At 35.2% G+C, this 60,948-nt stretch overlaps 1 long non-coding RNA gene and 1 other non-coding gene across 2 annotated transcripts; one reads left to right on the top strand and one right to left on the bottom strand.

Annotated features, from left to right (window-relative positions):
- Positions 1 to 542: 542 nt before the first annotated feature.
- On the bottom strand, positions 543 to 35,270 carry LOC124643351. Its single transcript, XR_006985917.1, has 3 exons — positions 34,979 to 35,270; positions 15,478 to 15,538; positions 543 to 1,453 (listed from the first exon to the last, which is right to left on the bottom strand). It is a non-coding gene; the product is annotated as an uncharacterized LOC124643351 (long non-coding RNA).
- A 16,471-nt stretch (positions 35,271 to 51,741) lies between these two features.
- On the top strand, positions 51,742 to 51,814 carry Trnaa-agc. Its single transcript has one exon. It is a non-coding gene; the product is annotated as a tRNA-Ala (tRNA).
- The last annotated feature ends 9,134 nt before the right edge of the window (positions 51,815 to 60,948 follow it).

The raw sequence follows: 60,948 nt of genomic DNA, 5'->3' as shown, positions 1-60,948 counted from the left end.
ATAGATAATGTCATATTAGACATGAAATTGAATTTTGTACTAGGTATATTTATTTAAGTTTTGCTATACTGACTGTTCTTATGATAACTGCCCATATTGACCATTGAGACCATATTGACTATTCTTGTTCATTTTTGTGTTTGTCTTTATTTTTTTTGTGTTTAAAGTTCATTATGTGACTTGAAAGAATGTCTACGTACTGATGATTATGAATTTTAGTTGTACACACTGCCTAGCTGGATTAAGATGCTATCAGTGGCTATCAAACCACTAGTCTAACCAAGGGGTATCGGGTTGCCCGGGTAACTGGGTTGAGGAGGTCAGATAGGCAGTCGCTTCTTGTAAAGCACTGGTACTCAGCTGAATCCGGTTAGACTGGAAGCCGACCCCAACATGATTGGGAAAAAGGCTCGGAGGATGATGAGTGGCTATCAAACGGGAATCGAACCCATATCACTTTAGCAGTCTTATCTATAACACTTTAATGTCATAGTAGAGTAAGAAATATGATTTCTATATGGGAAGTGAAATAAAAAATGAGGTCTTGGAAATGAAAATTTTATTTTTATTAAATCACAAGGTTGCACAATGGTTAATAAGAAACGGTTTCACAGATTGTGTATTTACACAAATTAAAAATATTTTGTACAAAATTGACATTTATTAGCATCAAGCATTATTTCGTTACATTCTTTAACCTTTCGGTTGCCGACCAAGAAAGAAACCAATAAATATTTGCTAGAAAATACTGTAGATTTTATTATACTTATTAAATATAATTTTATTAATTAATTTGATATTGTACTTAGGTTTATTATTAAACAACATTCCTTTATAGTAAATATACCATAAATAATAACAAATGAAACACTAGTAAAGTTCTACACAAATGTCAAAAACATAAGAGCAGACAAACAATGATGATTTTCTTCAAAGTCTTCTTTCCCACGGTGAATTCGTACTGGATATGCCCTTATCAGTTCTCCGTCCAGTAGTATAAAAGCACACAGGCAAGAAGAATGACAAGGGCACAGCACAATACATTTATTTATAATCTTCTTTCTTCCAAAAATACTCCATTACTAGTAAAAAATATGGTACAAGTAACGCCATCTAGTATCGAGTAGTAAGCAACTTTTAGTTCCGCCGTCAGTCGCGAGATGGCGTGCTTTTCAAATCCTGCATCCTAAGTGTGAGCAAATTGGGGATTTGTCACAGAGTAAAATGCAGAAAGTGAGTTTTCTTCTTGATTGTCAGCTGTGAATACTGGATACCTAAGAAAATATTACACATTGATACATTTTAAAATCGTTTTTACATAATTTTTAAATAAAACTATATTTGGCAGAGATTATCGACATTAATTTAAACTTATGCTAATAACATTTGAATGATTCTATACAATCCAAAATACACTACAAACTAAATTCTAATACTAATAAACAGCGAGTACCTGCAACAAAAGAAGAGACGATTAATTATAATAAAAAGAAAATGGCGGCCACAAAATGGCACCCAAACGTGGGACCTATTGTACTAACAGACCATCTTTTAATTAAATTTGTCAAAAAAACGCTGTGTTTTCACTCTCTTTCCTTTTAGTATTTTAATAGGCGTCATTATATAGGTATTGTGGTGGTTTTCTTTAAGATATCGTGGAGGGGTCAATTGTAAGTTGACTTGGAAGGTATCTACATTGACCCCGATTTTCATAAAAGATAAAATTATTTTACAGTGAAACTTATAAATTTTAAAAAGGTTATATTGTAGACATACGTCATAATCATCATCATCTGCCTAGCCTTTTCTGAACCGATGTTGTGGGAAAATGATATAATTTAGGATTTGTACACTGTTATTATAAAAAATATATGTATGTACAAGGCTCGGCTTCCAGTCTAGTAGGATGTGGCTGAGTACCAATGTATTACAGGGAGCGACTGCCTATCTGACTTCAACTCAGTTACCCAGGCAACCCAATACGCCTTAGCAAGATTAGTTATCACTCTTTCTGACTTCTAACTACCCGTAACGACTGCCAAAGATGTTCAAACGACCAATTCTTCATAACGTCTAAAATCACCACAACTTCACAAAAAAACTCTATAAACCACATAACTAGTTTAACTACCTCCCAATCTGTATCGAATCACTTTACGTCACTACCACGAGTCGAACCACGATTTATAAAAATAAAATCGTTCGACCAAACCGAGGGTAGGCTGGAATTTTTCATGTTATGTGTCATTGGATCTAAGATCCATTGCAGACGATTGGTATCGAGATAAAAGATGCTGCTTATCTCGTTAATTGAGTAAGGTTGTGAAAGATAGGAAGTAGTTTTTGAAGGGTAGAAAGTTTGGTTTTGAAATGTGATTTTTGTTGATATATCTTGGAGTCTTCTGATACGGGATTTGATATAATTGGCTAGGCTGTTATTTAGAAGTTATTATCTATACGAGTATGTTGAGCTGTTGTTTATTTGTTTGTATTTTCTTGAACATGCTAATCTCAGGAAATACTGGAGGGACTTGATCGTTTCTTTCATTGATACATAGCATAGTTAAGTTAGTAATCGTAGTAGTATGCAGAGTACCTATTAATTGTTAATTGTAACTATCATCGACATCAAAATAATGAACTTTAAACTCTTTGCTATCTATTTTATTATACCAATTTCACCCAGGTTTTCATTACCACCCATTCTGTCCCTATTATCTTATATCAATTTCCCAGTCCTTCACCCACATCTTCACGCCTTTCAAAAAATATTTACACCCAAGAACCCCCTAACCGACCAAAATATCTAAAATCAACCCAAAGAAAGAAAAAAAAACACACAAAATCAATTGCACCATTCGCGTAACACGCCGCAGCCGGTCGATTAGACCCCTGGATTAACGGTCCACTAGAGTGGTCACCGGCCACCGTTCACCGATCGTAAATCTGACCGTGGTCCATTTGACCCGCCTTGCTGCCTCACGCCAATTTTAACTTGGTTTTTTGATGGTTAAACAACGTTGGAGTTTAGTTGTGGGTTTGAGTTTTTAAGATGTTTGATTTGTGTTTCTTTAGTTCGGAATACCTACTCATACTTTAGTTAACTGTAAGATATAGAAAGTATTTTTGATGGTTAAAGAACTGTTCTGAAGTTGAGTTTTAAGTTTAAAGCAAAATTGGTTACATTTGTATTTATTAAACTACTCAAATATAATACTTAAATTTAAGTTCTACGGTAAAGTATTTCTATTGTGGTTTTTGTAATTGCGACAAGAATATAATTATGTTGGAGTATTGCCTAAAGTTGAGCGGCGACTCCGTAAACAATTTTAGCCAGAAAAAAAGATTTTCTAATTATATTGTCAGATCTTAGTACGATAAAAGAATTTGGTAATACTATTCTCAGGTATATGTGGTTTTAACCAACTATATAATGTAACTGTCTAGTCAAGATAGTCTTTCATAAGACAACATTCTTACAAACGAACTTTAAATTATATCTGCAGTAAAACATCACCAACTTAATTACCAAAATCCATCTCAAAAACCAGCTAAAAGCCAAACAAAACAGCTAAAGACACATTTCTTCTGAACTCAGTCCAAAATATTAAACAGTCCCATTTGGGTGCCATTAGCAAAAGTTGATAGATACTGTACCCTCGTCAGGCAGTGACTGGGAATTGAATTCTGAACCTCGAACCCCTTCCATCACTCAGGGCACTGTTAAAATTACTATAGTTCGGTTATGAGCGTTCAAAACGATTAATGAATTCCGACAGCGTTTACAAGCTAAATTGAAAGGCGAAATGAGTGACTGCGTAACTATGATTTAGGGCGTATTTCGGGAAGTTCATGAGTGTTAAGATTATTATGAAACTTGCATGACTGGAGAACTTGTTTTGAACCAATATGAAAGGGATATTATAAATTGCATATCAAATAAATAATCGCCTATCAATAAATACTCATCATTTATATTCTTTTTTACATCAAATAACTTACTTCACTACAAATAAACTAAATGTTTAACAAAACTCAAACTGCAGATAATTCGAAATTATACATCAATATGACATTACTTTTTTCCTTATAATGCAATACAGTTAAATTTATTCTTGTACAAAAATACTACATACAAGCATAAAATACTGACTGCACAGCAAATTTTACATATTTCATAGCAAAATAACTATCCCAGTCGCATATTAACCAGTAAGTACAACAAAACCTGTTCATCATATTTGTCTTAATTTTCAAGAAGCCATGCTCGGCAAATTTAATGATTATTATAACAAAAAATCCTGTCACATTGCATTATTTCTAAAAGCAGAACAAATTAACTGAAAAATTGAAGCTAGTAACGAAAACAAATCGCTGCAAAACCGACTCCACGTAGTCTTGTTTGCCTTACCCCTAGAGTGCAATTCAAAACCGCGTAGGCGCGGAGGGGCGAGGCGGCCTGCGAGCTGAGGCGCAGGTAGTTTTAACGCTCGCCGACGCGGCTGAGGCTGGCCGGCTCTGCCGGCCAGTAAGCCGAAGCTGCGGTGGTGAGCGTGAAAACCATCTGCGACGATAAGCTCGCATGGGACCGCCGGAGCCCCGCAGCGCCGGAGCCGTGACAGAAGCCATGTTTGCTGCATGTTGCATGCTTACTTCCATGTTGCATGCCTGCTTACATGCTTCAGGCTTGTTTGCACGCTTCTTACAGGAAAATAAAAATTCCAAAACTATGCCAAAAGATGATTCTGACTATAAACATTCTGAAGTATGATAGTTCTGCCTTTTAATGACTACTTATATGAAATGTATGCCAAAAGGAAGACAATGACTAAAAATGCACCTGCCCTATTTTTTTTAAGAACTATTTATATGTGCAAGCATATCATCGGACTTTCGATCCGACTCAAGTACGTGGCGCCACCTTCAGAAGCTAAAAATGTGCCTATTGGGCAAAAAAGGAAGCGTGGACGCTTATTAATAATTCAATAAATTACAATTTTGTATTTAATTTTATATTTTTTTGCTGATCTTATTATGTGGTAATTAATAAATAATAAGATGACTGTGACTAATAAAATGCTGTTTTATTCAGAAAAACTGCTGTAAATAATATAAAAATAGAAGCTATATTTAAAAGAAAAAGAATTAACATGTATAATGTGCATTAAGATTGTTAGCTGTGCATTGATGAAAAAGCTTTTGCTTTAGGAAAAATCGCTGTACGCTGCGAAAATAAATTGTAGTGTGTTTAGCGATATTTTGAGTTGAATATTTTGCTGTGCAATCAGTAATTTTGATGGGAATTTGGAATTTTATTGCATAGAAAAAGGATATTATTTGATTTGCGTTTAAATACTACCCAATATGAAATGTACATTAAACATGATATTTTGAGGCAGAAATAAGGATTGCCAGTGACGGAAAAATTGTCAGCATTTGTCGTGAAATGGGCGCGTGATGAGGTTTGTGAAAAATATGTTACAGAGAGTGTGTTAAGTATGAAAGTGGAAGGATGGAGAGGCAGAGGTAGACCGAGGAAAAGATTCATTGATAGCCTGAAAGAAGACATGAATAAGAAGGGAGTGGATGTTAGTATGAAAGGTAAAAAAAATCTGCACACTCTCAAAAAATAAACTCCTAACATTATTTCCCAAAAAAATATAATAATATTATCGCGACAATTAATAACATAAGGTAGTTAGCAGTGACAGCAAACTCATAAGAGACCGTTTAAGCCCCCGAAATGACCCAAACGGGGTCGTTACAGTCATTATTGGGGGCGAAACGGCACTAAATCAATTTTTAATTCTGCTCGCAGTTTTGTACACTTATAATTATTAATTTAGTAATTCTTTTAAAATGGGTGCTCATTTTAGGGTTATTGATTTTATAGTATAGAACGTATAGAAGCTTTTACCCACATTTTCACCCGAGGCAACTGCTTCCCGTAGCCGGTGACAAAAAATGTCCAATGTCCTTTCCCCGGGGCTAAGCTACCTCCTCTCTCATTTTCAGTTTATATGGTTTAGCCATTTTTGAGTTATAAGTAGTGTAACTAACATGACTTTATATATAAGAAAAGAAAGAAGATATTCTACTAATGTTATACAGCTGAAGAGTTGATAAGGTAATATGTGGGGGGCTCGTGGCTAAGCTTAATATATACTGACAACTTACACTTGTAATTATTTTGTTTTCTCGTTTGCCACTTTTATTCAGATGAGTAATATCTACCTAAGACCATCCCAATTTTCAAATCTAAAACGAATCGTGAATAGCCTTTTGAAACATCTCACAAACACACTATGAAATGGCGCTTAAAACATTTCTAGTTTATAAACAGCAAAGATCATAAACAATACTTAATAACGATACTCAAACAGCATAAATTTAGCCTGCCATATTATTCCCACCCACTTAACTCAACTGCAAAGTAAACGCCATAATCGTATAAAATATTTAATCGCATACAAACTAGTGTCATCTATTGTTGGATAGCACACAACATTAGTTGCGCCACTCACCGACAGATGGTGCTGCACTCAATAAACACCCATTATGGACTGTCCAGTTGTCCACATTGTGTGATAATAAATTGAATACGAAATCTATTAATTGCCTTATCCTGCTACATTATTAGTTAAGATATAAATACGTTACATATACGATTTAAGCTTTTCGTGAGTAGTTTGTGGTCTACCTAACATTAGGAAACTGTGTCAAAAGCATAATTGGATTTATTTTCACGTATAAGTAACTAACCGTTTTCCGGAGTTTCACCCGCGATCCGTAGGAACTACTGCCCGCACTGGGGATAAAATATAGCCTATGCTACTCGGGAAGAGTGAAGCTTTCCAACAGTGAAGAAAATTTTCGAAAAAGTTCAATAGTTTCTAAGCTTTCAGGATTCAAACAAAAAAACCTGTTTCCATTTTCTAACAGTATAAATAATTCTACAGCAGTTTCAACCTACTACAACTTACTGTTTAGGTATTTCAATAGATGAATTCATACTATAGCTCAAAACGGACAACAAACCCTAGACCTTAGAACCAGCCCATCCCATTATACCGACCGCCAGTTTGTTCTGCTAACCATGCAGAGCAATAAACAAACATGTCTGAACCACTTTGAACTGCACTGGGCACCCAATTGATATCCCCAAACCCTTTGTCATCATCTGCCACACGAATTCCAACTTTATCCCCAAGATTTACAGTTAATTTTTCATCGATACCATCTGCCATACATGAGGTTGCATCTCCAGAATTGCTAGCATTGTCATCTGATATAGGATTTTGAACTTTATGTCTTAGAGTTCTGGTTTATTTTGGGTCGAATCCATCAATGAAATGTAATGTTAGATCTGGAGAATTACTAGTAATGTCATCTGCTATATGAATTTGAACTTTACTACCAAGATTTACGGTTGGTTTTTGATTAGTAAGTTCAACAATATGTGATGCGACATCTAGAGAATCGCTGGTACAATTGTTATTGTGTAGATATGGTGGTATAGTTATTTTGAAGGCGATAGTGGGTAGTTTGTCATCAGTTATGGGTTGGTCATTATTATTAATTGTGTTTGATGTTACACTATCTACAGTTCGCGGTGTTGCTGGTAATGTGGGTGAATGATGATCATAGTATTTAAGGATTATGTAATTGTAGGTTTTACTAAAGATTTCTAGAATTAATTCTCCTTGTAGCCAATGATTGTCTAAAATAAGTACATCTAGGACAGGATACTTTATTATTTAAATTCATGTCCTAAGTTTGGATGCATTTTTAATGATGTGTTTGTTAATCTAAGTTCAAAATAATTAACAATATGAATCCTAGATGTCATATATTTGACTCATCGACAAAGTAATTAAAATCATGTATCTAAATAAGATAACTGTGTTAATTTGTAAAGCCAAATGTCCATTCGGGTGTAAAATCACAATTTGAAAGTAATTTTCATTTATTTTTTATTACCAAATCCGAATACCAATTAATGAGAGTAACCTAATGACAGACAGATATTAATGGTATCATAAAATCACTAAATGATTTACAAAAGCGATAAAATTTACTTGTAAGTGTCATAAAGTGTTCCTAATGATCCATCATTTAGGATACCGAATGAAATAAAATTTATTTACGAAAGTAAAAATATGATTTGCGTATTTTTGATAATTAGTTCGAAATTATGTTTATGGGTTTCGATCTTAACATTAATGGTATTTACGTGTATGCTAATGACTTTATTTAATGTATTTATATAACATAATTCAAAGGCCAATATACACAAAAATATCTACTCTATTTCTAACAGAAGTTTTTTTCTATAATAGAACCTATAAGGCTTTCACTATTTGTGGATAAAATAAAAAATCAGGACACACCTATAAGTATTTCAGAAACACTTTCCACTCAGGTACTATTTATTCCCGAACATACCTATTACAACTGTTAGTAATAATCTGCTAAATATTTTCGAAAGAGTTCCACTAACAAATCCTATTTGAAATGACTAGGCTTCAAAACTGCCACCATCAGAAAATGACACTAAAAAATTCAACCACACAATTCCAAAAACAAAAATAATATTCCCGTCAAACTACCAACCTAACAACACTAGCACAGATAAAAATAAATAAAAGCCCGCGAGAAAAAGTTAACCAAACTTGGTCTATACTTCATTAAGGTGGGCACAAAAGCAGTTACCCGGTTACTGAATATTTTACAAGCCATTCCGGGCGAAACGCTAGTAATTTTGATGATATATCTCGCTTTGGGAGCATGATATGATGCGCTGTATGTGCTAAAATATGCATAGGGTTACTATTGACGTCTTGTCGATTGTGTATAGCGGCATCTCTCGGGTAGAATGAGAAGCTGTTGTTTAGCTACTCGACGGTAGATGGTGTTAGTTGTCTTGTTAATTTTGATGTGAGAAATTTTGGTTTCAGTGTGAATTTTTGTAGCAAATATTTATGCAAAATTAAAGCATGAATTTTGATGGAGTAAATGTGAAAGCACGGCTTCGTTTTATATTAAATTGTGCGGAGTAAAATACATACCAGCTCAATACACACATTGTAAACAATATCGTTGAAAATTAATAAAAGTGATGCGCGCAGACTATCAATCACGTCCCCCACTGTATAACATTGCGCTCAACCAACCTCATTAACGCTTATACACACAATTCCATCCAATTACATCATCACGTTATCAATAATAAAATTTTTAGTTCCGCTACTCGCCGCCGCGGGCGCCACGTAATCTCATTACGAGCGAGACATAATACAAGCGAGGAGGAATGAAAGCACGCAAACGGATGGAGGGTCGCTGAAAAACCGTTTTCATTCGCTAAAAATCAGCGATAAAAAAGAAACTTCGATACTGAAACATGAAAGGTGCCTACCATCGCGAACGGTGAGACGAAAGAAATTTTTATACGAATTTTTTAAACGTTGCAACGGTTTTTTCAAACAAAAGATCCCCTTGTTATCTGGTTTTCATTGTTTTTTTGATTTCACTCGTTCGCTCGATGTTTGAGATGGTTCGCGTGGATTTTTAAATTATTGTAAACAATTTCTATTAGATTTCGGGGATTTCTGCCTGTGTATTTGTGTTGTGTAAGCGTGGATTTTGATTTAAGGCGTTATTTGATTGAAAACTATACTGTTTTTGGTTTAGTTTTTAGCTAGATTGGAATTGAGAATACCTAACAATACTGATTTACTTGCGGAAATAAACTATAGACATTAAATCGGAAAAGGGTGCATATACCTAATACATTTTGCAATAAATAAATAACTTTCCGTGATAGATTTTTCATATCCAGACTAGAATCTGAACTCTCAGACTTACTGAGATAAACTAAATACTAAAAAAAAAACTTAGGTACTTGACAAACACCCAAATGAAAGTCCTCCTCCTTTTTGGGGATACGGGTAAGAATAACAATTTTTTTAACACTTCATATGCAAAATGTAGCAACACAACCTTTGGAACTAAAACATTCAGAAACCTACAAACTACAAACATCTAAACCTTGTTTTAAAAATCTAAACACAAGTCCAACATAAAGGCCTGTGTACACCTTGTAATTAGCGAGACCGTCGCCGCAATAATGTGTTCACACCTGAACCCAACTGATTACACCAACCGCGGGTATTAAGGGAGATTATACAGCTGTTTTAAAGCTTAGTATTTAGGAAGAGATTAAAATAGATATTTTTAAAATTTTTTGGGGAGGTGTAAGGCGTTTTTTTTAGGAGTTAGTGTGAATGAGAGTCGTGGTGGCCTAGTGGGTAAAGGACCAATCTCTCAAGTATGAGGGCGCGGGTTCGATCCCAGGTCAGGCAAGTACCAATGCAACTTTTCTAAGTATATCTTAGACACCATTGGCTGTGTTTCGGATGGCACGTTAAACTGTAGGTCCCGGCTGTCATTGAACATCCTTGGCAGTCGTTACGGGTAGTCAGAAGCCAGTAAGTCTGACACCAGTCTAACCAAGGGGTATCGGGTTGCCCGGGTAACTGGGTTGAGGAGGTCAGATAGGCAGTCGCTTCTTGTAAAGCACTGGTACTCAGCTGAATCCGGTTAGACTGGAAGCCGACCCCAACATGATTGGGAAAAAGGCTCGGAGGATGAGTGTGAATGAGAGTTTTTGTCTTATATTTTTCCTGTACAAGGGATGTTGCAAAGGATATTTCATAAAAATTCTTGTAAGTATACTATTATTTCAATATTTGCAAGGTCGTGTTACGATTTTAGATACTAATGCAGTTTTTTAACCGGCTTCCCGAAAATGAGTTCTCAATTTTGAATAATTGTAGTTTTTTTGTCAATAAGACAATAAATAACAGTATCCCTATGCATGCAAAAATTTTTATGTAATCTCAAATTACTATCAATATAAAATAATTAAATCATAGATATTTACTCTATAAAAAAAATGCTCTTAAACATTTACAGAACTTCAGCCTCACAAAATTTCGAAAAACTCGTCCTTTTCACTGCCAAAAGAACTTCAAAATCTAATCGGCAACTAGCCCACATGGTACCCAACACTGAACAACGATAACACCCGAACACGAAGCCAGTGTATTAAATTTTATGTTATTTACACAGGACGATGATTACGGGGGAGGCGTGGACAAACAAAACTTGGGGGAAACGGGGTTCGGGGGACCGGGGGACAGGTAGCCGTGTCGTTTACAATGTAAGCTTAAACCTCTGGTTACGGAGCACAATGGTAGAAGATTAAACAGCTGGAAATGCTCGGTTTATTGTTCATTTTTTATCTTTTTTGAGGGCTGTGACGCTTCTGTCTGCTTTAAGTCTGTGTTATTAATCAACTGGATTGCTTGGCATCTTTTTGATCAGGTTTTCTTGAGATTTTTTGTGGACTGTTATTAAATAGAGATTATTTTAGGAATAGATGTTGTTAATTCTTTATTTATATACACAATTTTTACTATAAACACTCTTTTGAGGAATAAGGGAGTGCATAGTGGAATCTATATGTCGCAGTAAGATAGATGAAGCCGTAATATTGGCCAAAGAATTTTAATTACCAGTACCAGTTGGATTTTAGAGCATGAGCGATTCGGATGAGTTTGTTGGTGTATACTGTTACATAATTTGGGTAGTAAAAGTTATATGTAGCATTTCTGTCAACTGATTCCCAAAGACTCTTTTCTAATGACATGCTTAACATTATATATCTTAGATAGGTTAGTAGGTACGTATGTCATGTATATCTTCATAATAATCCGTAACAACAAAAATAACCTACACATTTAAACATCTACAGATTCACAAAAAAATACTCAGAAAGTCCCGTCACTTTAGCGCACAATCGCCCATTAAACCGGGCGTCCATTTCGCGTTGGTTACGACATGCCCGAGGCCTGACGTTTAGGGTGAAAACCTTCATAATTAAGTGTGTACATTCACGCCTAGGGTTAATTGTTTGTCAGCTTTTGACGCAGTTGATATGGTAACATTGAAAAATGCTGAGATAAAGATAGATTGTACTGAATAGACAGACAGGCTTAGGAAAATGAGGCATGTAAAATATAGAACACTTGCTTTGGCAGACGGTTCAGTGGGAGTTACTTCGCATACCCAGATAAAAACTAACCTGTAAGCTTCCTTGGTAAATGGGCTATCTATCACTGAAATAATTTTCCAAATCGGACCAGTAGTTTCCGAAATAAGTACGTTGAAGCAAACAAATAAAAATTGTCTCCCGAATCCCGAATGTTACTCAGTAGCAGTCGTTGTTACAATTCCACGTCAGAAGCCGTCAGGCGGATTTGAGAAAACTCCGACACTAGGGCTTGTTAGGTGATTAAACTTTCAGCTCACTCGATAATAAGGAGATTAATTATTAATTCCTATTTATGAAAACCATGATTGTTTCGTCTAGTCTCCTTCAAATAACCATAGTGAGTTAGGAAACCATCCCTAGGGCGTCGTTAAGCTGTACTAGGGAGTAAACTAGATAACGTACAGAATAATATATGAAATACATCAAACTAAGCCAAACTAGGTTGGTAGCAGTGGTTTTGTAAACATATTTAGGTGAATTTCTAAATAGTTTTGACAGGAACCGTTTTTAACGTCATCTGTTATCTTAATTTAGAACTAAAGTGTATTGAAATTGTGTTGGTGATTTCTAGCAATTTTGTGATGGTGAGTTTGTTTCTTTTTTGCGTATTTAAAAAAAAACGGCTGCTTTGATTTGGACAACATTTATTATAGAGTCAGATTGAAACCTGGTGAACGATTTTGAGTAGTTTTCATGTAAAACAAATGATTAACTTATAAACAAAAAGAAAAGATCAATCGTCCATAAACTGATTAACAGCAATGACTCCGATCTGTAGCAATTTCGACCCTCTCATTTAAATTACTTAAAAAATAAGCTTAGGGGTTGAAAAATTAAGAATCGCTTCAAACAGGGGTCGAACCCGCATTTTGAAAAGCTTGAGGGCGTTTGATCGCGTTAAGCGCATGATGAGTCATAGGGGTAGTTTATATTAGTAAACTTGGTTTCAATTAGGGTTATTGTTGTTGCTACTCCACGATAGATGGCGCTAGTTTTAGTATCGCGCATTTATTTGTATCATATATTATGAGCTTACATAATTTAAATATCTCTATTTGTATATTAAATCTCGATATTTATAAATAGTGTAAATGTAATTAAGATAGTATTAGGTGTTCATTATTTTGTTTTGGTGAAGATTATGATTTTTATCTTGACTGATATAACGGATAATCAAACTTAGCGTTATTTTTGTAATTGTTTTCGGAAACATATATCAATAACTATTATTATACGTTATAGAAATTTAATTATTGAATCACAATACACAAAAAGAGCATAATATTAACTCAATCAAATCGAGTGTGACCAAGCAAAAAGTTGCCGCTACTCCCCGCTAGATGGCGTTGGCCGCGCGCTAATTTCCCATCAGACCTGTCAGTCGAGTGGAAAGTTTAATGAATTCATCACGCCTCGTCTCCGGAGAGGGGGTAGCAGTATTTAAAGTGAATAATGTATAAAGATGTTTTTGATATACAGCGTTTTTGACGTAATCTAGAGTTAATTTCTCTCGTAGGCGTATCAAAATGTATGAGTATTCAGTTCTTGTTTGTAAATGTCGTTTTGAAATGAATTTAGAGTTATTTTGTTGTGTTTAACCAACTTTGAATAAGGTGGTTCTCAGTTTGACGTGTATGTATGTGTGTATGTTTTTGCGCCATTATTTGATTACTTAGTGTAAGTCCGACTCGTATTTAGCCGGTTTTTACCGACTTATATATTATCCTATCCCGCGGTTTCACCTGCGTCCCATGATAGGTAACTACTGCTCGTACCGGGATAAAATATAGACTATGTTACTCGCCGGTAACTACTAACCGTGATAGTTAGACCGTTGAAATTTTCACAGAAGATGTAGGTATTTCTGTTGCCGCTTTATCAACAAATAGTTACTGAAAACTAGAATAAAATAAATATTTTGAGGGGCTCCCATACAACAAACGTGAATTTTTCGCTCATTTTATAAATAATGGCACGGAACCCTTCGTGCGCGAGTCCGACTCGCACTCGGCCGGTTTTTTTGGACGACACACAAAAAATAGTTTATTGACATGGACCCACCTTTTACCTCAATTTCGCAAAACAATTAATCAATTATTTACTCTACAACCAATGTTTGTGATACAAAACAAATAGCGGGGATTGAGGAAATAGTCTATAATAGAGAGAAAACATTTTTTTTTTGTTTGCGCTGAAAAATTCTTTCACTGTTGAAAGGCTACACTCTCCCCGAGTAACATAGGCTATATTTTATCCCGGTACGGGCAGTAGTTCCCACAAAACGCGGGTGAATCCACGGAAATTAGCTCGTATTGTCTAAAAGACATAACATTGTAGTGAGGTTAACGTGAGCGATTGAGTGACCTCCGTTGACACCCGCCCTAAAACTTGTCGCGAGGTGTGGTTTTCACTGATATAGAGAGAGTATGGAAGGTGCTTTTTTATTATAAGTAGATGCTTGGACACGGAAAAAGTAGCCGTCTTCCTCGATAACTGAACTATACTATAATTGATTGTATTTTTTTAAATTAAACCAGTAGTTGAAGCAAACAAATTTTTCTCGAAAGCAAACTTACAGATTACTGTAGAGTTTCACTGAAATCTGTACAGCACGTTTTGCTTTGAAGAGTAACAAAAATGTTGCGTAGCCGAACAGACTTTGAAAGTTTATATATTATACTAGCTTCTGCCAGCGGTTTCACCCGCATCCCGTGGGAACCTCTGCACGAACCCGGATAAGAAAGTAGCCTATAGCCTTCCTCGAGAAATGGCCTATCTAACACCGAAAGAATTGGTCAAATCGGACCAGTAGTTCCTGAGATTAGCGCGTTCAAACAAACAAACAAACTCTTCAGCTTTATAATATTAGTATAGATGGGATGTGATAATATTATATAATTCTTCCATCAGAAATTGGATGAGTTTGTAGTTTGTAGTTTTTACAATTGTGTCCTATAAATTCTAATACTAATAGTATTTCTATAAATATTATTCTTTGCCTAAAGGGACTGTCACCAATTGATGGTTAATTACAGGAAATATAAATTTTGTTTGATATAAGCTTATTTGTACCGTGTTTCGGAAGGCACGTTAAATTGGTCTCGGTTGTCATTTGAACATCTTTGGCAGTCGATACAGGTAGTCAGAAGCTAGGCAGTCTGATCACTAGTCTAACCAAGAAGTACCTATCGGGTTGTCCGGGTAACTGGGTTGAGGAGGTCAGATAGAGTCGCTCCTTGTGACACACTGGTACTCAGCTGCATCCGCTAAGACTGGAAGCCGACCTCAACATAGTTGGGAAAGGCTAGGCAGACGATGACTATTTCTTGTATGTTAAGTATTAAATAAAATATGAAACTTACAAAGTCATCGGCCCTTTTAGAAGCTGCAGAAGCTGATTTTTCCCTTCGAGCCGTTTAAAAACTGTAAACAAGAAAAATGAATTTTAGAAATATGCACATTTTTCACAATTGAATCAAGTTAAGAAGGTCAGATAGGGCAGTCGCTCCATGTGGCACACTGGTACTCAGCTGCATCCGGTTAGACTGGAAGCCGACCTCAACATAGTTGTAAAACTTTTTACAAAATTCGTCTATTGTAAAAATCTTTTTATGTGCCTTTGCTTTCTATGTGCCTACAATGTACTGAAATATTATACAGAATTTTGCTAAGAAAGTATTACCTATATTGTTTTCGTATTTAAATAAATGTAAATTTATAATGTCAAATGCTTGCTTACGTCATACCTTACATTGTACACAATCTTATGTAAATTGTACTGAAATATATTGAAATACAATTTCTAAGTCTATTTCAGACTTCAGGAACCAAATATTTTTATTTAAAACCGTCTCCCAAGTCTGACAAATACTATGCCGCATCAAAATTAGTTCAGCCAAACATGAGGTAATCGCGTATAAACCACATCACACAATAAGGTGAAACTGAGAGCCTCCTTTTTTCAAAGTCGGTTAAAAATGTCTGCATGTAAAATACCTATGCTCTTTCTTGTTATTTCTAAATACATTTGATGTTTTTAACGCGTAAGGTCTATACGACAGGAATTAATTTTCCTACAGTGACCATATTTACTTACTTGGCTGAGGAATATACTTTACTTGCAAATATCTAAGTAAGTAGCTTTTTTTTTATTATAGAAATTTAAAATGTTTGGATTTATTTGTATTTTATATTTACAATATTGTTTTTATAATTTAATAAATAAATTAAAAGAAATATCGTTTTTTTTTTAATTAGTTTCAAAATTGATTAAAAATGGAGAATTATTTTGTAATCATAAGAAAAAACTAGGTACTTATCTGGTATTATCAAAACATGAAACCAAGGTTGACAAAAATAATGAAAACGAACTACAGTTGATATTAAAACACAGTTATTCTATTTTTACTGTCCAAGGTATCTATATCAAGCCAAATATCAGTAACGAGTATTTTATGACACACATCCCGATTTTATTACTTGGTCACACTACACTATTAAGAAATCAGGTCAACACAACACTAGCATTGAACTGTCAAGCGCTCCTTAACGTTCCATATTCGAATTTAAATTTCAAATCCCGAACGATACGATGTCGATCTTTATATTTTTCAAAAGTGTGTTCGTTTTTTTTTTGCGTTCGAAGTTCTATTTTTGAATTTAAAATTGGAATCTGTTCGTGTCCCAGTTTTTGTTGAATTTTAACTGTTTTTTTTGTGTTTTTTGTATTTTTTCTTAGTTTTGCATATGTTAGTCATTCTTGCTTTTCAAAGATGTAAAGATTAGGATTGCTTTAAATACATTTATGTATTGAAATGTATTCAAAAGGACAAACGCAACAAATCGTCATGAGTATGTATTTGTACAAACTATACTTCTTAACAGAAATATTCTAAAGATGATTTTTTTTTTTGTTTGTTTGTTCATACCCTAAAGACTCTGTAACTATTGAACTGATTAGAAAAATTCTTTCACTGTTGGAAAGCTACACTCTTCCCGAGTAGCATAGGCTGTATTTTATCCCGGTACGGGTAGCAGTTCCCACGGTACGCGGGTGAAACCGCCAGAAGTCAGACGCCTGAAAGCTAGTACTAACTGGGTTGAGGAGGTCAGAAAGGCAGTCGCTCCTTGTAACACGCTGGTACTCAGCTGCATCCGGTTAGACTGGAAGCCGACCCCAACATAGTGGGAATAGGCTTGGTAAATAAGTAGGTATATACATATGTATATTGAATATTATTATGATAATAGACAACGAGCTTGTAACAAGGATGAGAGGAAATAGAGCTATATTGTCTTTGGATTATTTCCTGCGCGTGCGATGATTTTTATTTCCGTTTAGGTGTTTGTAGTGTGAAAGTCGATGTGGTTAGAAAGAATGTTACTTGTGAGATGACGGCTGATAGAAGAGTATGGAAGGAGAAAACATGCTGCGCCGACCACAAAAGAAATTGGGATAAGGGCAGGAGGATGATGATGATGATGATGTGTTTGTACTATGTAGATATTAATTGAGCTTGTGGCTAAGTAACAGCCAAATATATCATAAAGTTAAGCAACGCTGGCCCGGTGGATGGGTGGGTTAGGTAGTTATGACGAGTTCCTCCGTGTTTCGGAAGACACGTTAAATTCATTTTTTTACTTTACTGTATAACGTTAATTTCTCTAAGCCTTGCTACTAATATTATAAATGCGAAAATAACTCTTACCAGTCTTTCGCTTTTTCACGACAAATAATATCAGGCTCGGTCTAAGAAGTCTTTCTCAGTCAAATCAGATTAAGTATACAAGATTTAGTAGTCTAATAGATTGCCTACCTAGAGCCTAAAAAAGAACTGAAGCTGAGTCTCCCAAACCTTGAGTGAAACAGAGAAGATCACCCAGTATTACAGACTCCATTAATCTCTATAATCCATTGCTATACCATAGCCAACACAGGCCCATTTTTATTTCAACTCTCATTGGCTGCGTCACCGCGGGAACGCGATTGGCCTCTTCCGCCGACAAATTCAACTGTACGGATGTCCGCCATTGCTGGCTGTATTTAAAACATTATGGTTCGATGTCTCTGGGTTTGTCGGTTAAATTTTGGATGTTAGAAGCAAATAGATTAAAGAAAACGTTTAAAATAATGAAATATGAAGAAATAAGACTAGCTTATATGCATAGGTGACCAATGTTTTATGTAGTTGACAGCTGTCAGTTTTCAAGGAAAAATATCGTTTTTTTGTACTGACTATCTCATCTGTCAATTGCACCAAAAAAACTTAGGGCATACAAAATTACAAGATTTTAATTCGGAATAAAAAAATTACTCAATGGATTTTTTTTTTGTTGGCATATATTTTAAAGGAATTTAAACTTTAACTTTGATTTATGGTCAAAAACAATGCGAAAACTGGACCTATTTGGCGCAACCTTATGTTAGCTACTTTTATATTTTTTATTTCTATGTGTTTGTATGGCTCGTGTCAATAAATAATTTTTCTTTCTTTCTTTCTAATTCGCATTTATAAAAACAGTATACCAATATTTGTATGTTTTCACAAACAAGTAGGTACAAAAAAAAATTATACAAACTCACAGAATTTTCACAACAAAAAAATCCTAAACCGGACAAACTAAGGGGCCAAAGCTAGTAAATAAATAAAAGTAACATCTGTACTTAAGTATTCAAGTTAATGAACTAAGAAATATTGCCAATAACGTTATAGAAAGTTACAAATAGCTGAAATAACTCAACGGCGGCCATATTTCATTTTAGGCATTTAAAATAAACAGTAACGGTCGATTTTGCTAAGTTATTGCTGTTAAAATGTAAAATATTGGATATTTTTAAGGATTTCACTAGCAAAAATAAGTTAAGAGACAAATAAGATTATTCCATGTAGGTAATTACTTTTTTGGGGTTTTGAAAAAGGTGTCTTATATCTGCCATGCATGGCTGCTATGTATGGCTTTCTAAGTATATCTTAGACACCAATGACTGTGTTTCGGATGGCACGTTGAATTGTAGGTCCCGGCTGCCATTGAACATCCTTGGCAGTCGTTACGGGTAGTCAGAAGAAGCCAGTAAGTCTGACACCAGTCTAACCAAGGGGTATTGGGTTGCCCGGGTTACTGTGTTGAGGGGGTCAGATAGGGCAGTCGCTCCTTGTAAAGCACTGGTACTCAGCTACATCCGGTTAGACTGGAAGCCGACCCCAACATAGTTTGGGAAAAAGGCTCGGAGGAAGGAAAGGGTATGGCATTTTCATCACTCAATATTGTATTTTATCTTCAACGCATATAAGGAAGACTACTTTGTCTGCCTTATATGCGTGCAGTGGTACTTTGACATAAACTTAGTAAGTATATAGAGAAACAAACCAAAGTTTACCGACTTTTACGGTGAGTTGCACCATTTACATAATTCCTATGACCACTCCATTTTGAGTCGTCAAATCGCCGATTTGTCAAAGTCAAATCATTTATTTCATTTATATCTTTACAAGCACTTATGAACGTCAAAAATATAACTAAGTTTGATTCTAGTTGCCCATTCCAAAAGTAGCTTCCTATGGAGAAGAACGGGCTAGAAACTCCATGGTTTGATCAATGGGTAGCCAGTAAGCTGATTATGGTTTATTATATTGAAATTAAATGTGCACCATTTAACTTTAATCATTCATACTTTACAATGATAAAACAGTTAAAAATAACTCCTAAGAATCCAGGTAGATAAACCACCGTTGAAATTTCAAAAACGAATCAAAAACCATAAACAATTACTTACCTACCCGCATACCGTTGACAATGCCATCTTTAAAAAGAGAACACATTCAAAATTTGCATTCCGAATGCGGCCTCCATTTTGGAAATTAGAGTTTTTATTTTTAATTAAAAAGGTTCTGCGATACCATCGAGCTTTGTCATTGGTTTTTATTTTCTCGTTTTCGTTTTAGGGTTCTGTAGAACGAAAGGCAATAATGAAACCGAACATCCTACGCGAACTCCACTTAATCATCTGTCTAGTCTTTCCCCAATTCACCAGTCTAACCAAGGGGTATTGGGTTGCCCGGGTAACTGGGTTGAGGAGGTCAGATAGGGCAGTCGCTCCTTGTAAAGCACTGGTACTTAGCTGAATCCGGTTAGACTGGAAGCCGACCCCAACATAGTTGGGAAAAGGCTCGGAGGATGATAGTCTTTCCCCAATTATGTTGGGTTGCAGCTTAGTACTAGACACTACTGGAAGCCACAGCCTGTGCCATATGGAGCGACTGTCTATCTGACCTCCTCAACCCTGTTATTAGGGCGAAAACACACAGCCTTTTTTACAAAATTACACCTACAATCTTCTCCTAAGTCTAACAAGTACCTAGTATAGGTACTGAAAACCGCATAAAAACCGGTTAAAACGCACATGAGAAAACCGAGCACAAACATTTATACTAATATTATAAAGAGGAAAACTTTGTTTGTTTGTTTGTTTGGTTGTAATGAATAGGCTCAAAAACGACTGGACCGTTTTTTAAAATTCTTTCACCATTCGAAAGCTACATTATCCACGAGTAGGCTATATTTTATCCCGGTACGGGCAGTAGTTACCACGGGACGCGGGTGAAACCGCGGGAAAACGGCTAGTTTATACATAAACACAGGCCAAACTGACAACCTTTTTTTTTTAAAACGGTTAGCAAAAATTCTTAAAAACTACGGAACTGGGTACGGGTTTAAATAATATTAATTATAACCGCGATAAAATCCGTAAAAGTAGTTTTATTTAAACTACGGAACCCTTACCCATTGTATCCAACGCCAACTATATTTTGAAAAGCATATTTACAGGGAGCGATAATTACAAGAATTTTTGCGACTATTTGTAAAGGTCGCTTTGAGCCCGAACTGAAGTACCAAGTAGGCAAGTACCGAGCCAGTCAAGATTTTCACTGTTGGTACTTTTTTTCCCTCTGTTGTTAATTATGAATTGTTAGCTGGGATTTCTTTGTTTTAATTTTTTCGGGACCTTCGTTTGTTTTGTGAGTGAAGTTTTTTTCGATAGTTGGTTTGGTTTGTATTTTGTTTAGTGTGAGTGTGATTCGAAAGGTACGCTAAAGTGGTGGATCCCGTTTGTCATTTGAACATGATGGCAGTCGTCATGGATAGTCAGAAGCCAGTAAGTCTGACACCAGTCTAACCAAGGGGTATTGGGTTGCCCGAGTAACTGGGTTGAGGAGGTCAGATAGGGCAGTCGCTACTTGTAAAACACTGGTACTCAGCTACATCCGGTTAGACTGGAAGCCGACCCCAACACAGTTGGGAAAAAGGCTCGGAGGATGATGCGAAAATAACTCTGTCTGTCTGTCCATCAAACTAGTCTATGTGTATCTTCAGAAAAGAGTTAGGCAACACTTAGGTACAAAGTAGTTGCCTCATGACGTGTAAAACCACAGGAAACAGTAAGTATAGAAAATAAAAATAAAAATAGGCCGAAATCGACACAGCCGATATCAGGTCGAGGTCACCTTATCTTCACGAACTTCCGTTAAAACATTATTATTTGTTATAGGTACATACATGTTTATTTAAATTCAAAAAGTTTTTTTTTGTTGTTGCAATACCGGATATCTGAGATTTTTTTGTCATGTTTTAAATTCGTAGAAGGTTCCCTTTTTTGGATAAGAAGTTTCTTTGTGAATTTGGTTTGAAAAAATGTTTGTTTCTGGGTCAGATTTTTTATTGGTTTTGAAGTTAAATGGCGAATAATATAATTCTTTACGCTATACCTAATAAAAAGGAAGCATTTGTTTGTTTGTAAAAGCTCCGAAACTAAGGTACCGATTTGAAAAATTCTTTCACTGTTGGAAAGATACACTCTTCACGAGTAACACAGGCTATATTATATCCCGGTATGTGCAGTAGTTTCCAATCAAATTAATAAAAGTAGTTACATCTATGACAAAGAGCAAGTTATTAATTTACTAGCTTCCGCCCGCGGCTTCGCCCGCGTAGAGTTCGGTTATATCGCGTTTCCAAGAGAATTCTTCAAAAGTCCGGGATAAAAACTATCCTATGTCCTTTCTCAAGATCAACTCTATCTCTGCACCAAATTTTATTAATCAGTTCAGTGGTTTAGACGTGAAAGCGTAACAGACAGACAGACAGAGTTACTTTCGCATTTATAATATTAGTACGGTTAAAAATCCATTTCCTTTTAGAATAACTCGGCAGAAAATACTCAACTAACAAAATAATAAGTCTTAGTACTTACTACAAAACCAATATGGCGTCCGCCAGGTTCCCGCCATATTTGTCCATCTGTCACGCGCAGAATCAAGATTTGAAATTGGAATCAATGGCCGCTAGATAAATCGCGCAATGCCATTGGCAGTTGGTTATATGATATTTTTAAGCTATTTCAGGTACTAAGATTCAATTTAAAGATTTGTTTGATGAGGAAATGTTAAGGAAGTTTTAAATATGGATTAGGTAATAAAAATAATTACCCCTGTGATCCTTATCCTTAAATAATTGTGAGCTTGACTAACATCCCTACACCCGACTTCAAAAATATCACTAAAACCACCCCGTCTTACAAATACTATGCTGAAAACCGCATTAAAATAGGTTCAGCAAAACGTGAGATAATCGCGAAGAAACACAAACATAAAAACAATCACCAATTATATAAATACTCCACAAAGCAATAGGCACAATAACACTCCATTTCATGTCTACTTAAAAAAGTACGCCACCAAATCCCGAACAGCCAATGGCGAGCGTTCCCGCCGAAACGCGTTCCATTTCCAAATTATTTCAAACATGGCTGCCGTAACGAGGCGAATGGCAAACAACAATTGACCTCAATTTGAGGGCTAATGGCGTTCCCCGCAGACATTTGTTGTGTGACATTGATATTCGTCACATTTGTACTATTCTCTGGATATAAGTTTCATTATTTTTGCGATATATTAGCCGTTTAACTATTACCTCACAAAAATATAGCTTAAATAACGAACTGTTTCTCACAGTTTCATCGGCGTCCCGTGGTAACTTCTTTTCGTTTTCATCTCTCGAACCTTTTCCCAACTATGTTAGTCGGTTTCCAGTGTAACCGGAGGCAGCTGAGTACCAGTGTTTTACAAGGAGCGACTGCCTATCTGATCTACACAATCCAGTTGCTTGGGTGACCCATCCCTAGTTATGACTAGTTGTCAGACTTACTGGATTAACACAAAAACTACTGAACCGATTTTAGAAATTCTTTCACTGTTGGAAAGGTCAATTCTTCCCGAGTAATATAAGCTTTATTTTATCCCGATATAGGCAGAAGTTCTCACGGGACGCGAGTGATACTGGGAAAACGGCTAGTCTTTTCATTACTACATATTAAAACTTCAAAACCAGTTGTAAAATTCATAATTCTCAATTCACAAGCCCTAAGTTTAGGATAAACGAGAAAAGGGCCCATTTTACAATAATAATGTACAGCTGCAAAGTACACAATAGTTTGGATTTTATTGTTAAATCAACAATGGCCGACCTCTTTGCTAACGGCGTCCGGGGGTTGCCATGTGCAAAAATTATTATTAGAACCTTTTTTCTCGTCTTGCAATTTTTGGTGTTGCGTCAAACTTGTTTTTTTTTTAATTGTTGTCGTCTGGTGTAAAGTTTGCAATCAGCTGAATTTAAGTATTATTAACAATCGGTTTCCCATGCCTTATAAAGAAACTAGTTTCTTCCCGTAACTGGATAAAAAGTAGTCCATATCTTATTGAGTGTGGCAGCTCTCATCAAAAATTAAATAACTAAGCATTTCTGAAATTAGCCAATATATTTATTTTACCATTGCAAAGTCAATAGTAGTCAACTTCGTATAGGCAAAACTTCTCAACAATATCTCTGTACGAACAAATGTATAAGGAAAATATATTTGATGAGAAGTAATTTTCAAAAAGTGCTAAAGTTACAATTATGAAACTTTAGCAACAATTCCTTCTTTAATTCTCTAAGTTGTTTCATCACAATGCAGACGAAGTCTCTGAAAACTACTAGTATATCGTTATAAACCGCCATTGTTACGAAACATAGGTCTCATTGTATCCCACAACTATTTATATTATTGAAACCCAGCACATTCCGCCGCCTAAACTAAGCGATAACAAAAACACCACAAAGTATCAAATCTCAAGCAATCAGCTTTCTTTATTAAAATGTTTATTTAAAAATAGTTGACCGTTAAAAAAATCTTATGTGTAACGAAACGTTAATTCGAGTTTAAAAAAAAAAACATGATCCTTTTCCCCACCAATTTTGACATTTCAAATTCGAATGACAGCTGTCATAACACTGTAGTTTAATAACCAGTTTTTTATCTCATCATTATCTGACTAGTCTTTTCCCAAATATGTTGGGGTCGGCTTCCAGCCTAACTGGATGCAGCTGAGTACCAGTGTTTTACAAAGAGCGACTGCCTGTCTGACCTCCTAAACCCAGTTACCCGGGCAACCTAATACCCCTTGGTTAGACTGGTGAATTGGGGGAAGACTAGACAGATGATTAAGTGGAATTCGCGTAGGATGTTCGGTTTCAGACTGGCTTCTTACTAACCATAACGACTGCCAACGATGTCCAATGATTGTCGAGACCTACAGTTTAATGTGCCCTCCATATTACAAAACAAATCTTCAATTTTAAAATAGTTAAAAATCCTCAACTTATTTCAATTTCCCAACACATTTACAACATGACAACCTATTTCACATACCAATCTAGCTTACCAACGATAGCTTTACCAGGACCGGGGGGCCGAACCAAATAAATCTTAAGATGTCCAACAGAAAAGAAAATCTACAAAGGGCCAGTATAGACTTCACATTCTTCAATATACTTTTGAAGAGCACCTCAATTCGGCTTACTTGACAAAAAGAGTATTGATTTCGTAAGGACTTACAGACCTGTATTTTTGTGGCATGTTAAAAGGTACAGGTAACTTTGTGCTGAAAATTTCATCCTAATCGTAGACCGGGAAGTGGGTCAAATTAAGATTGCAAGATTTTCAGGAAGTTACAAGTGAAGCTAATATAAGCGTGTTAAAAATATAAACCACATAGTCTTAAAAATAACTAGTTTTAGTGCTAGGTTTAGACCATTAACTTTTCGGGACTATGGTTTAAAGCCTAGAACTAAAGTTGGTACTTTTTTAAGGCCACATTTTTACGTATATTTTCCACGGTTTTACTTGGGGGAACGTTTGCCTGTACCATGTTAAAATATACCTTATGTTTCTCGGGAGGAATATAGCTTTCCAACAATGAAGGATTTTTTGTATATAGGTTGTACATCAGAATAAACAGCTACTATTTATCCATGTACGGGAAGCAGCTCAATCAAAACGCGAGTAAAACTGCGTGTAACAGCTAGTAAATAATATAAGTAGAGTAAAAGTTACTGTTTCTTATCATTTTAACTTTTATCTTCGTACAAACAATAGTCATTCATTCATTTTTCATTGTTTGTGTTTAAACCATATTTATACTGAGTTGTTAACTTATCTGCTAGAGTAAATTGTTAATTAGGTAAATAATACATTTGTAATAATTATACCACTAAGTAGCTGTACTCTAGAATCCAAATTTGCATAGCCTTTTCCCAACTTTGTTGGGGTCGGCTTCCAGTCTAACCCGATGCAGCTGAGTACCAGTGTGCCACAAGGAGCGACTACCTATCAGACATCCTCAACCCAGTTACCCGGGCAACCCAATACACGTTGTTAAGACTGGTTGTCAAACTTTCTGGCTTTTGACTACCCGTAACGACTGTCCAAGATGTTAATGAGAGCCGGGACCCACCAACGTGTCATCCGAAACACGGAGGAACTCGTCATGACAAGATGGTCGGAGTAAAAAACAGTTCACTATTGCAATCAATTATTAATATGTATTTGTATCATTGTCCTTGATTGCAATGTCATACATGCTATTATTAGCTTGAGTTTATTGATTTTAATAATGTTGCTAAGTACGTGGTACGTGGCTAAGTAACAGACCCACGGATCGATCATAAAATGCACAGCTTGGCATAGTCCGTGGGACCATCTTTTCATCACAATTCCTCAGTGTATCGGAAGGTGGAATGAGAAAACTAGTTAATTAATAAGGCATTTAGTCAATCGGAGACTGTAATAAAAGTAAAATTACAAATATTCGAATTGATAACCTCCTTTTTGGGTCATCCATCAGTTAACAAAAAAAATCCTCCTCAATTATCTATGTTTTGACAGTTCAATTTTTGACATTGACACTTATTTGACAGCTCACCAAAAGCTTTTTTCTTCTCCATTCAGCCTATATTTTTGACACTATAATATGTATATCTAACATTGGCTAATACAGAGTACATATAAAGTTTTTATCAATACCTACGTTATCATTGGGCGAAGGCCACTGCTTATCTGTCAAACGTAGCATTGTGTAACTATCGTTTATTTGATATTAACATTACTTATGTATTTCAGTTTTTAGGCTCGTTTTTAACCGACTTTGAAAAAGGAGGTTGTCAGTTTGACCTGTATGTATGTAGGTATGTTTGTGTGCTATTATCTTATGTTTGGCTGGACCGATTTTGATGCAGGTTTTGAAGGTTTTCTATGCTTCTATACTAATTATAGAATTCACCGTTAGGAAGCTACACAATACCCGGGCATTAAGGACTATATTTTATCCGGGTACTAAAAGTAGTATGTACATAGGATACCATTAGCCATAATCCTTATTAGTAAAATATTATTATTCATTCAGGAATCGAACCTGGTACTTTCCAATGCAACGTTTAACTAATGCCCTATTTTCTAAAAAAAAGTTATTAAAATATTAATTTGCTATTTAAAAGCACAAGGAAAAAAACTATTTTCCCTAACGACTCCAGTAAAAAAACCCGTGACTGCAAAATGTGTCCAGTAATTTTCGAGGTCAACATCAACTTACAAACACATGGTCCCATTACGTAATATAACAAAAAAAATCTATTAACTTCAATGACAGATGGGGGTTACGTCATGGGCGGCCATCTTGGATTAGGAGCGAGATATCAAAAGACTGAAATAAGTCCCTGTGTTTTTAAATATGATTTTTATATACTATATCTGTTATTATAATGCAGGTTATAATACTGAAAAGTTTCATCAAAATCTGTTTAGCAGTTTTCAAAAATATTTTCGTTCAACCGAAAAGTTCAATTAACGTTATTAAAAATAAAGCTTTTCATCCCAATTGTAGAAGCACTTTAAATCTAAAACTTTTACAAACATTAACTTATGATTAAAAAAAAGAAACCCTTCCCTACTAATACAATAAATGCGAAAAAGTTACTCTGTCCGTCTGTCGAATCTTTCACACCAAAACTACAGAACCAATTTAAATTGAATCCAGTACACCGATAGACCACCGTCTAGCTAGACCACCGTCCAGAGCTTGAGATAGAGCGTACATTACTTTTCATCAAAATGTAGTTCTCATCTGCAAGCAGGTGGAACTGCGGGGAATAGCTAGTGCTCTTATAAACCTCTATTATCCTTATAGGTAACTAGTTATTTAGAATATCTTCCCCTAACACGCAGTTATCGATCCTAGGGACTTCTGTGGTTCAAAACATAAGGTATAGCGATTTTATTATCTCTATCACCCACTATTTTACAACTTAGAACTTTCAAACTAGGTATTATCATCATCTCCCGAGCCTTTTCCCAACTATGTTGGGGTAGGCTTCCAGTCTAACCGGATGTAGCTGAGTACCAGTGCTTTACAAGGAGCGACTGCCCTATCTGACCACCTCAACCCAGTTACCCGTAAAACAACGTAAATGACTTTTAGAAATTTTCAGCAGTGCCTGTCAAACGTTAACCTCGAAGCTTAACTCTGTAGTTAAGCTAAGACCAAACCACAACTAGCCGTGATCTTGCAACCCATCGGTCAAATCGCTGATTTGACAACTGAAAATCGGTATGTATGTGCCGTAACTGACCGTAAAAGAATTTCTTATCCTAATATTAGTCATATGTATATTAGCCGGAAAGTATATAAAGATTATGAATGTATTTTTGTTACTCTTTCATGCGAAAACTACTGAACGGATTTTGATGAAACTTGGCATAAACGCTTTTTAATGTTTTTTATTTTATTTCGAGTAAAATGGTGTTTACTTTTATGACTTACACCATACCTGGGCGTGGTCATTCAAAAATCCATCGATCGGGACCACTTACAATAAATTGAAGTTATTAAAGTCATTTAGGGTGAAAACACATTCTAGACAAGACAAAGTTTTTCTTTAAATTAAATCGTCAAAACGCTACATAAAATAGAATATTAATTGCAAAAGTGAGTTTGCATGTGAAGCTGAACGTGAGTCTGAACCGATTGAGATAAAATTGGGTGTACTTTGGAGATATTATACATTTTTGAGAATGTCTTTTTAAATATATATTTACATAAATTTCAAAGCTTAGTATTTTTAATAATGAATAATACCGGTACAGGTATACGTAGTGTGATAGTTCTTAAACGTAGGTGCTGCTTCTAAAGTCGCTGCGATTAAAAGTCTGGGAGTGTGTAAAAAAGCCCTTAGTGAATGATTTTGCACAAAAATGTTTGGCGTAGGCACTCGAAATATTATGTCTAATGGAGGATAAATTTAGATAAATAATGGAGGCTTGTTTTTGGGTTATTTTGTAGGAGTATTAAGGCTAAATATAGATAAGTAGTGAGTACCTATATGAACAATCCGTTTTTATATATTGGCCATAAAAGCAAAACGAAATTTGGAATTATGTAAATGACAATAATGGTCATTTATAATAAATTTAATTTAATAAAAATGTAATTTAGAATCGTTTCACACAAATGTATCTCGTGGTGTACTCGCTGTAGCAAACAGTAACACATTGCGTGCGAACATTACTAACAGGTCCGCGAAACTGAAACTAGCCGTTTTCCCGTGGTTTCACTCCTCCCGTGGGAACTACTGCCCGTACCGGGATAAAATATAGCCTGTGTTACCCAGGAAGAGTGTAGCTTTCTAACAGTGAAATCATTTAAAAAACGGTATTTTTTTTGTGTTTATTACAAACACACAACAAAAACACAATTTTTTCCTCTTTACAATATTAGTAAAGATATCGTACCAAACGTTAGAAAATACTCAAAAAAAAAACAGTCTTCAATACTGAATAGGTTCACCATGATTTTGAATAAGAGAAGGATATAGTCCTTTTGTTGTATTCATAATAGACCCGGATGTATGGTACAGCTGCTAGTAGCGTGGTGACAAGATGTGCGGTGACCATAGTTTTGAATTGTCGCAGGATATTTTTTTTTTTTTGCGTTTTTGGCAGATGATAGTGTTTATTTAGATGTTGTTGGTAGTTTGAAAGGATGGTTTTGGAAAAAAAATTGAAATACATGTTAATATATTTTTTTTTGGCATTTATGTGAGCTGCAAAATGTTTGTTCTTTGTTTTTATTAATTGGTGTTTGTTGAACTATTTAGTTAATTTTTTAGGAATATCTACCAACCTAAATTATAATCCATGTAGTTTTTAGCTTTTTGAGATTGAATTAATAATTGAATTACATATTTTCATTATTTCAGGAGAGAGAGAGTATGTTCATATGATTCATCACAAAAACTACCAGTCCAATTTTGACACGATTTTTACAACATACAAATAGCCACATCCACATTCTTATACATCCCATAAAAAAAAAACACAAATACGTACTCTATGCATCTAAAAGTCACCCTAACATTTTATATATAACTAGCTGGTGCCCGCGACTTCGTCTGCGCAGGTTTAGTATTTCGAACAATATGTTTACAAATTGTAGCCTATGTGTTATTCTGATGTATAAGCTATATTATTGTAAAGTTTCATTAAAATCCATTCAGTAGTTTTTGCGTGAAAGAGTAACAAACATCCATACATCCATACATACAAACTTTCGCGTTTATAATATTAGTAGGATATTTTATATAATAATCAATAACTACTCTTTAAACATCTAACCTAGATATACTTCTAAGCATATCTCTATAACCGAGCTAGACAAAAACCACAGTTGATTCACACACAGCTGTCTGCTTATCTTGTGCTGATACTGGGAACTGGCTATGTGACAATATGTTGTATTCTGTATATATGTACAAATACGTTGTGCTGATATGACAAATGTTAGGTAATTGAATTAAATGTGGTGTTATGAATTTATACTCGATTTTTTGTAAATAGGAATTAAAATAATAGTTTGTTTTATTTCAATTGTTTTTTTATGATTTTGAATGTTAAATTGCTTTTTTGATCTAATTAATATTGAATTTTATTGGTTAAATCAAAAAAAGGTGATGAGTTCGATAGATTTTTGATTGAATTTCGTGTTTAAATCTTAGCCTGAAATCAATTTAAGTTAAGAAAAATACAAAACTCATAGATTTGATTATTATCATATTATAGCCTTATGAATACGTCGAATTGCTATCCCAATGTTAGGAACTGTACTCACCTATATGAGTACGAATTAATAAACTGTAAAGATAATTTTAGATTTAACAAAATAAAATACCACACACATCACCAAAATGACCGTCCCAAAACGTCCACTAAAATCCAAACCCCATGGTCACAGCACGAAACTAAAATAAACTCTTGCGCACATCTGCCGTGCACGTGGTCACACAAAGCTATGGGGGTTTAACCATGGGAAACAGGCTTAATTGCTTGTGTGCAGATTCTATGGGGTCCACGAACCAACAAATTGTTTTACCATTGATTTTCGATGGGTATTGAATTTAAGTCGCATTTTAGACGCTATTTTAAAACAAAGTCGCTTGTTCTGTCCCCATGTCCCTTTGTACGCTTAAACCTTCAAAACTACGCAACCGATTTTCATGCGGCTTTTTTAAATAGATAGAATGATTAAAGAGGAAGGTTTATGTGTATAATAACATACATTATATAGTGGAGAAATACTGTTAACCCGTGTGAAGTCGGGGCGGGTCGCTAGTATTCCATAATTTAGTTTTTTATGTAATTACTAGCCGTTTTCCCGCTTTGCCGTAAAGGGATAAAACATAGCCTATGTTAGTCGGAAAAAGTATGATGATAATTTGAATGTAGGTAGGTATTATTTGAAATCTTTACTATTGACTTTATCCCTACTTACTAATATGTTTTATAAATGTGAAACCCTGCCTGTCTGTAACTCCGGCTTCCATAACATAAATACTAAACCAATGTAAGTTACAAGAACACATATAGTGTAGAAACTGAGAAAGGACATAAGCTACTTTTTACCCAGTTATAGAAAATAACTCTCTCAAAACGCGGGTGAATTCGCTATCAAAACCTACTTCTAAATAATTATTTTTTCTCTAAAACTCTCTTCCTCCGAGCCTTTTTCCCAAACTATGTTGGGGTCGGCTTCCAGTCTAACCGGATGTAGCTGAGTACCAGTGCTTTACAAGGAGCGACTGCCCTATCTGATCCCCTCAACCCAGTTACCCGGGCAACCCAATACCCCTTGGTTAGTCTGGTTTTTCTCTAAAACTCTAAAGTTAATAATTAATAATGATTAGTCAGTATAGAGTTTGTACTCAATAACAAACTATACCTACTATTATTAATTCCGTGCCCTTCGACCTATTGATAAGGCAATGCGTATGCGCACGTATTTTTATCGCTCATTAATGTTTCAATGAACTAAAAACTTGGGTTTATTCATTAAGTTAAATATTTTTATTTTAACTACAATTTTTAGTTCCACGTGTTCTATGGCCGCCATTTTTTTTACCGTTAAGAATGGCGCGAAAATTATCAAGAATTTTGGATAAGAAGTTTGCTGTCAGTTTCTTAAAGAATTTGTGCCTTATTTGAAGTTAGTTTTTTTGCTAGTTTCGTATGTAATAGAAAATCTTAGATTTTTGAGTGCCCAGTCAAGAATTCCTTCTCATTTTTACTTTCTTTTAGTTCTTTCTTTTATGTGATAGAAACCTCCTAATTATCTAGTACTGCTTCCGCACGAGGCTTCGCCCGCGTCTAGTTCGGTTATATCGCGTTTCCAAGAGAACTCTTCAAAAGTCCGGGATAAAAACTATCCTATGTTCTTTCTCAAGGTCAACTCTAACTCTATACCAAATTTTATTAAAACCAGTTCAGTGGTTTAGACGTGAAAGCGTAACAGACGGACAGACAGAGTAACTTTCGCATTTATAATATTAGTAGGGATCACGTTGAAATCCTAATGAAGGATTTTTACTACATATTTACAAAGTTTCACTCAAAATCAGGTAAAATAAGTTATTTTTCTCACGTGCTAAAATTTACCGAAAATTTCGAGTTAGCGTGAATCCCATACATTTCTACTCCCAGAAATTCATAAATTAATTACTTTAATTAAACATCATCACAGAATTCTATCAATGATACATCCCCCTTTTCGTATCACCCGCATATTTTGTTACAATCAATTTTAAACCTTACATTAGTAGACACAAAGCTCAATTTTGCTCATCATAAGCCTGAGCTAAATTCTATCACATGTTAAGCAAATATGACTCTTAATGCTACAGGTTTAAGGTTGATATTAATGTTCGTTAATATACAGTCGTTCCTTCAGCATATTACAAATGCCTGCTTTGAGAGGTTTACATACAACTATTCGGTCTAAATTAAAAAAGTACACTAGGGTGACCCTTGCTTCAAAATTTGGGTGGAATGTCCCGTATTTTTGGGTAATAATAATATTTGTAGGGGATTGGAAGATTGATAGATATGGTGTATTCAATTTTTGTAATGTAATATAGTTGAATAGTACATTATTTTGTGTGTTATGTTAGTTGAGAAATCATCATCATCTGTCTTGCCTTTCCCCAAATATGTTGGGGTCGGCTTCTTAAACCCTAAAGCTAGTACAAATTAAACTTTTTAATGTTATAGAAACTTTCTCGTAAGTAGGACAAATACTATGTTGAAAACGCACCAAAATCAGTTCAGCTAACGCGACATAATCGTACCGAAATACATAACCACACTTAGGTGAAACTGATTTCTAAGTTTGTATGTACTTTCTAAGTATATCTTAGACACCAATGACTGTGTTTCGGATGGCACGTTAAACTGAAGGTCCCGGCTGTCATTGAACATCCTTGGCAGTCGTTATGGATAGTCAGAAGCCAGTAAGTTTGACACCAGTCTAACCAAGGTGTATTGGGTTGCCCAGGTAACTGGGTTGAGGAGGGCAGTCGCTCCTTGTGGCACACTGGTACTCAGCTACATCCGGTTAGACTGGAAGCCGACCCCAACATAGTTGGGGAAAAAGGCTCGGAGGATGATGACATAGGTCAAACCGATTGCCTTCTTTTCTTGAAGTCTGTTCAATGTTACAATATTACAAACACCAAAGGCATTCCAGACAAGAAAAACAAATGAACATACGCTCTTAATTCAAAGGAATGTGAACCTTAAATAGTTAATAGAGACTGTGTTACTATACATACAATATTGTGTATCAAATAGGGTGGAATATCGTATGACAAATGACATGAGGCGACAAGTAGGCGCCTTCTCAGAAATTAGACGTTGAATCAGCTATATTAAGCCTTTGCCTATGTATTTGTTGGGTACTTGAAGAAATTCTAACAGAGAAGCAAATTAGAAATGATTAGAGAGCTTTTGAGAAAATTGGTACTCATTATCCTACTCTAGAAAAATACATAAAAATATGACACTATGTGTAGAAGACATAGCTATATTGGGTAATCAAAACTGCTTGAAGATTGCTGAAAAAATACATAATAGTTATGATTTGAAGTTTAGAACCCTTAAAGGATAAGAAACTCTATTTATTGACATAGTTAAAAACGAATTTATATGGAAGAAATGTGAAAAATACGTAAATACATATATAGGATTTACCTAACATTACAGAATCCCGTCTCATCCATTAAGAAACTTACTATCTTAACGCTTTTACCACCATGCCACCAATAGCCACCAATGGCTTAACAAATAACGATAAAATTTCTCATAAAGATAGCTAACACCATAGATTCTATCATAGACTACTTTTTATCCAAGTACAAGGAGTAGTTCCCCCGGGATACGGGTGAAACCGCGGGAAACAGCTAGTTAAGTTATATGCGTGGGCAACCAATCAGGGTGCTTCGAGAACTTATTTCTATAGTCTCATGGGAAATAATGAACAGACGTACTTGATAGAGCACGTGACTATAATACTGAAAAAAACAGCATTTTTCTTCGATATTTCTATGGCTATTAATACTGTAAAACAGCATTTTTCTTAGATATGTCTATAGCTATTAATATTGTAAAAAGGTAAAGTCTGTAACATTGTAATCTCTAGATTTACAGAACCAATTCTTAAAAATCTTTAACATATAGAGAACCACGTTACTTATTTGTCATAGTTATATGCTACATTTTATCCTGGTACGGGAAGTTGTACCCACGGGACACATGTGGAATCGTGGGAAACAGCTTGCCTACTTTAACTTGCTTTAGACATTGTGATAATTAATTAAAACGTACAAAGGCAGTTTAAAAAAAAATATATGCTTACATGGCATAATTTTTTTTCTATGTGCATTAACATTTTACAAGAAATAATTACAATACAAAAACGTTGAAAAACCAACAGGAAAACCATTAGTAACACTAATCAGCTAAATTACTATAACAAGGAAATGTCCTGAATTTACCCGCTAAACGCACAGTCATACTACACGAAATTCTTAAACAACCGCCCAGTAACAGTACGTAAACCAACCTAAAAAAATTACAAACAAAATAAAACCTATTTTTAAAACATTACTCACCTTTTCCTACTATATCAACAGGCACAACAGTCACACTTGCATTTTAAAAAAAGAACAGAAAAAAAATCACTGAACGCCCGCCATTTTGAGGAATACGTCAAAAACTGACACACGCGCGCGAAATGGGCTCTTAACGTTCTAATTTTGAAAAGAATATGTCATTTTTTTTGTTGTTTTGGGCGGGAAAGACGTCCGTCGTCTGTGGGGAACGAATTCGTACTGAAATGTAATTTGAATGGAGCACTGAATGACTATCAGAAATAGTCGAAGGGTGTGAATTGTGTAAGCAGCGTTAAGCGCTTTAGACAGCGGCGTATTTCAATTTTAATTTTATTTGAAACATCTAATGTCTTCTTTTCGAGTTGTACTTAGTTTTTTTAGACTTAGGTAAAGGCATGTTAAAAGGATTTTAAAATCACAGTAAAAAATATGTCTATCATAGCTAAAAATATTGAATAATTCAGGGTTCAGCCAAACTTTTGGGATGTCACTTTTAGTTATAATATTCTACTTAGAATTAAATTGAAAATTAAATATAGTGACCTACATTCTAAAGATTCACTGTACCACTTTTTATGCACAGCTACATTTAAAATATTCTACCAACAGACAATAATGAAAAAAAGCGCTCTATATTTAACAGCGCTGCAACGCTTAAAGTGGCGAGTAACGTTCGACCAATCACGTAATCGCTTGCAAATTACAGCGATTCTTAAAGTTCCGAGCATTTACGCTTTACTATTATTTTGTGAGAAGAATCGTCATATTTAAAACTAGCTGATTCACGTGGTTTTGCCCGCGTTTTGAGAGAGCTTTTTTCCGCGTAAGGTTAAAATATGGCCTACATACGTCATGCACAATAATATAGGTAATTAGGTATACCTATTTACAGGTGTTGTTACATATATTGTTAGTAAAAGAATTTAAAAAATGGCATCAGCAGATATAGAGTTTTATCCCCTACATTGTCACATTATTCAATTTTTGGTTTCAAGTTATCATAAATTGTAGTTTAAGTGTTTTTTTGTAAAACTGTTTGTTTTCCGAATAAAATAAAATAAAATAAATTATTCTACTTAGTATTGTGTACCAAATCACAAAAAATCTTAACTGTAATATATTGTAATTGATAACCAGATTGATATTTAAAATTATTCCCATTAAAAAATCTGTTGCAATAAGTTAACTGTTGGTAAGACGCTAATTTTAAAAACAATAGACAATCAATTGAGTCTCGCGTATATCTGCGCTCTGACATACAACGGGTTATATGTAATTTAGGCGTAAACTAATAGTCAAAATAACGTCACAATTTAACCCCAAAATTTACGTTTTACAACACAAACCAGACATTCTTAAAACCTTTAAACATTCTTGCAACATTTACGCGCGCTCAAAACGTGGCATAACCTGAAAATACCAAGTTTCTACACATCAAAGGGAGTAAGTATTTTAATAAAAATTAACTTCCCAATGTATGGCAAAAGAGAATTTTTATGTCCCTCGGTATTTGTTGTACAATTTCGTACAAATTTCTGCCTTTTGTCGCTTTTAAGGGGAGTTTTGCAGCTGCTAAAACCGGGTCTAAGAGCACACTGCAAACTTTTAGTCGGCCGATAGTGTCGTTTCGTTTTCTATAAAAATATCATAAAAACGTATTTTTTCTAATTTTTGTTTGTTTGTAATGGATAAACTTAAAAACTACTAAACCGATTTTAAAAATTATTTCACTGTTGCAAAGCTGCACTCTTCCTGAGTAACATAGGCTATATTTTATCCCGTTACGGGCAGTAGTTCTAACGAGACGCGGGTGAAACCGAGAGAAAATGGCTAGTCGCTCAAAAATCAGTATGAAGATGAATGATAGCACACACATTACAAAGATTAGGTATTTAGCCGGTATCAGACCGACTGAAAACTTTGATTGGAATCAAGATTTGCCTATTACCTCGGACAAAGGGTCAGCATGGCCATCCAACGAGGTAATGCTGCCAGCCTCTTGGGTACGCTCCCAGTCGACAGTGATGGGTATGAATTTTTTGACACTTTTTACTAGGATAGTTTTAATATGTATTGTAATTATCGTAAATATCTAGATCAACAGCTGTCGGCCGACTGTTTAGTCTTCAGTGTGCTTCTCTTAGAGTGAGTTTATAATATCGAAGTGACTGTTGCTATGCGAAATTTTCAATGGGCAGTTCTCTTATTCGTATTTTTTTTTTATTGAGTGAGACGGCGGAAGTAAGAATATTGATTTTGATTTTTGAGTGAAAAATGATTTGTTTTTGATTTGCTGACTAAGATGTTTTTTTTTTTTCAATATTATGGGCTAACACGACTGACAGGCATTTTAAATAGCAGAGTAAGGTGTGAAAACAGGTGAAATTTTATGAAAAAAAAAAAAAAAATTTCGAGTTTATTATCATAAATATTTTAAAAAATTAACAAAGTATACAGTATTTTTGGTATTGTATTTTTATTTAGTAAAGTTCTTTAAGTTCGTAAATATAGTGTACTAAGTTCTAGCAATAAATAAAATTGCAATAGCAATGGATTAAAAAAAACTTTTTACAAAAAAATAAAACCGACTCCCAAAAACACTGAAAAGCAAAAAAAAACTATTCTTAGGTGCATCGGCCTAGAAGTCGGTGTCTAATGGATGTAACTAAGTTTATAACGCCACCGACTTCTAGGCCGATGCACCTAAGAATAGTTTTTTTTTGCTTTTCAGTGTTTTTGGGAGTCGGTTTTATTTTTTTGTAAAAAGTTTTTTATTTTTAGCTTTTCAGTGACAAGCATAGTTGTCACTATCCGCATGTCATATCCGCAGTGGAAAGTTCTCATCAATACGAACAATATAAGCCCAAGCACGAGGTAGTTTACATATTCAATTGTCGAGTTCCCTCGACCTTCGCTGGTCTCCATCATCAGGTCAGCTTCAAACCTTCACTGTTGCAAAGGTCTCGTCAATACGAACAAAATAAGCCCAAACACGAGGTAGTTTTTTACACATTCATTGTTCAAGTTCCCTCGACCTTCTCTGGTCTTCATCATCAGGTCAGCTCCAAGCCTTCACCATTGCATAGTGTTATCAGACATGCGCCTTAGTGTCAAGTTTTTACCCTACGTATGCCTACGATTTTCGAAAGTTGCCCTCGATTTCTCAGGGTTTCCATCATCAGATCCTGACCTGGTGACTATGGGACCACCTGGGAGGTAAACCCTATCAAACAAAAAAAAAATTTTGCAAATCGGTCGAAGCGTCTCTGAGTAATCGGTGAACATACATAAAAAATAAAAAAAAAAAAAAAAAAAAAAAAAAGATCCCGACGAATTGAGAACCTCCTCCTTTTTGGGAAGTCGGTTAAAAATCAGTCTTACGACGCTCAGACAGAATAGCTACCTCAAATTTTTTTTTCAAAAAAAGTTTTCAAAAAAAAAGAGAAAAAAAAAGTCTTGATAGCCAATAGGCGTTTGAAAGTCCTTTTCCTTGTTTTTCATGTAACAGTTGAGTGTCTTCCAATGTTACAAAGTTTCCGAACTTAGGCTTAGCAGTTTTTTTTGTGGTTTGAAAGAAACACGGTCATAATAGGGTTGAATCAATGGTGGTTTCAAACTTTTTTAAAGAATGAGTTTTGAGTTTTTTTTTGTTTAGTTGTAAAGAGGCGTTTTTGTAAAGGGTTTCGTATTTTATGAAAACAGACCGTGTGATGTTCTGTTTAAAAAAAAAAATGAGAAACCCTACATATGTACAGGATATTTTTTTAACAGAGTGCAAAAAATGTAAGCGTTCTTATCTGCATTATTAGTAAAACAATATAAGGTATTGTGTAAAATATTTATAAAAAAAATACAAATAAATAAAATTATTGTGCAAATTCGTGGTGGTTTCTTAGATTTCAAAGGTTACATGAAATGTCATGAAACTGGTTCATAAATTGGTTCATCAATTTTGTCTTTATGGTCCTGTGAAATATTCTGTTAAATGCAATATGTAGTTTATTAACTATATCATAAAAAAAAATATAAGTTCTCCAATGGAAAAATCCCAATAAAAAAATATAACCTTCCAAAAACAACGTAAAAGAAACAGCTCCAAAAAAACCGTTACTCCCACTCAACCCCCCCAACCCCCGCAACACTTCCCCATCTAAGCCATTAAATTACATTTAAAAAAGCAATATTTCCGTCTGGCAACACTCGCAGGACAGCGTAAAGCAAATACTATGTTTGTCTGAAAACTGCGCTGTAATTATGCTCTCTTGGGCTGTAAAGTAGGGTGGGAATGCGGTCATAAGCGGAGCGAGTAGCGATTTTAATAGAAATAAAAGAAAGAAAGAAGTGAGGAAGTCTGAAAGTAGCGCCAGTTACAGAAAAGATGAGAAGTAGAAGATTGTCGTGGTATGGGCATGTAATGAGGAGGGATAATACGCATGCAACAAAGTGTGTGCTAAGTATGAATGTAGATGGATGGAGAGGAAGAGGAAGACCTAAGAAAAGATGGATGGATTGCCTGAAAGATGATAAGAATAGGAAGGGAGTGAGTGTCAGTATGACGAGTGACAGGGGAAAACGGAAGAAAATGACATATTGCGCCGACCCCAAGTAAAATTTGGGAACAGGGCAGGAGAAAGAAGAAGAAAAGAAAGAAAGAAAGAAAATATGTATAAAAATCGGTATAGACGCGTAAGAATCAGTTTCTACCGAGCGTTTTACCCGTGTCTCGATGGAAACTGCTTTCTGAACTCGGATAAAACATAACCTATACAGTTCTTCAATCAATGAACTATCGAATATTGAAATTAGAATCCATCTAATATGTAAAAAAACAAACAAACCAAACAAGCAAACTCTGAATTCAGTGTTATAATACTAATTCAGTAAACAGTATAGATTAAATATGTGTCACGAGTTTTTTACCGTATACTGTCTGTGTGATTAATGTCAATTTCAAAAATCTATCTGTTGATGTATCGCAAAAGCCCTATTGTTAATTTCAATAATGTTAACTATTAATTTATCCTTCACTGTTTTGCGTTAGGGTATGAATTTTATGATATTGGTGCTTGTATGTCGCTAATTATAAAACAATACAGAATCAATTGTGACCGAATTTCGGTTTTCATAAAGTATAGAACGAAAAAATCAGGTACCTAATTTAATTAAAGACCAACAACATTTTTCACCTATCATCCACAAACACAGCGATTAAACACCCGCTCCTCTCACCAACGTCACCTCACCCGACCTACATACCATCCCCTGATCTTTTACCGTCGCTTTGTCTTTCTGCAAATGTGTTCGCCACTAATAAGGCATAATGTATGCTGTGACGTAATAACTGTGACGTTAGCTTGACGTAAGTAAACGTCACTGTCGAATGTTGTAGAAGGATTGGGTTGGATGCAAAGTTTGGTTTTTGTAACCACTGAAGAGTTCGTATTCAAGTATGTCACTATATCGGGTGTGTCGTTCACAATCACATTAAATCATATCTCATATACTTTATGATATTCTATGGCGAATTGTAAAAAAAATAACCTAATCCATTCAGTGGTTTAACCACAGGAGTCATTTTCGTTTTGATAATTTACAACATCATGTGTAAAGCAGAGATAAAGTTAGGAGTATCGAATGTTTTGATCAGTTGACAGCTGTCAGTTTTCAAGGGAGAATTTCAGTTGTTTGTAATGACTGAATTTTATATGGTGTTCTAGTTTTTGCACATTTTTATTCGATTTACTTTGTTTGAAAAAATCATTTTTTTTATTTTTACGTATTTTTCTTTTATCTTTGTGTTAATCGACATATATTAACCAGTATATTAACGCATTTCATTTAGTGTGATTATGAACGACACACCCGATATATGAAAAGTGATATCAGAAACCGATTGGTAGGTACACAACTAGAAACAAATTATGAAAAAATGATATATGTATAAGACTGAAGTCGATACGTACGTCACAGAGCTCCGCGAAAAATAAAAATAAACAGTGCAAAAAAGTGCCAACAAAGTGCGTAATACGAACCATTGGCTACAATAAAGAACAAAACATGTGATTAGTGAAAAACCTAGAGAATAAGTGTTAATTTACGTGAGCAATTCAACCGAAACTTTGCAAACATCCTAACTTACAAAATACTGTCAGTTTATTACATAGACTAAAGAGTGCAATTAAGAGTACCAATATAACAAACAGCAACACAAGTGTTGCCAGGGCAAAACCAGTGTTGCCATGGCAAAACCAGTGTTGCCGTAGCAAAACAAGTGTTGCCTCAGCAAAAGAAGTGTTGCCAGCTAGAAATCGCTAAAGTGAACAAAAAGTGCTAAAACCAACCAAGGATTAATTAAGTATAACAATGCCAAAAGTTGTACGCACACCACCTAAAACAAGTGACACAGGCGATTTAAGCCAAACGCAATGTGAATCGGAAATACAAAAGGCTCCGAAGCGTCCACGCGTTGATACCCCACCCTCATCGGCCCGGGATAGGCCAAACCCACTGACTGATGATATTTTGCAAGCTATTCGCAAAGAAATTAGTGAAGTGATGTTAAATCAAATTTCACAAACAATAAAATCCACGATTATCAATGAGCTGGCGGATTTGAAGGAGGCGATGTCAATCATTCGCAAACTCGAAGCCTCGGTTCAATTTATGAGTGATGAGTTCGATCACATAAAAAAAGAACTGGAAAACTGTAAGGTTTCTAACACAGAAATTCTAAAAGAAAACCAGGTTCTAAAGCACACAGTGACAGACTTGTCGACGAGAGTCAACCTATTGGAACAAAATACTCGTCAACAGAACATCGAAATCAATGGCGTGCCTGAAAATAAATCTGAGAACTTAATAAGTACCGTGATGCAGCTAGGCAAAGTAGTCTCAAGCTCTTTGAAAGAAAATAGCATCGTCTCTGTCGTCCGTGTCAGGAAGCTTGACCCACAAAGCAAAACCCCGCGATCAATAATTGTTAAGTTAAATAGCACGTTAACGCGTGATGAAATTTTGGCTTCCGTCATGAGTTATAACAAAGAGCACCCTGATAGTAAGTTGAACTCCCATCTCTTAGGATATGGTGGGACTAAACAAGCGGTATTTGTATCCGAACACCTCTCGCCACTCAACAAACAGATTCATGCCGCCACTAGGAAAGCTGCCCAAGAGAAAGGGTATAAATATGTGTGGGTTCGCGATGGTCGAATTCTTGTTCGGAAAACTGATGGGGCGCAAGCCAAACAAGTACGGAGTCTCGAAGCTGCGGCACTTCTTTAAGGTCACTAAGAAACAATTAATATAAAACCTTCGACATCATAATAAAATTCAAGATATACTATCAAAATTTTAGAGGAATAAGAACAAAACTTGGGAATATCATGCTTGCGGTACAAAACCATCAATATGAAGTGATTGTAGCTACCGAAACCTGGCTTAATGATGCAATAAATGACGGCGAAATACTGGACTCCAGATACACTATATACCGAAGGGATAGATCCTCAACTTCCCAGAAACATAAAAAGGGTGGTGGAGTTATGATCGCTGTTTTAAAATCCATTTGTTGCAGTCGCATGACGAACTGGGAAACCGAGTTAGAAGATCTATGGCTAAGAATTAAGATAGTCGAAAACGGAACGACGCAATACTTAAATATTTGTTCTGTTTATCTGCCACCACCTGTGCATCTGCAAATGCTTAACACGTTTCTGGACAAAGTAACCTCAGTAATCGACGAAACAGGAGGAAATACACTTATAGTTGGAGACTTCAATTTGGGATTTATAAATTGGCGACTAGATATCACTACACATCAGCCGGCAAGTACATCCGCTAGTAATTTTAATAACTCTCTGGGCTATTCCCTGGTAGATTGTCTATCTCTTAACAACTTACAACAGTTAAATCATGTGAAAAATCAACAAGGTAAATGTCTCGACCTAATATTGTCAAACTTTCAAGGAGCGTTCGTCGATGAATGTACTGAACCACTCTCAACAGTGGACCTTTATCACCCACCCCTGTGTATTGAGATTACTAATGTATCACCATCGTTCCTTAAAAGTAAGCTTTTAACAAAGTTTAACTTCCGTGTTGGTAATTATCAAATAGTAAATAAAAGTATAAACCAAGTTAATTGGATTGAGAAGTTTGCAAAATGTCAAGATGTCAATGCTATGGTAAAGGAGCTCTATAAGACACTGTATAGCATCATAAGTGAATCTATACCAAAATCAAAAATAAAACATAGTAAGTACCCCATTTGGTTCCCGAAATGTTTGATAAATATTCTAAACGAAAAAGAAAAACTTAGAAAACGGTATAAAAACTATAGAAACCCCCGTGACCATTACGAATACAAATTACTCAGTCAGAGGGCAAACGAAGTTGTTAAAGATAGTTATAATGTCTTTGTTAGGAGGACTGAGGAGAGCATATCACATAATCCTAAGGCGTTTTGGTCCTTTGTAAAAACAAAAAGGTCGGGTTTGAGTGAGCTGCCGTCAGAACTAAAGTTAGGTACGGAGGTGGCCACCTCTGGAGAAACAATTTGCGATCTTTTTGCACGTCATTTTTCATCAACTTTCAGCCATTCAGGTGACGCGACTGCCAATATCCCTTCTGAGGGCACGCAGGTAACCTCTTGCAATACTATAGGCAAAGCAGCTTTTACGGAAAGTGACGTCCTTAAAATCTTAAGAAAGCTAAATGTATGCAAAGGCGCAGGCCCAGATGGTTTACCGCCGCTTTTTGTTAAGAAGTGTGCTACAAGTCTATCTCTTCCTCTTATGATTATATTTAACAATTCGATAAAATCTTCGCAATTTCCTGATAAATGGAAGCTGGCACATGTGGTTCCCGTATTTAAAAAAGGGAATACCGATGACGTAAGGAACTATAGACCTATCTCCATTTTGTCCATATTTTCGAAGGTTTTCGAATCTCTCCAATGCCCGATACTGACCGGTCACTGCCAAATTGAAATATGTTCAGAGCAGCATGGTTTCCGTGCTCAAAGATCGACTACTACTAACTTAGTCAGTTATGTCAATGATCTTTGCAAATCAGTAGACTCGAGGAAACAAGTCGACTCTATCTACACTGATTTTAGTAATGCATTTGATAAAGTGGACCATCATATATTGATGAAGAAACTCTATGGTGTAGGTATAGTCGGCCAGCTCTGGAGATGGTTTGGATCCTATCTTACCGGAAGAAAGCAAAAGGTCGTAGTCAAGGGTCATCACTCTTTGCCTTACTCTTCAACATCTGGCGTACCACAAGGCTCCCATTTGGGCCCCATTCTATTTATCATATTTATTAACGACATAGTAACTAGTATAAAACATTGTTCATACTCTATCTACGCAGATGATTTGAAACTATATAAGGTTATAGAGTCAACTGAAGATGTTAAATTACTCCAAGAAGACCTAAACTCAGTTAATAACTGGTGCAATAAAAATAACATGTCCCTTAATGCTGATAAGTGCTATCATATAACATTCACAAGAAAACACAATAGGCACAACTCCTCATATTCTCTTGATGGAAGAGAATTACAGAAAGTAGACCAAAACCGAGACTTAGGGATTCTCCTAGACAGCAAACTCACTTTTGTCTCGCATATTGACTATATAGTGGCAAGGGCCTCTAAATTACTTGGATTTGTAAAGAGGACCTGCCAGGGGTTTAAATCTGTGCAAGCCTTAAAAATTCTCTACAATTCACTTGTACGAACTGTCTTGGAATACGCCTCACCTGTTTGGAATCCTTATTACAGCACACACGTAAACCGCATAGAAAGGATCCAAAAAAGTTTCACTCGCTTTTTGCGGTATAAGTCAAGTGATTGTCCGAGGGATGCTGATTATTCGCAAAGGCTGAACCACTTTAAAATGCTTTCTTTAGAAAACCGAAGAAATGCAAATGACTTAATCCTATTATACAAAATCATCAATGGATTTATCCAAGACCCGAAACTTCTAGACGAAATAAATATATCTGTGCCTCGTTACTGCTCTACCAGAACTAGTCGTATTTTGGAAGTGTTCGCTCTTTGTCAAGCTAAAAGTAATCTGGGTAGATCGGCCCCGGTTAACCGGATGATGAGAATGTACAATAAGCTCCATTCACGTCCTAACAGTAATAGCATTGACATCTACTCTAATAAACTGGCGCAATTTCGTAAACATCTACTACACTCAATCCAATAATATTATACTATTATTTATTTTTAATTTTTGTTTTTGCATTTTATTTCATTCTTAATTCTATAATATTGTAAATTATTATTACTATTATTTCAATTCTTAAATTTTGTTCAAGTTTAATGTTCTTCTGAAGTACAGTTAATTTAATTTAATGTTCCTGTATGTCAGTGTTGTGCTCACCTGTAAGTGACAAATTCACTCTAGATTTAAGCATTAGGGTAAGATTTGTAAATGTATTAGTGAATAAGTCGTTGGTGTGCCATAAAAATAAATAAATAAATAAAAAACAAAAATTACAACTCTTAAAAGACGTAGGTAATTAGGTATTTCTGCTTATGTCCTTAAGGCGAGGAATTGGTCAACAATAATTCCATAACCGGCACGCGCATCTAAGGCGCCAAAAGGGGTCGGAGCGTCTGAGCGGGGCGAGGATAACAATACGCGCGCTAGCTTATAACTAAAAGTCGTAAGCGACAAAATGGTTTTGTAATTTTATTATTTAGAAATTATAATTTGATAAAAATTCCTTCTACAATTTTAAAGAGTATGTATATACTCAACTACTAAAAAAGTTAAGAGGCTTAAATCGGTCCCGTTTGCCCATAACATGTGAATCTCTTTTTAAAAAGAGGTATGTTTGATATATTTTTCTCTGTTATAAAAGTTACCTAATCATGTTTTCACGTCTAACAAAATAAGGTTTATATCATGAACTTTCAGGTAACCAAGTTGTATTTTGATCCGTTTTGTATTTACTGAGAAAAATTGAGATCCTTGGCGCCAAAAATTCCAATTCGTCCTCTTAATGAGAAAATCGATCATATTGTCTAGTCAGAAAAAGTCCATAGGACTATAAACCATCTTAGAAGACAGGTAGTTATTTATTTGAGTGCCCAACATTTTTTATTCACGGTTTAGACCATATTTCCGCATCCTGTAAAGTTTTCAGTGAAAACCTAAGATTTCTACGCCTCCTGAAACAATGTATTATGAAGGCATCTATTGAATTTAGTATCCTAGCAGAAATTATTAAAAAAGATTGAATAACTTTTTTATTCTTATTTTCTTTTTCATTAAAAAATATTAAAAAAAAAAAAACAAGAAAAAGTCTGTTAATTAAACACATTATATTGTTATAAAAATCTAAGAAAATCAGTTCCGTAAAAAAGAAAACTAGGATTATCCTAATATACAAATTAAGTAGACCAAGAAACTTTTTTTTACCAATTTTAAGATTAATCAACACTGTTCGTGGTTTTCATTAAAAAAAAAGCGGAAAAATAGGTTATCTTCTCTGTGTAATAACTTTAGGATATTGAAGTTATAAAAATATTTATATTTTTAAGTAAAAACTGTGGTGGGTTCTTCCTTATATTTTTAATTTAGTTGAAGAAATAACTTTTAAGATTTTTTACCGACTTCAAAAGAAGGTTCTCAGTTTGACTCTTTTGTTTGTTTGTGCGTGATTATCTCATGTTTGGCTGAACGGATTTTGATGCGGTTTGCAGCATTCAGACTTAGGAAAAGATTTTTCTCCAGTCTTAGATACTCTACTAATCGAGGGAGGCCTTAAATTACTTTTTATCCATGTTCGCGTAGTGGTTTCTACGGGAAACCGCCGAAAAAATCTAGTTAATGAAGTGTAACTACCCAATCTTACTCCGCCTGTTATATCGACTGAAGTAAAAAAAAACAATAGGTATGTTTATTTACCTATTTGTATATGTATCTAAACACATACAATTTTGTTACTTACGCCAAACCCTTATTATCGTTAAAAGAATTACAATTGTATATGTTTTTATTGATATTTGTACAAGATATTCTATTAAGCACACATACTAGTTAGTCTAGTTAGTCCCAGCGGTTTTTCCTGCGTTTTTTTGTTTCATTTGTTGGGATTTTAATTAATTATCAATAAAAGAGGAGGTTCTCAGTTCTGATGTTTGAAGTTTTTGCTTTTTTTAGCAATGTCTCTACACTATTTATGTTTTAAATAATTTCATTCGTAATATTTGCTAATGAAAATCCTATCAAGCTAAGCACAGTATTTTTGGAGATAATCCAGAAAAAAAAAAACTCAAGAATGGCTGAACCGTTTAAGCTGAAAATTAAAGGGGACGTATAGCTTACACCGGGGAGAAAGAATAGTTTTTATCACCATTTGCCACGGGAAGCAGTTATCTGGGGAAGCTAATAATTTATATAAAAGTACGAAAAAAACTTTGACAACCATTTATCCGTGTGACAATATAAATATATCTTTCTTATCACACATTGACATATTGTGACGAAATGTGTCACTCTTGTATCTGTGTGTGTGCGATAGTACAATTATTGTATGATAACATTATAACAATAATTAATAATCGTGTCAGAATTGAAATAATTGATCTACATAATATTTAGCTCTGTTTATATTATAACACTCCTGCGGGATTGTTCGAAAGAGTTACCGCGGCCCAGGTACATAAAGGGCCTACGATGGAACACGAAGGTTTTTAGTCAGTAAGAGTCTGACACTCCCTCACCGCTGCTAACCCACAGCGGGAGGGGGCATTTGATGATTTTTGACGTCGTTAAAAAACAAAACAATCCTAACGGAATATAAATACAACTCAAATTCCGTGTTTCGGAAAGCACGATAAACTGTAGGTCCCGGCTGTCATTTGAACATCTTTGGCTGTCGTTAGTACGGGTAGTCAGAAGCCAGTAAGTCTGACAACCAGTCTTATCATAGGGTTCTGTGTTGTCGGGGTAACTGGGTTGAGGAGGTCAGATAGGCAATCGCTTCTTGATACTCTGGTACTCAGCTGCATCCGGTTAGACTGGAAGCCGACCCCAACATAAAGAGTTAAAAAACGAAAAAGGCTCGGAGGATGATAATGTTCCCTGCCTAAAGTAACTGGGTTTAGGAGGTTAGATAGGCAGTCGCTCAATGTGGCACACTGGTATTCAGCTGCATCCATTTAAACTGAACCCCAATATACTTAGGAAAAGGCTAGGCAGATGATTCAGTTACATAAACACAAAATAAACCTTACTTATTGCCATTTAAAATATTTATCTTCGCACATTTTGTTAACTGGCAACACTGAGCTCGTTATTACGTCATATCCTGTTCTGTAGTTACGGACCTTATCTCATGGTTTCCGTACCCTTAAAAACAAGGGTTTTGGGAATATATTTATTATTATAATGCTACTTTTAATTAAGATAAAAATAAATTCTTGTAATAATATCAAGCTGGACAGTATGACGTGTTGCTTGAACGCACATATCTCAGGAACAACTGGTCCGATTTGAAAAATTATTTTGGAGCCTCTAGAATACAAATAAACAAAAAAATATATATTACCTCTTTGTTATATTAAGTAGAAATTTATTCAAAAGACTAGCTTTCGATCTCGGTTCCACCCGCGTTCCGATATGATTGCTTCTCGCAGCTGAATGGTGACAAAAACTACCTATCCTAATCTTTTCCCAGGTGTTGTTCGCGCGAGTTACCGCGGCCCTGGCACATAAAAGGCCTATGACTGAACACGACGGTTTTTAGTCAGTAAGAGTCTGACACTCCCTCACCGCTGCTAAACCACAGCGGGAGCGGTCACTTGATGATTTTTGACGTGGTTTAAAAAAAAAAGGTCTCAGCTATCTCCCCTAATTTTCAGCTTAAACGGTTCATTGATTCTTTAGTTATAAAATGTGTAACTAACTCGACTTTCTATTTTATAGGTACCTAATTACCTATGTATATAGATTTAAAGTTTTCCACAACAGTTCACAGTTACACACAAAGAACTCCATATTTATTTGCGACACCATTATCCAACAATATTGGTTAACAAACAGTGTGTTTTCAGCTTTTATTTCAATACACTAGAGCCCGTATACAATGAAAAACATTGCGATTCCAACATGAGTAAAAATCTCGAAAAACAAACCACTGAATTTCGTGCCAATTAAAATATATGTTAACTTGATAGACCTCTTAAATATTGATACTAGAATAAAAGGGAATCATTCTTTTGATTGTTTTGTACCCAAAAGGCTCTGAAACTAGGTTCCTTCATTCATTCCCGAGTAACATGGACTAATTTATCACCGTACGAGAAACCGTGCAAAACACCTACCTATTATTAATAAAAAAAGTAACTTCTGCCATCGGTTTTACCCACATTTCATAAGATTTACTAGTCACAGCTAAAAAGTAGCCTATATAGTCTTCCTCGTTGAATAGGCTATCTAACACTTCACGAAAGTTTCATATCGCACCTAAGATCAATCTCCACAAAAAAAAACTTTTCACCTTCAAACATTACTACAGACAACAACAAATAAATAATTAATACCTACCCATTTTTTTCAGCAAAAAAAAAAACAGAATGAATAAAGAATTGGACTCACCAATGCATATGATCTCGTACGCGTATTCTGCAAACAGAAACATACTGGTGAGAGTATACCCTTACAGTAGGGGGTGCTTACATATTTTAATATAGGGGATATTTCCTGCGTTTTATGATTGGTTGAAAATGTAAGGAATTGTGTTTTGTTTTTAACTGAGATTGAAAATGGAGGTTGTGGTTTGAGCTGTGTGTAATTGTTTTTGGTGCAGATTTTCAGCGTAGTGTTTGTTAGACTTAGGAGAAGGTTTTAGGTACTTATGAATAGAACTAGGTAAAGCTAGATGTATCTGTGGAGATCAAAGGGGGAGGCCTATGTTCAGCAGTGGACGTCCTATGGCTGAGATGATGATGATGATGATGATGATGATGAAGCTAGATGTTATAGTATACAAAAAATAATATTTTCAACAAAATGTTTCAAGGCCTGCGAACAATATAGGTATCTTATAGCCTAAATTTTTTAACTTGAATTCCCTGAATTGTATTCAAGGAATTCAAGTTATAAGCGTTAATTTAAGCGTTAGTATTTATTTTATTGAAACAATATTTTAAATAACGTGCACTGATTATCTCTATTCATTCATAATCCCTTGTACTTCATCTGGCTAGCCTTTTCCCAACGAGCTTTTTCTCATCTCACCATGATACTAGACACAATCATCACCATGATACTAGATAAGAATTATAAAAAAATAACACTTCAGACAAAACGCTTTCCACCTCACCCCAACAATCGCAAAAACCTTCTAAAATTCCCCACATCCGTACCCACCCCTTTATTTACTCCCCCCCCCCATCCCCCCTTTGACCTCAAAACCTCATTATCTTTATGCCTCAAACATTTAAAATGACCGCATGTAAACGTCCTGTTCTCATAAAAACGCATGGACAACCTACACAGTTGCGGTCAGTGGAAACCTGTAATAACCGGCTTAAACCGCTTCAGACCGGTTTGAACTGGCTTTCAATGGTACTTTGATGTTGGGATGCTGGTAATTTCAATTTTGCTAACTTTAAAGTATCTTCGTTGATGTTTGTATGTGTTTTCTAGTTTAAGTAGCTTTTTACCTATGTGTTTTTTAACTTAGTAGGGTTTTTTACACTCTTTAAAACTATTCAGTCATAAACATGATATTTAACATTTAGCTAGTTTATTAAAAGTTACACTATGCGTTAGTGACATAGGCTATGGTATATCTTGCAAAAAACGTCCATTTGTTAGGCTACATTTTGTAAAATTAACATAATTAACCGTAAGGCATTAGCTGTCTGTCAAGTTTGTAGCTGTAGCTTTTCAGGATTGACGTAGTTAATTTAGCGCTCTATAAACTATCTATGCTTCTACCTACACTAAGATTAGACGAAAATTCTTTCACTGTTGGGACTATCTCGAGGGTACATGTTCATTCAGGTATAAGAAGTAGTTTCCACGAGACACTAAAAAAACCGCGGTAAACAGCCATTTATTATAATAATCGATCAAGTTTCTCGTCTCAAATATCAAGTTAAAATATAAATAATTAAAAAACAGCCAACCCCAGCCCAGGTCATAACAAAAGGCCTAAACTCGGCCCAAACTGTACTCACAAGCCTAAAACCAGTTGGAACCAGTTCAAACCGCTTAATGACCGCTTCGAGCGAGCGCAAACTGGATTTTTCCTCTTTTTTCTTATTTAAAGAGAAAATGGGGGGTATTTTTCCACCAATTAGGGGACATTTTCGCAGAAAACTTTAATTAATAAGTGGGGATTTTGAAGGAGTTTCGAGTTGACGAAATAAACGTTCGCTCCTACCTGTAATTGGTAGTTTTGTGTTACTTTACAATACTGTTGATTGAAATTTTAGAATGGACGTTTAACTTTTTAGGGGCGGATTGGAAACTTGTAAAGGGGGTAATTTTTTTTAAAGTAAACGAGTTTATTTTCCTTATTATTTTATGGTGTTGAGCCAAATATTTATTGTGTTCGATTTGAACTTTTAATTAGTTAATGACCACAGCTAGAATTGATGCACAAGTACCGTGTATTTTTCAGATGGGAATTTATAAAAATCTGTTCTAAAATATTTTTCAATTCCGAATGTTGTCCAAATCGTAACGCTCTGATAATAATGAACTATTTCGACCGTCATAACATCAGGGGGCGTAGCTCAGATGGTAGAGCGCTCGCTTAGCATGCGAGAGGTACCGGGATCGATACCCGGCGCCTCCATCTCTCTTTTTGTCATTTTTCTAACATTTGTTTGCTATCATTTTTCATTTTCTACTATTTTAAAATAAGCAAACGTGTTCGCTGAGATGTAAATAATATCTAAACGCTTATTCTTGTAATCTTTAGCGGTATGCATTTGCAGGCGGAGTTATTCGTCTGTAAACAGATAATGCATTCAAGGGAATGTATGTATGAAATGTTTTTGCTATTCGATAATAGATGGCGGTATATTAAATTCTGGTTTGTTTACGTATTTTTCATTTGCATATTTTACTTAAAAGAAAAACTAGTGTATCTCTAGCTCAATATTATTTTTTCTTGAAAGATTCAATTTTTCTTTGAATTTTTGTAAAAAGTCTCTTAAATGATTTTAATCGTCTTTCATATTTTGTAATCCCAAATACGCAAATAGATTTGTTTTCAAGTTTCAGGCACATTTCAATAACTTATATCTAAAATTAGTTATAACATCATTTTTATAAGGTTAGAAAACTGTTAAGTATTCTTAATTATCTGCCTACACTTTTCCAGCTATAATTCTATCAAATCATAAAACGACATTATTCAACGCAAAAAAAAACAACAAAAACGAGATCGTTTTTAAAAGAATTATTATCAAAAAAAGCGCCATTTCCAAAAGGCCTCGCTAGATTACCTTCGAACGCGGACGATTGACAGTTCATATCGGTTTTGGCGGGAAATTTGACATTCGACGCGTAAATGTCATTAGTAGACATTCGGTTGCTCTGGTTGATTTTAGGTTCTATTTTTGAATGAATTTGGGAATGCTTTTTTTAAATTGAGTAGGTATTTCCATTTTTGTAGGATGTTAAAAAGAAGGTATAGTTTTATTTTCTAACGATTTATTTATTTTCTTTTAATTGAAATACTTAACTGTACTGCAATTTACTGAATTCAATACTTCAGCGAATGTGAGAGCACACTTTTGCTTCCATTTTGTGTTAATAAGTACCTATCTACTACATTTTTACAATTTTGATGCAAATTAAATGTTTTAACCTAATGTTTTATCAAAAATACCTACACTTTCAATAGTCAAACTCCTTAAGTATAGTTTTTTCCTCATTAGTCACGGACCTTGGTACATGCGTATTAACAAAATCTGACGTTGTATTTATAAAAGTTAGTATCATTTAACTCTTGTAGCATAAAGCTACAACAAAAAATTACTCGCATAAAATAAATAATCGACCATTTCCAAAACCAACAAAACGCCTTGCATTTAAACTCTAGAACCCGAGCATTTGATAAAAACATACCTCCACCACAATCCGATTTTTGCTATCTAAGCTCAACCACAACCCGACAAAATGGCTTAAGTACCAAAGGAAACTTTAATCAACAGTTGCCAAACTCACAAACTTAGACGTCTAAACCATCTATAGACATTATTATAGAATTATTTGAAAGTTTTGGCCTAAGCAACGCAAACTATGCTATTCAGAATAGTTGGCAGCCAGAATTTGTGTACAGCGCCATCTAGCGGCGGATAGCGCGAATAGCTTTGTGCGAAGAATGCAGCAGTGATTTATTGTAGGTAAAAATGTTTGGCGTGCAATTTGGGGGAATAATTTCGGTTCGAAATTGCCACATTGATTGTTTGAGCTATGCTGTTGATATTTGCTGTCATTTTAGCTCGAAATTGCAAGGTTTTGGAATAGTTAACTGTGGTATTTTTGACGTTTTTGATTAAGTACAACATTTTTTGCTTTTCTTAACTGTCAAAAAAGGCGATGGCAAAGATTCTGTCTTTAAGTATACCTAGTTTTAAACGGTTTCATCTATCAATAATTGCAAAATTATTGGTAATAAATGCTTTTTGGTATATAAAAATAGTGCGGAAATTAGAAGTTAAAGCAAGTTTTCTTACGGGAAATATCAGACATAACCTATAATATGACATTTAAATGTCATTCACTAACAATGGCGGATCCTTTATGGGGTTGACGCCATTTTGAAAATGCCATGGTGGCCTTTTTGCACTATAGACGATTATATATGGGGTAGATAATAAATACCTATTAATATTAAGTTATGTACCTTCTTAATAGACATACACAATTTTTTCTTAGGAAAATACTTTTAAAGACCTTTTTCTACTGAGTAGGTTTTACCCATTTTTTCATGGGAAATCATCAAATGACCCGCTGTGGGTTAGCAGCGTGAGGGAGTGTCAGACTCTTACTGACTAAAACGCACCATGTTCCTTCTTCAGCCATTTATGTACCAGCGCCGCGGTAACTTGCGAACAATGGGCAGAAGTAGGTTTTACCCTACTGCAAAAAAATGGGTTTTCTAGAGTCTGGAAGTTGGTGATTGACACACCCGTGCATCGGAGAGCACGTAAATGTCGGTCCTATGCCAAATTTCTCTCCGGTCGTGTCGGACTGCCGTCCTATCGGACTATGAGAGTGAAAGAATAGTGAGTGCACCTGTGTGTCTGCGCAGATGCTTGTGCACTATAATGTGTCCTGTGCAGCTGGCTGATTTTCAGAAAACAGCCGTGACCGACAATCGGTTTGGAGACCATTATGACAAAATAGAGATGGTGTCAAACATACATTCAATACTTTTCAATATCAATACATAAAAGCGAAAATAACATTAAATTCACATCAGAACATATCAATCATCGATCAAAGATTAAAAAGTACGTTAAAAAAACAGATACAACAATCATAAATATATTTCGTCAAAGACGTCATTTCTGCCTATTTTTTTTTGTACTTTTTTCACAATGCGTTTATCGTTTAATCTGCTGTATTTTTTCATTTACCTAGCGGAGTTTTCAAAAGGGCCGTTCTTTTGTGTCATAGAGTAATTTAACAGAGGGCGTTTTTATTATGCCTAAGACATTTTTTGCGAGAACTTTTGAATGCGTTCAAGAATTTTATGTTTTTTTTTTTAAGTTTGTGTTTGCTAATGGTCGGTGTTTAGGCGTTTGCGTTTAGTTTTTATAGGGTTATGGTTAAGTGTGAACTTAAATTGGTTAGTAAATTAATCTATAGGTATCTATAGGTACTTAATATATTGAAAAGGAAACATTTTGTTTGTACCCTAATAAAGGCTCCGAAACTACTGAACCGATTAGAAAAAATCTTTCACTGTTGGAAAGCTTCAATCTTCCCGAATAACATAGGCTATATTTTATCCGAGTACGGGCTGTAGTTCCCACGGAACGCGGGTGAAACCGCGAGGAAACGGCTAGTAATATTACAAAAAAGTTTTGGTTTACAGGACAAAGGAGATGGCCAAATTTTCATAGTAAAAAAACCCAGAATCGACAGCAACGAAATGGGTGCCAATGGGTTCATTATGATAGACCTTTGATGGTGCCAAAAAATCCAGTCTGAAATCCATGGGGTATAGGAGCTATAGCATATTTTCACAAAAATAGGTTATGTTGAATTTATGTTGATTTTTAAGATGATTTACATAAAGGATCATAAAAAACACGGTATACTAACATTATAACATGCGAATAGTAATATAACCATAGTTACAGAGTTTGCCTGGTAATTAAAAGGTCTTGAGTTTGACCCCCACCCATTGCACTATTGACATGAACCACTCCAAATACGATTAAGTACCGACCTTACCTACTTGAAGAGGTGTCCCTGTTGCGAACTTGAACAAAGGTTAATTTAAAAAAAAACTTAAGTTAAAAAAAAACTTAAACTTTTTTTTATTTTTTATTTTTAGCTTTTTAGCCACTATGCGCATTAGTGAAAAGTTCTCGTCAATGCGAATAGTATAAGCCCAAACACGAGGTAGTTAATATGTACCATTACCGAGTTCCCTTGACCTTCTCTCTTCTCCATCACCAGATCAGCTCTAAACCTTCACTCGTGTACAGTGCTAACAGACATACACCTGAGTGTAAAGTTTTTACCCTATGCACAACTTTTAATGAACAGCAAACAGGAAAGTTAAGCTTTTTTATGTACTAAAATCTTCATCGAAAAAACCTTGTAAAAAGAGAACCCCATGGTTTTTAGATGATATGAAATACTTTTTGTAATCTTCACATTATACTGGATCCAACCATACATACGAAGTTTCTGTCGACTCTGGGTTTTTTTTTGGCCATCTCCTTTGAAAAATTCTTCCACTGTCACGCAGCCCATTTATGAAGCTAGCATAGAGACTACTTTTTACCCAGATGCGTGAATTTGTTCCCATACAAAACCGCGACCAACAGCAAGTTACAACCAAATTATCCTTGTACCATATTGCTAATCCGGCGGATAAAGTAGGCATAATAAATAATTTGCTAGCAGTCCCCTCTGTGAACGCACACTGATGTAATCTGTGTGTGTGCGTGTAGGAATGTGTGGTGTGTAGAAGGGGGCTTGGAATAGAGATGGGATGTGTGTTTATCGATGTTTTCTTGTGTGGGAAGATTTTTAAATTGGTGCTGGTGATTTTGTTTGAAAGTATATTGAATGGTAAAATGAAGTTATTCTTAATTATAATAATAGATAAATAAGTAGATATGTAAGTAAAATAGAAAATGCGAGTGAGTTTAAAAAGTCAAGTAAACTTAACATTTGAGTACTGATTGACTGTGTGTGTGAATCATTTTGGAATTTAAGTATACCTACTATATAACGTCCCCACTCAGAGATATTTAATGGTTACTTAAGCCATTCCTTAGTGAAGGATTTGTATGACATTCCGTCACTAAGGAGTAACTTAAGTAATCATTAAATGTCTCTGAGTGGGGACGTTAGTTGTTTCTCACTGAATTATTTTTTTCATAGTTTAATTTTTCATAGCGATCATTTGTATAAAACGCAGTCGAAATAAAACAGACACTAAGTGTCTGTTATATTTTTTCACCGAAAAATTACGTTTTGATAATCGTACTAAATGATGTTACAGCATTAGAAATGTACCTAATTACCTAAAATACACACAAAATCAAGTTAAACAAAAACAGTATACCAACAGCACACAAAAGACCTACCGAAAATCAATTGTTAAAGCATTAATTGACAGCGCAGAGTGAGTAGGTCTATAAAGTGAACGAATTGAATTAAATCACCCCTTTTCATTCTAGCATTATTTATTGTGAGAACAACCCGCGGATTTTATTGAATGTGAAATTTTTGGGCTTTTTGGTAAGTTAGCATTAATGTTCGTGTTTTTTGGGGTTTTGTTTTTTTTTTTAATAATATACATAGATACGTAGGTACTTGATATCTTTCCAACTTTTAATTTTTTCTCTGATATTCATTAATGGTTCTATAAAACTATCAGATTATAATGATGTAATCTACGGTCTGATAATCATTTTTTTTCATTAGTTTCTGATTTATATTATAGGTTTTTTTTTAAACTGTATTTTTGCTTCTTGTTATCGAGTGAGCTGCAGGTTTACTCACCTTACAAGCCCTAGAGTCAGAGTTTTCTCAAATCCAATTTATTTACTGATATCTAGGTATTTTTTTTCGACTAAAAGATATCATACAAAAGTAAATTGTATTCTAATCCGTGCTTGAAGACATATCCATTGCTTAAGGGGTAATTTGAACATTTTTTTTTTACTAATTACCAACACCTTCACCTAAAATTACTTAAAACCAAGAGAACCCTTCTCTATAAGACGATGGGACTGCAACTCCATCACTTTTAAGAAAATTCAATTACACAGATTTTGCCCGAGCAAGGCTACTTTCCAATTAAATTATATTTAACGAAAGTCCATCAAGTCAGGTAATGGCTAGAAAATTCATGGAAATTAATAGAGGTAACTATAGTTTTAGGTGGACGTGATATACTGAAAGTGTGAAGATTTTAATGGTGTTGTGAATTCAAGCATGGTGTATTAGGTAATATAAAATTTGGGATATTTAGTAGGGTATCTTGGAAAACGTAAGTTGAGTAACGAGTAGATATTTCTTTAAAAGATGTTTTATATGCGTTCCGGGAAAAACTGCTAGTGTAAAAAATATTTTTTATATTTGTACGAGCTACAAATAATTCTCAACTGAGTAAATACTAAAAAAACGAACAAAGTAATTTGCCAACTTACAAAATTACCGAGTATTCAGTACTAGCAGTTCCCCACGGTTTCATCTGCATCAAGAGCGAACTTCTTCCCTTCCCAGTTAAAATTAAACCTACGTCACCCTGGGATACAGTACCTACTCTACACGGAAATGATTTTTCAGAAGCCACAAACAAACGAAAAAATCTCCTTTATGCCCCTACTAATATATATTATAAATGCGAAAGTAGCTCTGTTACGCTTTCACGCCTTCACGTCTAAACCACTGCACTGATTTTAATAAAATTTGGTACAGAGATAGAGTTGACCTTGAGAAAGAACATAGGATAGTTTTTATCCCCAACTTTTGAAGAGTTCTCTTGGCAATGCGATGTAACCGAACTCGACGTGGGCGAAGCCGCGGGCGGAAGCTATTGTCAGTCTAAATGATTTGATTAAAAGACATACCACACAGCCGCTTTCTAAGATACACAAGCTTTAGTAAACACTAATATTTTGAACCCTCGATATGAACTTCTCCATACCACCAGGACCAACTGGACTCCTGCCAATTATTTTAATGTAATAGCAGTCGTTAGACACCAGGAACCGAACAGGCCATATGGCACACGTTACGAGGTCTTAGACCAGCAGTTTAGGAGGTATCGGCTGTTATGATGATGGAAATGACCTCAAATCTTGGTATGGTTTGAAAGAGAATGTTTGAAAATCAGTTTTAAGTGAGAAATCTCCACAAGTATAGTAAAGAGGAATCATTTTTTGGCTATGTGTTTGTACCCTAAAGACTAAGCTACTGAAAAGATTTGAAAAATTGTTTCACTGTTGGGAGGCTACAAAAATTCTGGTTGAGATAGGTGCCACTTTATCGAGTTGTGGGAAGAAAATTCCCAGGGACGTGTTTTAAACGGCTAGTTTCACAGTAATCAGTTTCGACAGTTAATGCAAAGCTTAACGTCGCCTAGCAAGATGTTAATTAGGTAATACTTGACACAATTCTCTTTACTGCTATAAGTCTGCAAATATTTTCAAAAATTGGAATTGTAAAAATTTATTATTTTAATTTTAGTAAGTAGTTTAAACCATATTTGTACGTCTCACCATAGACAAAACATAGCGCACTATTTTAACTTTAAGATCTTCATTTTATTTTACACCTATGTTTTACAAATAATAAATACTTTGATTTTGATTTTGACTTTGGAACTATATCTTTCCAAACTTCAAAGGAACCATTACTGATGTACTTATAGAAACCAAAAAAATAAGAACATAGTATTTTTATCAAACAAAGAACATCTAGAGAAATCTCAACATTACTTAAGATAGGTACAATAAAAACTTCTTGAGTACAGGTCCAAAAGCTTGGAATACTAGTATAGATGTTATATCTCACAAAAGCGGGAGAACCACACCTGTGTGGGTAAATGTACAAACAAGCTGTCTTTGTATACCCCAACGGGGCCCAGCAGGGCCAAGGCCTGCCGGGGCTGCGGGTTGTTCGAAAGAGATACCGCGGCCCTGGTACACAAAAGGCCTATGACGGAACACGACGGTTTTTAGTCAGTGTGGGTTTTAGTAGTTCCCTCTCTGCTGCTAACCCACAGCGGGAGGGGTCATTTGATGATTTTTGACGTCGTTAAAAAAAAAAAGCTGTCTTTGTATGACTCGGTGACTCGACCAATACAGAGAGTTATAAGCTTACGCATACAAAGACAATGTATAGGTACATTTACAAACACAAGCATGGTTTACCCGCTTTCGTGAGATAAAACGTCTATATTCATCTGCCTAGCCTTTTTCCAACTATGTGTTGTGTTGGGGTCGGCTTCCAGTCTAACCGGTTGCAGCTGAGTACCAGTGTTTTAGAAGGAGCGACTGCCTATCTGACTTTCTCAACCCAGTAACCCAGGCAACCCCTTAGTAAGACTGGTTGTCCGAATTTCTGGCTTCTTATTCAACGACTGCCAAAGATGTTCAAAAGACAGCCAAGACCTACCAATTTATCGTGCCTTCCGAAACATGGAGAAACTCGTCATGACAAGGTAGCCACACATCCAAGGGCCGACAGCGCCAAGCGTTGCTTAACCTTAGAAACGGTCAAACTATACTACGATGCTTTAAAATCAAAAAGTGAAGATTGAACAAATTTTAATGTAAGTAAGTGCTACAGAAATAAACGTGCCAAGAGCGAAAGGAACAAATCCAGTACCAGTAAGAAATTAGATTATGTAGTATTTTCTCAAGATCGGTCCCGGCTGTCATTGAACATCCTTGGCAGTCGTTACGGGTAGTCAGAAGCCAGTAAGTCTGACACCAGTCTAACCAAGGGGGTAACCGTGTTGAGGAGGTCAGATAGGCAGTCGCTTCTTGTAAAGCACTGGTACTCAGCTGAGTCCGGTTAGACTGGAAGCCGACCCCAACGTGGTGGGGAAAAAAGGCTCGGAGGATGATGATGAGTATTTTCTCAAGATGGGGAAATATACAGGTAACTCTCGTGAAGGGAATCTAGAACACTCGATAACCTTATTTCTGGATGTTTTGAAAAAGGTTCAAGTATGCTATTTTTGGATTGTATGCAATTACGAAGTTACTTTTCACAATCTTGAGATTTTATTCCAGTTATTTTATTTGTATTAGGTTTCCTGAATTTTGTTTTCAGTGTGGTAGTTTAGCTTTTACGACAATTTTAACTTTATGCTCGCATTTATTCTTAGTTTATGGAAATCTACAACAATATAATAAAGAGGTTTTTTTCTTATTTACCTTAAAGGCTCCGAAACTTCCGATTTGAAAAATTCTTTCACTGTTGGTAAGCTACACTTTTCCCGAGTAAGATAGGCTATACTTTATCCCGGTACGGGTAGTAGTTTTCACGGGACGACTGTGAAACCGCGGGAAACTAGTATATAATGGCTGCCTACTCTATATTAAAAATTACGTCGAAAATTCCAAGTTTAACTTACAAATCTTTACGGTTACAGCCTTTTTATCGTCCCACTGCTGGGCTGCGACCTCCTCTAACACGGAGAAGGATTGAGCATTAATCACTACGCTTGCTCAATGCGGGTTGGTGATTTCAGACTATATTTAAAAAATCATT

Source organism: Helicoverpa zea, chromosome 27, assembly GCF_022581195.2.
Source record: "Helicoverpa zea isolate HzStark_Cry1AcR chromosome 27, ilHelZeax1.1, whole genome shotgun sequence".
In the NCBI taxonomy this organism is placed as follows: Eukaryota; Metazoa; Arthropoda; class Insecta; order Lepidoptera; family Noctuidae; genus Helicoverpa; species Helicoverpa zea.
This window is presented reverse-complemented; position numbering and strand designations above follow the sequence as displayed.